At 36.8% G+C, this 72,089-nt stretch overlaps 1 protein-coding gene and 1 long non-coding RNA gene across 2 annotated transcripts; both read right to left on the reverse strand.

The window, feature by feature from the left end:
- Nucleotides 1-12,558: 12,558 nt before the first annotated feature.
- Nucleotides 12,559-17,287, reverse strand: LOC118814073 (sialoadhesin-like). The gene is made up of 7 exons (XM_036579735.1): nucleotides 17,278-17,287; nucleotides 16,971-17,159; nucleotides 15,490-15,681; nucleotides 14,957-15,295; nucleotides 14,559-14,825; nucleotides 13,606-13,854; nucleotides 12,559-13,492 (listed from the first exon to the last, which is right to left on the reverse strand). The coding sequence occupies exons 1-7, from the start codon at nucleotides 17,285-17,287 to the stop codon at nucleotides 13,332-13,334; spliced, it is 1,407 nt and encodes a 468-aa protein (XP_036435628.1). The 3' UTR covers nucleotides 12,559-13,331.
- A 32,267-nt stretch (nucleotides 17,288-49,554) lies between these two features.
- On the reverse strand, nucleotides 49,555-54,620 carry LOC118813534. Its single transcript, XR_005007653.1, has 3 exons — nucleotides 54,395-54,620; nucleotides 53,257-53,523; nucleotides 49,555-49,587 (listed from the first exon to the last, which is right to left on the reverse strand). It is a non-coding gene; the product is annotated as an uncharacterized LOC118813534 (long non-coding RNA).
- Nucleotides 54,621-72,089: the final 17,469 nt, after the last annotated feature.

Consider the following 72,089-nt stretch of genomic DNA (forward strand, 5'->3'; position numbering starts at 1 on the left):
GTAAAATATAGTGTGAGTGTTGCTAGGCCAGTTTTGGGGGCTTTAGGCCTCATTCAAAATATATAATACACAGTCTGAATGAGTAAATATTTACAGAGTGAAGAGTCAACCTATAGCTAACAACACGTTACTAAACACAGGCAGGGAGACGGAGAGAAAGAAGCTGGAGGAGACTGAAAGAGCTGAAGAAGCAGGTCTGATAAAGGTTAGTGTGTGCCAAGTAAAGGCTTAGCCCCCCTATCCATAAAGCTCTAGTGATGCCCCGTATACTGGACAAGATGTACAAACAAAATGCATATTCCTGGGCTACAAAAACTAAACAGGGTTTTGTTCTTCACAACTTCCACATTTGTACCTCACACTTACCTGTTAATAGCTAGAACTAACAGGACTGTTGAAGAATCACTCATCCCTCTGTTATCAGATAGATTAAAATGCTATTCTTCTGTATATAATAAATACAGTGAAAACAATAAAAATTGAACTCCAAATAGCAACAGCAATATAAAGAGAATCTCTACTCACAGATCATCAGAGAGAGCAGACTGAGCTCCATACTGCCCCAGTAATGACTGACTGAACAATGACCTAAACACCTCCTCTTTACTCACAGACAAAGCACATGAGAGAGAGAGAGAGAGAGAGAGAGAGAGAGCAACATGGCGACAGAGAGAGAGCGAGTGCGACAGAGAGAGAGAGAGGGAGTCTGTGCACACAGCCCTTTTCCTAGAGCTTTATAGCTTTTAGCTCGATTTAAATTTTTCTCAAATCTGATTTTGGTAAATGATCAAGTCACTCGTCTTTAGGATTATTGAGACAGTTTTAATACAAGAAGTCTTTGCTCATCATAAGAGGCCTTTAAGTGGCATCTTCATGTTAAGTACTTTGAAACAGAGTCCTGAAATGTTTTGTTATACCAAGTTTAAAAGAGTTGTTGCTTTTTATATATGCTGTTATAATCTGATAAAAGATCATAAAAAAATATGAAAATATATAAAATATAATGAAAAATATACCTGACTAAAAATATGTGGCTCTATGTGGAATTTTTTAATTTAATTTAAATGTCATATTAAAAAAGCATGTTTTAAGATTCTTTGAATTACAAATGACAGATTCTGTTTAATACAGGTCACTCTGAACTCTTAAATCGGCCAGATTAGACAGTGCTGCAGTGATCCAGTCTAGAGGACACAGAGGCATGAAGTCTTTCACTGTCAGCAGTGGAGAGAATGTTATGAAGCTCAGAGACGCTGCAGAGGTGATAACTAACATTAGTGTTGTGTTCACTGAAGTCACTGTTAAAAATGATGCCAGCCTAGTTCTGTGACCAGTAGAAGTTCAGGGTCAACAGTATCAAAGGAGTCACAGAGATGTAGGAGAACCAAGACAGACAGACCTCCTGAGTCTGAGTGTGAAGTTCTGTTTAATGTTCTTGAGTTCTGCTTTAATGTGTTCGGTCTAAATGCTGCAAAGCCAAGTCCAAAAAAGTTGGGATAAAAACAGAAAGCAGTGATTTACAAATCTACTTGGACCTGATTTTGAATGAACAGTACAAAGAGAAGATTATCATCATCTTCACTGTTTTTTTAAACATACACTCATATGCACTGCATAAAAACTGACATGTTTCTGTGATGGAGATCACAACATGGGCTCAGAGATATTTTAACAAACCGTTCTTAGTGAGCACCGTCTGTCACTGCGTCCACATCTGTACTATGTATAGTGAAAGTCATTTTTCAACAATGTCTAAAAAGTCTACCATCGTCTCTGGACTCAAGCTCATCTGAAATGGACTGATGCACAATATTGTAGTTTAACTAGTTAAACTTTCAGATTGTTTATTGAAATAATGAATGCTGTGTTCTCTGGGTCAAAGACTGTTGTTACTAGCATAAAGTTCAAACACCAGGGTCTGTCATGGTCAGAGGGGTATTAGTGGGTGTCTTGCACATCTTTGAGGTGGAATGAGAGCAGAAGTGTGTTAAAATAGGTAACACCTGAAGATACGAGTCTTCTGACCACAGAGGAAAGAACTGAGCGTGAGAACTGACTGCAGTGCAGAGTCCAGGGGAAAGTTCAGTCCACCTCTCTGGGGCAAAGACACCAAAGCAGAGAGTCCCAGCATTACAAGTTTGCTTAGAGTTTAAGGAAAGACATGACAAGAGCCTAAAAGTCAAAGATCAGTATGGCTATAAAAGTTGTGAATAAAACACTGTCTTGTAATAAATATGACTTTATAGCTTTACATAAAAGATGCAATGACTGTGACTTAAAAACATTATTGGGTTTCAGGTCCTCGTTTGGTTGATGTTGTCATTACTGCTGTTTTACTATAATAAAAGTCAGACCACAAACACATCTCTAACTCCTCTCTGTTCTCAGGCCTCTGAGACTGTGAGTTTGGTGGACAAAGTGCACAAACATTTTACTAACAGACCAAAGATATATTGTATCTTTGTGTGTGAGGTTTTCTGTTCTCTGCTAAATAATTAACTAATTAGGTAACATTATACATTAGAAATCTTGACTGCCCTTCTTGTTTCACCCATTAGCAAACATTAATGTGAAATTTTATTTAAAAGGATACCATCCAGCTGTCAAGTGAAACCAGAGATAGAACAATACCACTCCACAAAACTACTACACAATACTGATTTTGAAACCTTGAGTACTGGTTGATATTGATAACTATCTCATTATTTTTTCTTTAAAAACAACTCAGCTTTAAAATAAGCTATTTTTAACTAAAGCACTTCATTTTACGTGAGCATCTAAAAGTAGGCTACCAAGCTGTTACTTTCGAAATACACAGCTACCATCACATCACACAGTGTAAGAGTGCTATTTAGCCTAAAATCAGACCCTTTCTTTTCCTTCAAATCAATACACAAGTTAGGAAGAAAGTGCCCAGATTATCTTTAAAACGTGTTAGATTGACTCAGGAAAGTTTAAAATATTAATAATAATGTACCAGACACAGCATTGTCTATCTCCTGTAATGATCTGGTTTGTGATCTTCACAAATAAGCCAATACATTATGACCACCTGCCTAATATGCTGTTGGTCCTCCACAAAGAAGCCTACAGACTTTATCAAAATATCAAGGCAGGTGAGATGAAAGCAAATGAGCAGCACTGTTTCTGTACCGTATGACAGGTAAAATATATGATTATGTATTTTAAAGTGTTCATTCCCCATTAGATATTTTAAGTAACATACTTCCAGTGTTAGCTAAGTTAGCTAGCAGGGCTGGAGTGGGACTTGTTTTCAGATCCGGAGACACATGATGCAGACCAGCCCACCCCAAACTCTACACACACGCAAAGTGGTCACACCAATTTCGTAAATACAATTTCAAAACATGCTGGTGTCCCTCAGTGTCACTGCAGCAGACTATAGCCTGTTTCTAACAGCAGAGCAGTTCTCACTCTACATATTCCAAAACTTCCACCCTGATACAAAACTATAGCAATCAACCAGAAAGCTGGATTCACAGAGACACAACCAACACTGCAGCACCTTCACTATAAAGTCCACTCAGCACAGACAACTTCAGCCAAGATGACAAATCTAACATGTTTATAATCCATGTCTTACCTGTAATGACTCGATGTACTAAATTAAGTTTGTTTTAGCATTTTCACAAAGCCATTTCAGCATTTGTAGTTTTTTTTTTTTTTACATTTGAACAAGTAGAAAACGACCTACTTTAAGGGACAGATATACTTTTAAATGTGCCCAGTTAACTGAGCTGTAATTAAAAACATTGTTGTGCTCACAATGAACCGAAGGATTAAAGCAAATGTAATAAACTCTGTAGAGCTGCCTGTTGTGTCAGCCAGTCCCAGTTAGGATAATATTGTGGCCAGATTCAAACAATCATGCTGAATTTGATAGGCTAATCTCTCGAAACTGAAGTTGGCTTCTTAGTCAAATTTCAGGTCCCCCTGCAGTAGTTATTCCCAACCCTACAGGCGTCTGAACATAACTACTACAACATTTGAGGTGGAATGAGAAATGAGAATAAGAAGCTGACTTCAGTTTCATCTGATCTCTGTCTACTGCACTGTAAGGCCCAATTTCATTTCACCCCTTGCCCCTACCACTTAGTCAATACCCCTTCGTTTTGCTCGTTCACATCTAGACGTAGCGTGTCCCGATTCTTGTTGAGATGGGGTTAGAGCGAAGTGTTAGGGCTACCTGGCCCTCCAAATTGGGGTTTTTCAGAGACACACTTCAAACAGAGTGTTATGAGAAAAAAAGAAAAACTGTCATGATGACTGTGCGAGTGACCAAAGAAACTCATGACTTATGGTCCTTTTCTTTATAGCAAGCATAAAACATCACTAGTAGTATGCTGATGTCTCGGTAGCTAGCTAGCTAAATATCCAGATTTACCTTCAGTAGTGCAGCAGTTCTGACGCCAGAGGCACCACAATGTAACTGCAGTACCATTTTGAACAAGAATCTGGAGAATAACTGACTTCAGTTTCATATCATTGAAGAATTAGGGGTGGGCAATAATAAATAATTGTCAGGGTTAGAGGTAAAAAAAGAAATGGGATTGGGTCTTAGTCGTAGTTATTTGCATAGGTTTTTAAACTTATGGCTTCATTAATGTTAATTTAATCTTATTATTTACCACTACACATGACCCTAAACCCAGGACGTTTTTCAAAGGAAGACTTGATAGTCACAGATTTGCTAACTAGTTAGCTAGCATGGGCATGTTTATAACATATTTTTAGTATAGCAACAGCCAGAAAATGTCAAGTATATCAGCCATGTTAAATATATCAAATAATAGTTCTTTGGTCCAGTTGGCACACAGTAGATCTGTCTCTTTGTAGTCTGTATTAAGTACAGAGCTAATATAACAAACACTACATCCATCCACTTACAACAGTCACAGGTCAAGTACTGAAATCAAGCAATGCTGTCACTCCTCTCTCTTAGATCAGCTGCAAAGACCTAAATATACAACCCCATTTCCAAAAAAGTTGGGACGCTGTGCAAAATGTAAATAAAAACAGAATGCAATGATGTGCAGATCATTTAAACCCAATATTTCATTGAAAATAGTACAAAAACAACATATCAAATGTTGCAACTGAGGAATTTTATTGTTTATTGAAAAATATATGCCCATTTTGAATTTAATGCCAGCAACACATTTTAAAAAATTGGGACGGGGGCAACAAAAGGGTGGTAAAGTTGTGTAATGCTAAACAAAACACCTGGTGGTTGATTGGCAACAGGTCAGTAACATGATTGTGTATAAAAAGAGCATCTCAGAGAGTCTTTCAGAAGTTAAGATGAGGAGGGGTTCACCACTCTGTGAAAGACTGCACAAGCATATAGTGCAATAATTTAAGAATAACAATTTTCAAAGTAAAACCGCAAAGAACCTTTTTTTCATCATCTACAGGACATAATATCATTAAAAGATTTAGAGAATCTGGAGAAATCTCTGTATGCAAGGGACAAGGCCAAAAAACAGTATTGCCTGGCCATGATCTTTGGGCCCACAGGCAGCACTGCATTAAAAACAGACATAATTCTGTAGAGGAAATCACTATATGGGCTCAGGAACACTTCTGAAAACCACTGTCTGTGAAAACAGTTTGTTGCTGCATCCACAAATGCAGATTAAAACTCTAAAATGCAAATAAGAAACCACATATAAACAGGATCCAGGAACGCTGCCACCTTCTCTGGGCCCAAGCTCATTTAAAATGGACTGAGGCAAAGTGGAAAAGTGTCCTGTGGTCCGACAAATCAACATTTGAAATTCTTTTTGGAAATCATGGACACTGTGTCCTTGATCTTATTGTGTGTTGTTGGCATCAAATTCCAAACGGGTGTATATTTAAAAAAAACAATGAAATTTCTCAGTTTCAACTTTTGATATGTTGTCTTTGTAGTATTTTCCTTTAAAAATATGGTTTATATGATTTGCATGTCATTGAATCTTATTTTTATTTACATTTTGCACAGCGTTTTTGCACAACTTCTTTGTAAATCAAATAAGACTACAAGATAAGACTGCTCCTAATTGCAGCTTTAGGTTCAGTTTTTTAGTCATATAGTATTTGACTGATTTGGACATTTAAAGAGTAACTACACCCTAAGACCTTTTTTTCATTAACAGCTGAAATGCACTCTATAATAATAAAATATACCAGCCTTGCTTAAAATGTGAACACATCTTTCCAAACTGTAAAAATATCATTTTTACAGTGGTCAGTTCTGCCTCTGCAGCGCCACTCAACTCTGCCATAGGCGCGGATGACGTGTCTTCATTTTTCGGTACGAAGACACGTCACAGTATGCAAATCAGTCAACCGACGTTACCAACCCCTGTTGATGCCCTACTCCTAAATATGAAAGCATAGGAGCGAGGAGATAACCACACTCACACGCTGAGCTAATAACCCCCAGCACCACCTCACAAGGCTGCGATATGCCAGCTGTCTGTACCAACTGTAAATAACCCATTTAATCTAAGCTTAGTTTGTAATAAAGATGTTGGGATTCTTGCAAGTCTCCATAAAGCTGCCGCATCCAATTCATGTTTCCCTTCACAAATCAAACTCTCAGGCGCTGCACTCACTGAACAGACATCAACGGCAAGCAACACTGGAACCACAGAAAGCAAAACGGTTCAGGAAAGGTTAACGTTAAATGGCCATTGTTACCAACTGTGTCAACTTTTCATCCATACAGCCTTCCTTGAACTTCTTCCTGCTTTCTGTAATTCCAGTATAGCTTGCCAATGATTTCTGTTCAGTGAGTGTGCGGGCGCCCGAGGGTTCATTTTAGTCAAGTCAGCTTCATTGTCAATACTACAATATGTACAGGACATACAGAGTAGGGAGTGAGTTGAGCATCCTGACAGCCTGGTGGATGAAGCCATCCCCCAGTCTGCTGGTCCTGGCCCGGAAACAGTGCACAGGTGGTTTGGTCTCATGTGTGACATTTTTGTCATCTCTGATTTAAAATAAAATGTCTGAAAAATTGACCACAGGCTTTTCTTTTTAAATGCTCAGAGTAGTTCGCTAACGTTAACTCACAGTTAGCACTCTAGCTCAGAGCTAATGCGCTAACCCAAGCTACCGCGCTAGCGCTGCAGATTTACCTCAGTTTACTTACATATTTCACTCAGACACTCAGATTTACTTTACTTACTAAGAGCACTACTGACAGCGGACGCTCATATGAACCAGGCAAAGTGCTAACCTGGAGCAAATGACCTGAGCCAGAGCTAACACGCTAGCTCTGAGCTAACATTCTAACCGCAAACTAATGCACTGTGTCATTATGGCATTACACTTGATAAGCACAGGCTATTCCTTTTAAATGCTCAGAGTAGTTAGCTAATGCTAGCTCATAGTTATCACTCTATCTCAGAGCTAGAGCGTTAGCTCAGGTTGGCTAACGTTAGCTAACTACTCTGAGCATTTAAACAGAATAAGTTAACATCCACGACGAATTTGCAATTAAGGGTAACGTAACTTAACCTTTAGCTGATAACCAAGTAATTAACCAAGCTAGCATGTGCTTTTCAAGTGTTATGCCATAAAGCTATTGTAGCTACAGTGATAACTTTAATTTTCCACACTGGAACCTTAGAATTTTAAATAGTCAATCACACTGAACTAAACTTACACATCACATATAATGTTCATGTATGTAAATGTGCTTTTTTTAAGTATATTACTTATCTAATTGGCCCTTAAATGTAGATATGAGTTAAAACCAAACACAGCTGTCCAGCATCTGGCCCAATTATGGCCACAAGCTTATGTTATTTCAGCAGTTTAAAAAAAATAGTGACATTACAATTTCTTTAACATTTGTGTTACTGTAGGTTTTACAAATACAACACTATAACACAATAATAATACTTAAAAATAAAAAATAATAAGATGGTTAAACTAGTGCTTGCACTAACATAGCTTAGCTAACTAGCTGGCTGGCTCCACACACCACAATACAGGTTAACTTTAGATTCCAGCTACTGGATGTTTCTTACATCGGTCACTCAAATTCACTTCTCTCCTTTCTCTACACTTGATAGGATTTTTACTAAAACAGGCAGAAATACTAAAATCAAACTGTAGCTGTGGCCCAGATTTGGCCCATATACTGTACAGTATGTAAGACTATGAGCTCTCGCTTCAATGGCAGCTCTCTGAGTGAAGGTCTACCACCAAAACACTGCACGTCGTACTTCCTCAGAGATATTTGATCAAACCAACCAAGAACACCATGTTGAAGCTCAGATCAAAAACACATTTGTTTAAAATGGCCGATTCATGTTCACGGAAAATGATCAACATTGCTAAATATTGCTTTTGTTTTCTGCATGGTGACGTCTGGCTTAGCATTTGGAGCTGATCAGTTAAAATTAGACCTGATGCAGCAACTCAGGAAGATGGTGGTTACTAAGCAATTTAAGGAGAAGTGAACCAGAAATAGTCAGAAATTATTAGAAATCATTCAGGTGCTGAATATAGAGCATAGGACTACAAGATGAGGCAGTTACACTCAGAGGGAGGTGTGACTGTGACTGAAATCAGCTCCACATGTTGAATTTTGTAGCCCATTTTCAGTTCCAACCAATAGAAACCAACAGATTATCTGCTGATTATTATTAATCTTATAATATTCTGTTCATTTGATTTACTGCCGTCTTCTTATTATTGTTATTTGATAAGGTGTTGCTGTTGCAAAACTAAATCTGGCCTACACTTTACATCAATTCCTGATTGAAGCTTTAGGTTCAGTGTTTTATTCATATAGTTTTGACTGATTTGGACATTTAATCCATGCAGAAAAGAAACAGATGTGTAAACAGATGTTGATGTATTCATTTGAATATTACAGGGTGGGTAATGTAGATGGTGAGAGGATCAGTGTGGCTTTGGTTTTAACGCTTTGGCGCCACCTGGTGGATAATAATGATAAACACACAGTTGATCAGCTCAGCAGCGTCTATCAAAAATATAACACGTTGATATTTTTAAGAATTATTATGAATGTTAAACATATCAAATCAGTTTTCTATAAAGAAACAATGTTTGAAACCTGTGTGAGCCCAAAGGTTTAAATAATTTCAAGAGAAATCTCATCACTGACACACAATTTCACAGGTTTCTGCAGAGCTACAAGGTGTAGAATATTCACTGTTCAGTTTTATTGAACATTAATTAACAGCATAATATTTCTGTTGTTTTATATGCTGTGCTGTTTATTAGGTTAATTACAGTAACACACATTCATAACACTGAATGAATATTGAATTAAATCACTTTTAAGGTTTCTTTCTCTGAAGTTCTTTACTCTTCTGTGGGAGGAACAGATTTTACAAAACACACTTGTTTGAAATCTCACAATTTAAATATTTTGTGTTTTTAGCTTATGGCAGAAAAACTAAACCTAATAAATGAGAGTTGGTGCTTTAAAATTGATCTAATCAGTCACTGACTGCGAATTACTGAATGACATCACAATCAAGTTCGGCGGTGACGTCACACACCGTGCCAAATAAAAGCAGCTCTCACTTCGATATTTGGCCGTTTACGTATTTGACAAACGAGGAGAGCGTCGCTGTGCAAGCAGTGAATGAGAAACATTAACTTTATCTAACTTTGTTATTTTTCATTCATTCACTTATTATTATTATTATTATTATTATTATTATTATTATTATTATTTATTGAAGTAATTTCGAAGTTGAAATGAAACTCCACACCCTACACATGCAGTTTGTAACCTCATTTGGGGTGAAGTGGAGAACAGAGAACAATTATAAGAGGCCAAAATCTGTTAGTTCTACTAGTGAAGGATGTGAAAGATTAATAGATTAACCATAAATGATTAACTGACAAATAAACAGTTGTTTGACTGATCGGTTCAAAAAACAAATTAATGTAATTTAATTTAATTTCCAGTTTCATTCAGGTTGATTTAAATTGTCCGCTTGAGGGCTCAATGGGCAATTGGTTCTGCTAACAATTTAAAAAGATGGTTCTTTAGGGGTTCTTTAGTTACAGGAATGGTTCTGTTTAGAACAATGAGTTCTGTATAGAATGTCTTAGAAAGTAATTGAGAAAATCCGCCCCCAACACCGATGTTTAAAGCCCATCCGCGGTAAAATCCGAGTGTCCAGGCTCGCAGCTTTCCCCACAGAGCAGCTTCGCTCTGTCTGTTTCTCAAGAGAATCCTGAACGAGAGGGTAAACTACAGACTGACTAAATCTCTTAGTCCATCAATAAATTACATATTCCTTCCCTAAATGAATGAGGAAAAGAAGAATTCAATTATTGGTTGAAGGAGATAGAATTTTTAAAAATATATTATAAATATATGATATTAAAAAGGTCCTTTTATATCCAGTCATGATAGCATCACCTGTTACCTGTTGAGCTGTGGAAAGTTTTTGATCTTTCCACAAACTTCCCAGTCTTACACTGTGCATCCCAGTGTTCTTGGAATGTGTTGCAGGCATCAAATTTGGAAGCATATATTTACAACCCCAATTCTAAAAAAGTTGGGATGCTGTGTAAAATGGAAATAAGTGTAAATAAAAACAGAATCCAAATCTCAAGGCCCATATTTTATTCACAATAGAACATAGAACACATATCAGATGTTAAAAGTGAGATATTTTACCGTTTCATTAACTTGTTTAGAAGTTGATGGCAGCAACACATCTCAAAAAAGTTGGGACAGGGCCGTGTCTACCATTGTGTAGCATCCCCTCTTCTTTTAACAACAGTCTGTAAACGTCTGGGAAGTGAGGAGACCAGTTGCTGGAGTTTTGGGAGAGGAATGTTGTCCCATTCTTGTCTGATGTAGGATTCTAGCTGCTCAGCAGTCCTGAGTCTTCTTTGCCAGATTTTTTGTTTCATAATGCGCCAAATGTTTCCTATTAGTGAAAGGTCTGGACTGCAGGCAGGCTAGTTCAGCACCTGGACTCTTCTTCTGCGAAGCCATGCTGTTGTGATGGATGCAGAATGTGGCTTGACATTGTTTTGCTGAAATATGAATGGCCTTCCCTGAAAGAGACGCTGTCTGGATGGCAGCATTTGTTGCCAAAACATATATATATCATTCAGTATTAATGGTGCCTTCACAGATGTGCAAAACACCTATGCCATGTGTACTAATGCTCCCCCAAACCATCAAATTTTCTTGATGCGTTGTTGCCATCAAGTTCTAAATGAGTTGTTTTTCATGAATTTGTAAAATGTCTCACTTTCAACATCTGATATGTGTTCTATGTTCTATTGTGAATAAAATATGGGTCTATGAGATTTGCAAATCATTGCATTCTGTTTTTATTTACATTTATTTACATTTAACGCAGCGTCCCAACTTTTTTGAAATTGGGCTTGTACAAGAAATCACTGAAGTATTTATATTTAATAAAATATTTTATTTCTTCTTTGCACTATTTTCATTGAAGTGCTGTAAAAGTTTGCAAATCACTGCTTTGTTTATATTTGTATTTTACCTGCTGTCCCAACTGTTTTGGAATTGGGTTTGTATCACAGCAGTGGTAAAACGCTGTGTGGTGAGCTGGAGTGCAGCCAGAACTTTCACAGAGGAGAACAAAGTGTCATTTTCTGTTTCAGGATTTTAATCCTTTTTTCCAACCAAACCTTAACATTAAAATAAGAGTTTTATCATTGCAGAGATTAAATACAACAACTATAAAGATTATATATTTTTAAAAATGCATTAAAATTGCAGACAAGTATTTTTCAGTTCCCAGAAATCATTAGGCTGAAGGCCTAGAAGACCCCGAGGTTTCCCCACAGGTAAATTAGCACTTCAGTCTCTGAATAAAGAACAGAACGTAATAAGTGTGGTGGTTAGGAAAAATGTGTTAATGTGTTAATTCCAGATATCAGCAAAAATAAAAAAGTACTTCTAATTTGGTTTCACTGATGTTTCACTTAAGCTAGATAAAAGATCAAAGCAATGTTTTCTTTCATGAACACACAACTTTATTATAAATATAATTTAACTGCATTAAAAAAAGGATCAAAAGTTAGTTTACAATAAATTAATACAATACAAGAATGAGAATATTAAAACATATGACCACACTGCATTGTGTCACCATTATATTATGAATATTTTAGTTTGGTTAGTCATAAGGAAAAGATAAAGGACCAAAAGATAAAACTAAACAAGCAGATTAGAATACATTAAGCATCAAAACCCATGACAACGGGAAAAATATAATAATACCAAAACAAAACCAAAGAAAATAAAAAATGATTCAAATCCACCACACAGTATGAAAATAATTACACTATTTTTCCCTCATTATTTTACACTGAAATATCTAAAATATATTTAATGTTTATATTAACACAAAGGAGCTTTAAATGGAAAATGGACTGGCCTTTTATATCGTAGAGGAAAGGCACAAAATTTTGCTAAGGGATGAAGGACCATTAAAAGAGACAGGAGCATATCGTCAATATGGTTTATGGTTTTTTAATGCATGAGAGATTTTTTTTTTCTTCTAATTATTCCTATTAAAATAATTCTGACAGTCTAAATGTATTCAGGTCCTTTTCTGTCTTCACTCCTTAAAACCCAAACCAGGAGTTCCTGTAGAAGCAAATCTTGTCTTAATTTAGGGATCATATCTTATCTAAGAGAGTCTTATCTCTAGTATGGAGATCCTAAACTACTCAATCACATTCGTTACGTCTGTTAGCGACTGAAGATACACACACAGCCGAAACAACACCTAATCAAAACTGTTTAAAAGCTGCTTTATTTATTTTTTAAGTTTTCTACGTTTTTTTACACTGCTACTGATGTAAAAAATAACAAAACAAAACTAAAGTGTGATAAACTGTAAATTAATAATACTGTGACAGCGCCCTCTGCTGTGACATCTCAACTCTGCAGTTTCAGTTTCCATTTCTCAAAGCTTTAGCCTTTAGAACATTATTCCTCCAAATAAACAGCCACACATTCAACTCTCCTCATTATTCAGCACCGTCACTGCAGTATTTTATTTGATGACTTTTTATGAACATTAACTAAGAAGGATAAAGTTAGGACAGTATTTAGGAAATTCTGTCTATTTAAGATACTTGTGTAACAGTCTTTTCTTATCAGTCTCTAATCATTGCAACTATAATACACAAACTTGATATTCAGCACTCAAGATGCTCCAGCTTCCATCACTGCTTATGTTCTGTTCTCTTCATCAGGTTTAGCTGTGAAAAACACAATGATGAACATTTCACTTCAGTCTTTCTTCAGATTTTATATAGTAGTAAAAAAACCACTACTGACACTTTGAATAAACACACAGAGAGACTGAGTTCTTACCTCGAGCTCTGTAGCATTTGACCCCCAGCACGATGGACACCAGCAAATATGGAGGCACTGCCATTAAAGTACTGAGCAGACTGAGCACTGAGACTGGAGCTCCTGAACTGGACAAACCTGATACACACACAGTATAATCACTGTAATGTAGAATAGAAATGACTGTTGAGTGCATTTTAATGAAAATAAGTGTTATGATTTTTAGAGATTTTCTGTTGAAAACCGCAGACCTCTGACTGAGAGCCAGCTCTTTGGTGACTCTCCTTTCTCTGGGTGTTTACAGTGGTAGAGACCTTCATCTGACTTTGAGACAGTACGGATGATCATCTCTCCTGTAGTCTGGGTCTGGAGCAGTGATCCATCTTTATAGAAATCAGCTGTGAGGTTTGAGGGCTTTGTGGAGCGAAATAAACAGCGGAGAGTCAGAGAATCTCCCTCAGACACAGGATGGACAGGACTGTCCAGAATCACATCACCATCTGTAGGAGAGAGTAAATGAACTAGACTGAAGTAAAACCTTCTTAGGTTTACATTTTAACTAGAAATTGTACTTTAGAGTAGAAGGTCAGTTTTTTAGTTAGAGGCTGGTAATTAACTAAGAATCAAAAGGAAACACAAAATATGTTTTATTAAAGAAGCAGTAAAAAAATGATGCAACATAACCAATGAGGTATTTTATAATGGAGCTCATTAATAAGTGCATTTCAAATAGACCCATTACTCAGGTATTGATTGTGCGCATAATTATTTTTAGAATTTTTTATTAAATAATGACTTTCTTAGACTGAAAATTGCTTTACAAAGTTTCAAGTCAAAAAACACTGATTAGTTTGTTCTGTGAGTTTGGCATTCTTGAGTAAAAAGATGTTTTCAGTCTGGAAAGCTAAAGCTAAGCTAGTGGACTAGCAGTGATACTTAATGATGTATAATTCACAAATAAAAATCCTCCTAATTCATTTTAGTTATTGCTCAATAAAGTAGTAATGAGCAGCCAGTAACCAGCTACTGGCTTGTTAAGACTTAATAAAGGCATTATACGGGCATTAAAACCTTCTACACTGAAGTGTTTTCTAGTATGAAAGTATTTAATTTTTAGTAATTAATTCAGTAATTAAATAGCTTTAAAAAATTCAGTAGCCCTCTGTATTGAACCCCTATACTGCTAAGAATAATGGAGACTCACTGTGCACTGTGATGTTGAGAGGATCACTTCCTCCTCCAGATTCAGACTGACACCAGTAAACTCCAGTGAGGGATGTGTAGAGGGAGCTGATGTTGCATGTAGATCCTGTAACTGATGAACAATCTGACACCTCCCCACTGTGTGTGTATCGTCTCACTCTCCATCCAGTAGAGTCACTCTGTCCCTCACAGCTCAGTGAGAGAGAGCCAGCACTAAAGTGTTGAGTTCTGCTGGGACTGATGATCAGAGAGGCTGGAGGAGATGAACCTGAACATGCACACAAGATACACATGTAGCATGTTGATCAATACTAATGCTAAACAAATATACTGTTCACTGAAATAATGGTTTTGATGAATACAGCATATATATACTAATTCACTTTTGTATTTCCTCACCAGTGATCCATAGTGTCTGTGCAGTGCTGTACTGTGTCTGATAGGCTGGTTCTCCTCTCTCTGCTCTGCACACATAAACTCCTGTGTGATTTAGAGCAGCAGGACTGAGAGTGTAGGAGCCTCCAGCTCCTCTTCTGCTGTCTGACAGGAGCTCTACATGATACAGAATGTTGCCATGAATGTCTGTTATTTGTTGTAAGCCTTGTCTGTAGAGAACAGCTCTGTACCAGCTGAATGTCCAGCCTGTAGAGGAGCCTGTAACCTCACAGCTTAGAGTCACTGAGTCTCCTTCAGTCAGCCAGCTCTGTGGAGACACACTCAATACTGCCAGAGCTACATCTGACAGAGAGAACATGGAGAATATAATAGACTAAATCAAGTTTATACACAGTGATAAGATCATTACATACAGTATAATTAATGAGAATATTAAAACAAATCCACAGACTCACCAGACACAGTCAGTGTAACAGCATCACTGATCTCTGAGCTCTGAGAGTCATGTTTTCTTTCTCCTCTGCAGGTGTATTTACCACCGTTAGACTCTGTAACAGAGCTGATTGTGAACTCCTGTGTTCTTCTGTTTGGGGACAAACGGTCATCTTTATACCAGCTGTAAGTCCACTCAGTGTCTCCTCCTGCCTGTATGTCACATCTCAGAGTGACCGGCTCTCCTTTAAACACCTGTTTATCAGGCTTTATGGACGCCACAGTTTTAGTGCTGTCTGTAACAAAATAATAGTTTCCAACACTGTTATTAAAATTTCAACGTTCTGAGATTAAACTAGTTATTTTGCTCGTCATTTGATGCACAGTACTGTGCAAAGGTCACCCTTTGTCTGAAGCAAAACTGGAGCTCAGTGCTGTTTATCTGATGGTGACAATTGGTGGTCTAGCAGATTATGCATGGTGGTTCCACTTGCTCTCAGTCTTTTAATATTTTTTTTGAAATCCAACTTTGGAAACTCCTGTTTTTTAATTATTTATTTTCCTTTGACTGCCCCCTTTCTTATGAAAGTGTGTTAGATTATATCTAATCTTCATGTCTTTGTGAAACAAGAATCTTCATCTTCCATTTGTTGGGGTTTGTGAAGCTGAAACTTAGTCAGGAAGCCTGTCTCTGTTGAACTTGCTGTGTGAGACAAGCCCTTGGACTTGGGAAGGAAAACAAGGGCAGACACAGATGGAGGCAGAGCAAAAACAGGGGAACATGTTACAGCATCAAATTATTTAAAAAACTAAAATTCTTATTTTCTGGTAATCTTTCAGCAAAGTTCAGTGACTTTTGTCTGTAAAACATCTTCAGATTTTTGATTATGTCACTGTGAACCAGCAGTCAGGAAAAATAATTTCAGCTAATAATATCATGTTTCACCTCCCCTTTCACCACTTACACTGGTGAGTGAAGCTCTCAGATAGAGAGATCCTCCCTGATACTGTGTTTATCTTGGAAATACATCATATGGAAGTAAAATGCACGATGATTTCATGGCCACACCTGGCAGATTCGGTTCTGATGAGATTTCTCTGTTAGTGTAATTTGTTAGAGAACACTGCTGTTCAAACCCTGGTGCAGGTCCTTTGAGGAGGGTTTGGTTAGATCAGAGAACAACATGGTTAAGAATGTTTGTTGGGTATTATTGTAGTTATTTTCACCAAATGTATGTCATAATTCTTTTCCCAATCAGTGACCTTTGTTTACATTTTATGGATTGATATGAAATATGCTTAGTGAACACTAAGCCAACCAGAACTATAAAGTGGAACAATATATATGTTTCTGCTTTGGTCTGGACTAAACTACTACATATAAAGATCCTCAGATTTATGATGGCTTTAAAGTGCCAGTGATTGTGAAATAGATTGTTTAATTCTATTGACGCTGTTAACATTCAGAGCTATATAGTATCACTCACGAAAATCTCTTACTCACCACTAACGTTTACCCAGAGTGCAGCACTGTGGTGTGTGTAGTAGACTGGGTTTCCTCTGCCAGCTCTGCACCAGTACTGACCTCCATCAGAGAGACTAACTGAGCTGATGGTGTAGACGTTGGTGATGGGCTCCTTCTCAGAGTTCTGTGTGTGTTTGGACCAGTAAAACGTCCATCCAGCAGACTGATGGAGGTTACAGTACAGAGTCACTGTGTTTCCTGTCAGTGCAGCTCCTTCATGGTTTGAGGTGATTGTAGGTCTGACTTTTACTGTTGATGAAGAACAAAGTTCAGTTGAGAGAATTTAGACAATCAGCTTTATGTTATTTAGAAACGTAACTTTCACATTGGTTTAATGTTTAAGGAAACGGATAGTAGAGTTACTCACTATGAGCCATAAAAGAATAAAACATCTCCAACAAGACTGAGATCTTTCTAATGTAGTAAATACATCATTATTAATTTCTAAATACATTATTATTACTTTACAAAGGAACCAGATTGGAGTAGATCAAAAGAAAAACTCTACTATTGCCTGTATAATTGACACACTGACACAAATCTCAGTCAATCACTATTATCTCTAAATGTTCATTATTCCATCAAATGAAAGGTGCACTTTAACAAAGTTATTCAGATCAAACCTACATTCAAAATGTTCTCTTCATTTGAATTATGGAGTTTTTCAAATCTGATTTTGTTAATGACACAGATCATTTTTAATGTTTGCAGTGGAGCATTCATTTTAAAAGAACTGAGCACTGTACTGTACATCATCAGATAATTCTGTTTTGGCTTGTCTATCGCCTTTGTGTTTGTCTTTAACTGTGTGAGAGGCTTTTTAACTTTAACTGTCAAATAAAATAAAAATAATTTCTGATTGTGTAAAAATTAATTAGTAATTTAGTATTAGTACTACCAGAGGAAAATATCACAGTAAAAAAAATGGATAAATTGCTGTTGTTGCAAATGATTTTAATGATAGAAAAGGTTTTATACAGGTATCATCCATCTATCCATCCATCCATCCATCTTCTGCAAACCAAAGCCTACTGTGTTTGTAACACACTGCTGTCACTTTGCGTGCTGTATATTTTGATCATTGTGCATGTTTACGGTGTTCTTCTTGAAGTAAATCACATCACATTATGAGGTGTTGTCACCCTGTACTGGGCTGGCATGCTCAGTTACTGAGTTGCTTTTGCACTGTCTTTGTGTTGTTCTATGGACAGAGAGGTTTTTAAAAACAATGTTGATGAAGAGAGTATTATTTTGAAAATGGAGAAAAAAACTATGTCTGTAAAAATATACATGTGGAATAATCAGTCCTAACAATGAACTTCTGATGTTTCTTTGAAAAACTCTCAGTAAGAATAGAACGTGTAATAAAGGCGAAAAGGGGGCTCAGTAACGACTGAATTTCAGAATATATTTTGTTGTTGAGGCTTCTGTGTAATTTTCTGTTAAATACGTATTTGCTGCTTTTTTCCCTACACAAAAAAATGAATAGCTTCTAGGCCTACTTTATGGTAATTTTGACTGAAAATTTTATAAAAAAGTGTTTTGCGCCAGACTGTACATGAAGTCATGGTGTCATCTCTGAGAGAAATTTGCTGATATATAGTACTGGATGATGTTTTTACAGTTGTAATGCACTTTAAACTCTTAATGATAGAAGAAGTGAGAAAGATGCCACACTCACCTGATACAGTCAGTGTAACAGCTTCACTGGTGTGTGTGTATATTCGGCCTGTTGACTGTGTTCCCTTACAGGTATAAACACCTGCATGAGACTGATCAACATTAGAGATTTCATATTTCTTCCTTTGAGCATCTCTGAGAAGATTATTATTCTTATACCATTCATAATTCCAGTAATCTCCACTTTCTATTTCACATGTCAGAGTGACTCTCTCTCTGATGAACACATGATCAGCTGGCTGGACTTTCACTGTAGCTTTTGGTCTCTCTGTTCAAAGATGACAAATACTTTTTAAACTTATACACTCTCTCTGAACATGCATGACAGTATTCAACAACATTCACTCTCTATTAGTTTACAGAGACAATTTTATTCCAGATGTGTTTTCAAGTTGATCACTCCTGCTCTTCTTCATCTTCTAACGTTTAACTGTAAAAGCTACACTAGGTGAGTATTGTGGATTTGGTGACCTCTTTGGTGGAAATATGTAATTGCATGCAACATGCAGAACAATATTTTGTCACATTAATTGTGCAATGAAACCCCTGAGTGAATGAATCTGATGACTGTGAGCTCATTGAAAGAGAATTCAAGGAGAACTCAGTCAGAACTTGGTGAAGGACGTGTCTTCTGAGGATGTGAGTGAATGATCTACTATTGTCATTATTCTTCATTAGTATAATGTTATTTTTGCATTACAGACCTAAATAACAAGGAGGACTTTCTTTTTTGACCCTGAGTGACGTTAATACATAATGACGCATGACGTGGTTTGAAAAAAACCCTGTAAAAAACTTTCTGATCCCCTCTGGCTTTTAAACTATTTTAGACTTTACTGGGTGACTCACTGCAGTACAGAAACACTGCATTTTAGTCTTTTTTCTTTCTGCTACTTCTTCCAATTTTAACAAAAAATTTGACAGATTTCAGCTTTCTGGTGGAAATAATGTAAGAAAGACGCCACACTCACCTGATACAGTCAGTGTAACAGCTTCACTGGTGTGTGTGTATATTCGGCCTGTTGACTGTGTTCCCTTACAGGTATAAACACCTGCATGAGACTGATCAACATTAGAGATTTCATATTTCTTCCTTTGAGCATCTCTGAGAAGATTATTATTCTTATACCATTCATAATTCCAGGAATCTCCACTTTCTATTTCACATGTCAGAGTGACTCTCTCTCTGATGAACACATGATCAGCTGGCTGGACTTTCACTGTAGCTTTTGGTCTCTCTGTTCAAAGAAGATAAATACTTTTAAAACTTATTCACTCTCTATTAGTTTACAGAGAGAGTTTTATTCCAGCTGTGTTTTCAAGTTGATCACCACTACTCTTGTATTTTCTAGCTGTGGACAAACTCTAACAAGTATTGTACACAAAACCAACTATTCCCATCAGCTGATGTTGCCAGTGTTTATGAGATGAGCTACATGAGCTCAAAGAATCTTCTGAGATAAATCTCAGAGATAAATTTCAGATACATTTTAGATAAATGCTGATCATCAACTATAACTTCTTAAGTTTATACAGTTAGGTGACATTTTCATAGCAGTAATGCACACCTGCACCTTTAACTGTTAGAGATACACTATGTAAGTTTGGGGATTTGGAGATCTCTTTGGTGAAAATGTGTAATTGCATGCAATGCGCAGAATGATAGCTGATAATGATGATTGTGCTATAAACCCCCTAAGTAAATGAATCTGATGACTCAGTCAGAACTTGGTGAAGGACGTGTCTTCTGAGGATGTGAGTGAATGATCTACTATTGTCATTATTCTTCATTAGTATAATGTTATTTTTGCATTACAGACCTAAATAACAAGGAGGACTTTCTTTTTTGACCCTGAGTGAAGTTACTACTTAAAGATGTGTGACATGGTCCGAAAAACCCTGTAAAAATCGTTCCAACCCCTCTAGCTTTGAAACTATTTTAAGTTTCACTGGGTGATTCACTGCAGCACAGGACACCATATTTTAGTGTTTTTTTCATCCTGCTACTTCTTCAATAGAAAAACTACACAGTGCAGTTTCTAGTGATAGAAATAAAGTCACCACACTCACCTGATACAGTCAGTGTAACAGCTTCACTGGTGTGTGTGTATATTCGGCCTGTTGACTGTGTTCCCTTACAGGTATAAACACCTGCATGAGACTGATCAACATTAGAGATTTCATATTTCTTCCTTTGAGCATCTCTGAGAAGATTATTATTCTTATACCATTCATAATTCCAGTAATCTCCACTTTCTATTTCACATGTCAGAGTGACTCTCTCTCTGATGAACACATGATCAGCTGGCTGGACTTTCACTGTAGCTTTTGGTCTCTCTGTTCAAAGAAGATAAATACTTTTAAAACTGATCAACTCTTTCTGAACATGCATGACAGTATTCATCAACATTCATTCTCTGTAAGTTTAAAGAGAGAAATTTATTCTAGATTTGTTTTGAGGTCGATCACTGCTACTACTCTTCTGCATCTTCCACTTACTTGTTGTGGACAAACTCTAACAAACTTTTCACAAAAGCCAACTATTCCCATCAGCTGTCGTTGCCAGTGTCTATGAGATGAGCTACATGAACTCATACAGTGGGCTGGATGTACTGAGCTTTTTACGCCAGATTCTGATGCATTCTGAAAGCTTGTTATATATGAAACTGCCAATTAAGCCCAAACGCAGAATGTGGGTCTCATTCATGCATATGTGTTTGAGGGAAAGTCACGCAAAATCTAGTAGTTGTGCAAGAAAAAGGTGGAGATGTTGGAACTACAGCTGATTACATATCCCACTTAATTTACTAAGGTTTGCTAAAAATTTTCTCCACCTTTTAAAACCAGACATAGATTTGTGTTAAAGTCTCAAAAGACATGTGGCTAAGAGCAGATGTAGGATGTAACATCAGTTGTGTTTCAGCACTCCTGAGTAGATGAATCTGATGATTCCAAGCACATTGAACGAGTATTCAAAGAGAACTCAGTCAAAACATGGTGTAGGTCTGCTGTGGAAGTAAATGCTTGATCTACTGTTGTCTGTCTCTTCATCAGTATAATGTTCATTTTATAATTAAGACCTAAACATTTAGCTGGTCTTTCTTTTTGAGCCTATGCATATGACATTAATACTTAAAGACGTAGTGGTCCAAAAAACCCTGCCAAATCTATTCCGGCTGCTCTACTTTGAAATTATTTCAGGCTGTATTGGTGACTCACAGCAGCACATGGACACCATATTTTAGTGTATTTTTTATCCTACTACTTCAATAGAAACCTTACACAGTGCAGTTTTAATGATAGAAATAAAGTCACCACACTCACCTGATACAGTCAGTGTAACAGCTTCACTGGTGTGTGTGTATAGTCGGCCTGTTGACTGTGTTCCCTTACAGGTATAAACACCTGCATGAGACTGATCAACATTAGAGATTTCATATTTCTTCCTTTGAGCATCTCTGAGAAGATTATGATTCTTATACCATTCATAATTCCAGGAATCTCCACTTTCTATTTCACATGTCAGAGTGACTCTCTCTCTGATGAACACATGATCAGCTGGCTGGACTTTCACTGTAGCTTTTGGTTTTTCTGTTCAAAGAAAATAAACATTTAACTTTTAAAACTGATCAACTCTTTCTGAACATGCAAAACATTTACTTTCTATTAATTTACAAATCAAATTTTATTCAGGATGTGTTTTTATATTGATCACTATTACTCTTCTAAACTCTAACAAACATTTCATATGAAAGCAAACTATTGCCATCAGCTGATGTTTCCAGTGTTTATGACAAGAGCTACATTAACTCACTGAATGTTGTAAGAAAAATTTTGAAGAGAATTTTGATTATAATGATCTATTATATCTTAAATTTGTACAGTTAGATGATATTTTCATAGCAGTAATGCATATCTGCACATTTAACTGATAAAGCTACACTATGTCATTTTGGGGGATTTGGAGACCTCTTTGGTGAAAATGTGTAATTGCAGGGAACATGCAGAACAGTATTTTGTATCATTAGTTGTTCTATGAACCCCCTGAGTGAATGAATCTGATGACTGTGAGCTCATTGAAAGAGCATTCAAGGAGAACTCAGTCAGAACTTGGTGAAGGACATGTCTTCTGAGGATGTGAGTGAATGATCTACTATTGTCATCATATCTTCATTAGTATAATGTTATTTTTGCATTATAAACCTAAATATCAAGCAGGACATTCTTTTTGAAACTGAGTGACGTTAATACATAATGACGCATGACGTGGTTTGAAAAAAAACCCCTGTAAAAAACTTTCTGATCCCCTCTGGCTTTTAAAGTATTTTAGACTTTACTGGGTGACTCACTGCAGTACAGAAACACTGCATTTTAGTCTTTTCTCTTTCTGTTACTTCCTAAAATTTTCATTAAAAATCTTAGCGTTCAGCGTTTCTAGTGGAAATAATGTAAGAAAGATGTCACACTCACCTGATACAGTCAGTGTAACAGCTTCACTGGTGTGTGTGTATATTCGGCCTGTTGACTGTGTTCCCTTACAGGTATAAACACCTGCATGAGACTGATCAACATTAGAGATTTCATATTTCTTCCTTTGAGCATCTCTGAGAAGATTATGATTCTTATACCATTCATAATTCCAGGAATCTCCACTTTCTATTTCACATGTCAGAGTGACTCTCTCTCTGATGAACACATGATCAGCTGGCTGGACTTTCACTGTAGCTTTTGGTCTCTCTGTTAAAAAATGTTAAATATAATGTGTATATGAAGAGTTTCTTTCCAAATCACTGTATATCTGTAACCATGTTGGATGTAATAAATTTTGAAAAAGAATAACAGCTGATTTCAATGGAATCTTTTGGTCTCTCTGTTCAAAGAAGATGAATACTTTTAAAGCTTATACACTCTCTCTGAACATGCATGACAGTATTCAACAACATTCACTCTCTGTTAGTTTACAGAGAGAATGTTATTCTAGATGTGTTTCTAAGTCAGTCACTATATCTCTTCTGCATCTTCCAATTTCTGGCTTTAGACAAATTCTAACAAACCCTTATAAATGTATTATGTCCGAAACTGACAGCCAAGTCTAAACACAGTTTCTGAGCTGTGCTAGGTGCTGATCCAGGGGTGGGGACACAGGGACACTGGCCCAAGAAAAAAATCTGATTGACCCCTTTATTGCCCCCTTCCAGTCACTCATCACCACCAACACGTAATTTATTAACATACAAATTTGTCGCTTTTTAATGACGTTCACTTTTTTGAGTGGTGAATATGTCACTATTGTGAATCTTGTAGACCTGTGGTTCTCATCCCTGATTCTGGAGAACCCCCTGCCCTGCACATGTTGCTGTTTTCGCTGCTCCCAACGCTCCTGATCCAACTAAGCAGTTATTTAGCAAGTCCTTCCTCATGTGAAGTGGGTGTTTTTGAGCAGGCAGGTGGTTCTCCACAAACACAGCTGAAGTTACCGGAACTTAGTGCATTAATGGGCTGATAAATAGAATCATAGAGGAGCAGAAAATCCTTGTTGGTTGGTTTAATTTTCACATATAGAAAACCATATGAAGGGTGTCCAATGTCTAATCCTGGTCCTGGAGATCTACCATCCTTGAGGGTTTAGCTCCAGCTCCTGTCTGACACATAGTTCTGAATATTAAAGCCAGGTGTGTTAGACCTGAACTCTCAAGGGTGGTAGATCTCCACGACACCCCTGATCTACAGCAATTATTGTTTCATTGTGTTTATTCTCTGAATGCACCACAATGCTTAATTTCCATTTAAATCAATAAACTTTCTCTGGAGAACCAAACCTCTGGATCCAGCACAAGGGGTTGTTTTCTGAACTTTTTCTGAGCATTTTTCACTGCTTATGATTCTGCATGTTTGTATGTGGTAGTTATCAAATTATTAGCCTTGTGATTAGATATTTTATCATGGGAGCTGCTGAACATAAACACACAGAATACTATATGACTATAATGTGATTAATATATGGATCATTTATGAAGTTTAAAACTCATTTTGGACTTTTAACTGACTCATACTTTAGACTAATTTCCTTTGATTTGAGTGACCCTATAGCTTAATTATGTTTATTTTATTCAAATGCATGATGGCATGAGACATTCAATCTTATTTCCTGCTCTAAAATGTAGGGGTGTGGCTAAAATAAGGCTCCGCCTATGAACTAAAACTGTGTTTCTGTAGTGACATGACATGTGGAGCACCACTTTTTATTATAATTTTTTTTAATTAAAACTTTATCTTATAATGAATCTCAGTCCTCCACCTTCACTTTAAAATAAATAAAATGAATCAAAAACATCAATTACATTACAAGTACCTTATAAATGATGATTTTGTATGTATTTAGCTTATTATTACTTTCTCAATGAATGTATTTGGTTTAAATAGATCATAAATATTCCATGTAAATATCTAGGGTCTGAATACTATTTTCATCTTCTTCTTCTTCTTCTTCTTATTATTATTATTATTATTATTATTATTATTATCAGTAGTAGTAGTGTTTTACTGTAGAGCTGTGTTTTGAGCTATGTCAGTAGAATGGTCCATGTATACATGTATTAAGAGATATGATGAGATAATTATGGAAGTTTTAGAATTTTAAATCATTTATTTTCCCCTTAAATGAAAGCTGTAACCACATTATGGCCGCACCTAAAAAGAAATCCAAGAATCACCACTGGGCCGAGCACGTAGACCGTGAACTCAGACAGACATACATTTTGTATTAAAGCCTAAAGACGTGTTGCTGAGTGCAGATACAGATGGAGGCACGAGATTGAAAGTATAATTACAACATAATAATATTAATTAAACACTCAGGATCAGGAGCTTCTGTCACTAAAGAGATTTTTTAAGATTTCACCTCACAAATCAGAAGTATGATGTTTGTTTGATGGAACAGAAGAGGGAATCAGCAACAGGAAGTGGGGGTGCTGAAGGGACTGCAGCATGGCCTGATTTCAGGCTTGCAATTGCTAAAAAAGAAAAAGAATAATAAAGTGTTCTGAACTGTAGAATAATTTAGAGATATTTAGAGATGCTTGTTTTAGAGCGGAGTTTGTATTTTTATATTTCTAAAATCTGCAGTAGTTGTGTGCTGTTTAAGTGAACACTATATTACAGTGAGCTGAAAACTGCTGACCGCTTTGGAGGCGCGTCCTCAAACACATGCAAGTTATTTTCAGTTCAGAGCCCCAAAGCAACGTAGTAATTTGATCAAGCGCTGTATCTCCCACTCTGTGTGTGTTCAGTGTTAAATCTCAGTGTGTGACTGTGGACACAATCATTACCGCATCACATATCGGCAATATGATTGGTCGCTGCTCAGCTCATTTGCATAACCCTAGTCCAGAATAAGAGAGCTTATATTGTCATTTCTCATCTCATTATATATGTATATACATAATAGGGGTGGAGGGAAAAATCGATTCTTAGACGCATCGCAATGCGGACGTGGATGATTCTGAATCGATTCACAAATGTCAAAAAACAATTTTCTAAATTTTAATTTATAACGTAATGTTGACAGAACGAAAAGGCGGAACTTGGAAGTGCGAAAGTCGGTGACGGTACAGTCTGTGGAGGCACATAAAAACACAACTGGATGAGTGAGAAATCCGACCGGCTCCCTCTGCGTTAAAGCCAGGTTACGTCAGGAGTCACAACCCAAATGTTAAGAAGAGCCATTTTGTCCTTTCAGCAAAAATCAAACCACCTTGGGAGCCACAACATTTAATGTCCAGTATGTCTCAGTATGTGTTAATGTCCTAATATAGGCTAAACAATATAAACGAAAATACATACTTACTTTGCTCTGCTTTAAGCTTTAGCTATAGCCGCTTTCCTCCCCTTTCCAACAGGAAACTTTTCCTCAAAAGTAGAACAGTTTATTGTAAAATGTCTCTCAGTGTTTGACTGTTTTATGAGGCTGAAGTCGCTTCTCATTCTCCAGCTTTCTGTTCGAATTGTCCCGTTTCCACCTTAAATTCTGACTGAGGCACCGAATGTAAATGCGGCACCTTTTAAGGTGGACCGGGAGAATTCTAAAGAGAAGCTTCTTCGCAACTTTTTAGTGTTTGACAGTCTATCGTTGCAGGTTTAACGTACCAGGAAACCAACTGCAATGCTTATAAATGTGAATAAGTCCATTCATCTCCAAATGTTCATCTTAAATCTCTCTTTGCCTTGCCGTTGGCTACTAGCTAAGCGAGACAGCGTTGCTAGGTGACCTGCAGTCTGCACGCCAGGGGAAAAGATAGCTGAATAAGAGCCACACTATATGCAAGTTGTGTCACACTAAACTAAAATATTTTGGAAATGACAAACATGAGGAACCATATTACACATTTCCACTCGTTTTCCTACCGGTTGTACTTGCTGCCAACCAGAGGACCATCGAGCAAGTGATGTCAAAGCTTCCACACAACTCAGAGGCGAATTACAAATTCTATCGCAACTTTTATTACCAAGGATTTGCATCTGTTCTCAGTCGTTGAGAACCAGGGCTCTCGCACTATGTTGGACACTTTGGAGCCAAGATACAGGGTCTCGTCTCATTTTACTGACACAGCGGCCAAACCTTCCCCACCAACCTGCGTCTCATGTGCTCCAAACAAGAGCAGTGAATGAGGGCCTTCCAGTTCACTTGCCAAATCACTTCCATTTGTTTTATTAATGAGATATTGGAAGTAAATTTGTTATGGATCATTACAAATACTGTGCTTTGAAAGTACCAAGTCCTCACACAGTGAAAAGAAGAAATCCTGTGTAGAAAAAAGATGCATCAAGATGCATCAATAATCTTTTTATAATCGCATCTCTGCCCTCTGAATCATAATCGAATCGAATCGTGATGTGCCTAAAGATTCCCACCCCTAATATATATATATATATATATATATATATATATATATATATAATTTTACATGCTCTGTTTCATGTTAATTACCACAAAAGGGGGGTTTTTATCGGAAATCATTCGTCATGTCACATATGCTGCTTAGAGTTTCAGCACCCCAACTTAAAACACCTTCCTGTGTCCCTGGAAGCAGCTCGAGACTCATGGAGCGCTGCTACCTTCTAATTTAGGTTCTTTGGTAAAATGTTTAAAAAATGTCTCATTATTAATGTTTATATAAGCAATGTAAACTGTTTTCAGCTCCACCTTTTCTGAACAATGTAAACAGCTAAAAGAGTGCAAATGTCACATCTTCCCCAACTGCAGCTGATAAAACACAATACATTAATAAAATACATAAAAATATGTTCATCAAAATGGACGGGATTAGAGAAAATAGTGTCAGACACTCACAAACTGATCATTTATATGACATCTGTAGTGCGTTTTCATTAAATGTCTGCTTCTAAGAATGGAAATATAACATGTAGTCTGTGTGTTCAGCCATGTAGCTCACTAAGGCTCTGGTGGCTCATGTCATAGATTTACATAGAAAACACTTTTTGCTAAATTTTACAGCTAAACTCCAAATAACTGGGCTATGATGACACTTTAGCTTAAAACAAAAACCAGTAATAATATGTATTATTGTTATTATTATTATTATTATTGTTATTATTGTTGTTGTTGTTTTTGTTGTTGTATCATCAAAATTCTACCACATCAAAAGTTTTTTTAAGATATGCTGTTCAAACATTAACTTTAGCTGCATTGTGGGCTTACATTGCAATCTTACCAAGGCAGATTCTGTACTGTTTCTGCGCTTCTACATATTTCTGGCTCTGTGTGTTTCAGAGAGAAAATCTGCTGATTCTCCTCTGTTATTTCAGCAGAATGATATTTAGTAGTAAATAATCTCTGAACTTTTAACTTTTAATAATAGAAATGAAGTGAGAATGATGCCACACTCACCTGATACAGTCAGTGTAACAGCTTCACTGGTGTGTGTGTATAGTTGGCCTGTTGACTGTGTTCCCTTACAGGTATAAACACCTGCATGAGACTGATCAACATTAGAGATTTCATATTTCTTCCTTTGAGCATCTCTGAGAAGATTATTATTCTTATACCATTCATAATTCCAGTCATCTCCACTTTCTATTTCACATGTCAGAGTGACTCTCTCTCTGATGAACACATGATCAGCTGGCTGGACTTTCACTGTAGCTTTTGATCTCTCTGTTCAAAGATCATAAACACTTTTGAATATCTACTCTCTAAAAAAATCATGAAATTGTTCAAAAGCATCCTGCAATAATGTGGTATAAGTGATCATTTAAAGTGTATAATTCAGTTTTTCTAAACTGTAAAAAGAAAACAGAAACATGACATACCTCTCACTGTAATCTTGACTGTATCACTGTTTAACGTAGTGTGTAAGTCTTTCATCGCTGTACACTGGTACTCCGCTTCTCCTGGATCAGACTCTGTAACACTGATTGTTTTCAGATGCTCTAAATGACTGGTAACTGTGTCTCCAGTATAGACTGAGCTCTGAGACTCCACTCTCAGTTTAGGTCGTGCTGTTGGTGTGAAATGATGAAGTGAGCAGAGCTGCTTTTCTCAATATAAGTAGTTTAATCATCTTAAACATAATGAGTCTAATGAGTTTAATGTGTCTGTGTTCTATGAATGTTTCTGTGCAGACAGATTGGACTTTAATGTATCATGTATGTTACAGTGAAATACATCTATCATCTACATTATTAACTGGGCATTTAAAAGTTAGAATTAATTTATGAATATGCTGATCTCTCATTTACAATGAATGTGTTATCATTTATGATTTTACTGAATTGGGCTGGCTGTCAAAGTCATTTATTAAAGGAATGGAATTATATGCTAATGTAAATAAATACAAATAAAATAATGCAGTAAATGTTCATGTAATGATTCACCTTCAGTTTGTCCACAGTGGATGAGCACAATCAGCACTAAAGTAGAAGAGAAACAGAGAACATGATGCATTAATGTGAAATATTCGCTACACTGTAAAATTGTTGAGTGAAGTGAAATGGTTTAATGATCCATCAGTCTCTGTTCAACCCGGCTAGAAGGTGAAGGAGAGGAAGAAGAACTGTGCACTCTTAAGGCTGAGACAGCTTAGGTTTCATACATGTTTACTGTCTTTATTTCCCTCCAATCTCTAATCTGTACACAACAAATTAGAAGAAATACTTCTGCTCAACCAAACCAAGAAGGACTTTTCAAACACATCTGCCCTCTGCTTCACAGAGACCTTCCTATCTGATCTGACCCAGGACAGCGCGCTGCTCCTCCCGGCTTCCAGACGCGGAGCTCAGTGGTAAAACCAGAGGAGGAATCGACTGCTACGTCAACAAGCGCTGGTGTAAATTTGTCATGGTGCTGTTAAAATCATTCCCTCCCCATCTAGAGTCACTTTACATTAACTGTAAACCATTCAGCTCTCCCAGAGAGTTTACATTTTACAAGGAAAGTTTACAAGAAAACATTTGGGATGATTTTTATTACATCACTTCGGAGGGAAAAGGAGGCAGAATTCAGGAGTGGAGGCAGAATTCTCTACAAAGAGGTCAAATATAAGCTGAGAAAAAGATTAAAGCAGCAAAGAAGAAATAATGAGAAAAGCTGAAAAGCCACATTGCTGCTAAATATCCAGCTTCTGTCTAGAAGGGACTTCAAGAGACCACTAACTACAGGATGAGAAAGACTCCCCTTCTCTTGAACAACCGCCAACTTACCAATGACCTGAATGGCTGCTGCAGATTTAAATGCACAAATGACAATCATCAGACTTTCTCTGCCAGTCCCCCACCCTCCTCCCCACCTTGGCTCTCTTATCTCTGCCCCAAGCTTATCTCACCATTAAAGAGCAGGACGTTAACAGGCTTTTCAGCAGACACAAAGTAAGAAAAGCTCCAGGACCAGATGGAGTCTCTCCATCCGTCCTAAAGCACTGCTGTGACCAACTAGTGTCAATTTTCACCAACATCAACAAATCACTGGAACTCTGCTCTGTTCCCATGCGTTTCAAAACATTTACCATTATTCCAGCCCCCCACCCCCCCACCCCCCAAAAAATAAATAAACAACCAAACTAAATCACTACAGGCCAGTAGTCTTGACCTCAGCTGATCTCCTAGTGCAGCAGCAATCAACAGCTGCTCAACACGTAAAAGACTGTGGTGGACTTCAGGCACAACACCCCCCACCCCCCTCAATATCCGTGGCTCTATGGTTTTCAATGTGGAGCCACTCAAATTCCTGGGCACTACCATTTCCAGGGACTGGGAGAGGAACACAGTCTCCATAGCCAAGAAAACACAGTAGAGATTGATCTTCTGAGACAACTGAAGAAATTCAACCTGCCTGATGATCCAGTTCTACACAACGAACATCGAGTCCATCTTCACATCAACCATGACAATCTGGTTTGGTTCCTCCACCTCACAAGAATGAGCCAAGAACTTGGAGAAGAACTCCAATGCATAATCAGAACAGCGGAGAGGATCACTGGGTGCTAACGCTTCAGGACATCTACAACAGAAGATTGACGAAGTGCACCGGCAAAATTATAGCTGACCCCTTCCATCCTGGACATCACCTCTTCCAGCCACTTCCCTCTTGTAGAAAATTCAAGGCTATCAAATCCAGGACAACCAGACATGCTAACAGATTTTTCCCTGGAGCTGTAGCTCATTAACCACAGTGGACACCTCACAAGCAAACCTCCTTACTGTATTACAGTAACTCCTCTGTAACATTTTCCTTTCGGACCATGGTACAGAGTTCTGCCTCATTCATATTATTCTGTAATATTCTGTATCTAATAGTTTTTATAGTATCATATATGTCATAAGACCTTCAAATGTATAGGTTTTCTCTTCTGCATATGTGCAGATATTCACACTTCTCTTTAGCTTTAACAAGTCTCTGTTTGCTAGTCTGGTCTGTTTAGTGTGGTACATGTCAAACATGTGTGCACTCATCAAGACAAATTCCTTGTATCTGTGAAATAAAGTGATTGATTCTGATTCTGTTTCTGATTCTGTTTCTAAGTAATTGTGACTGATGGGACTGAAGGTAAATCTGCAGAGTTTTCATAAATTCTGCCACTCAAGGTGACCTAAATTTTCCCATTGAAAAATAGTTAGGACTTTAGAAAAGGGGGGTTGGTTGTTGTGGGCTTGAGATTAGGGGAACCAGCCTTGTGACCGGAAGGTTGCCAGCTCGATCCCCTGAGCCGACTGTACGTGACCGAAGTGAACATGGTGCCTCAGTGCTGAGGAGACCAGCTACCCCTTATAAACTCTACAACTATTTCGTTAACATGGCAACCATCACTTAATGTACAGTGGGGTCCAAAAGTCTGAGACTAGTGAAAATGCTTCTATTATGTGTTTCTTTTTATTTTACTGCAAAGTTTTTCAGTAAAATTTTATTATTAGCATTACATTTTGAGGGAAAAGTAGAATCTTTGAGATTTTGGCATGAATTTCAGATTTTCTTACTATTTAATAAGTCCTTCTTTTGCTTTAATGGCAAAGTGCACTTGAGCTGGCATGAGCTCCACAAGTTTGTGCAAAAGCATCTGATGAGTAGATCAGACTCACCCAAGAGTTGTCTGAACACAAGCTTGAATGAAAGGATTAAGACTGAAAATAGGAAAAAAGGCCTTTTTGTGCAAAGCACTTAACACGATGTCACAAATTTATTTAAATCGTGCCCTACAAGTAGTGTTGAATCTTGACTATTCTTTCTTATTTCTCATTTCACTTGTCATAACTGGTCTTTGTTATCAATTTTTCAAAATTCCAGGTTTAAATGGAAAAAAATCCTACATCTTCATTGTGGTCTCAGACGTTTGGACTCTACTGTAGGTCATTCTGAATAGGCCTAAACTAGTACTAGTACATGGAGGAAACAATCTGTCATCCATTATAAGAGTGAATATACAGTTATAAATGGGGAAAGCAGTACAGCCCTGTTTGTATATACCAAATCAAGACCACTAGAGATGTGTCCGATGAGTCAAGACTAAGACCTATACACACAGAGACTGAATCAAGACCAAGATTTTGTAGAAGTCGAGTCCAAGTCAAGACTGAGACTAGATAAAAAAAGAAAGTGAAATTTCTCTCTCTCAACAAAATATAAACCAAACAACACACATTCATTTTTAAAATTAAATTAAAACATTATGATCTGCCATCATAGGATCAATTAGATTCTCAACCAGCAGTAAACAGATTTATTAAAACGTGGAGCAGGGGAGCTTAAATTCAAATAACCTGGGGTGACTAGCCAGGTGGTCTTCTCCAAGAGGGGCTGGAAAAATGTAGGGAAATAGTATTGTATTGAGGATTGAGTTTCTAATAACCATTTTAGCATTGACATTAATTAAATAAACTTATATGAAACAGTAGAATTGCATGGGATTTTCATCATGAAAACATTAGTGTTTCTGCTGAACACAATGAATTTATTGTGAGTGAAGTGCTGGAAATGGAGAACAATTCTGAGTCCTCAGTGGATTTGTTTGATATTTCTGTTCATTTCTATATTCTGACAAACTGTATCTACTGCTGTGTGATGAATGAATCAGACTCATGACAGACCCATGGGCTGCTACTGTGAGACCCCTGACATAGATATAGGATGTTTTATTCTCTTTGAAGGTTTTGCTGATATTCAATAATGATGGATAAAATGTTTATTTTCTAATCACCTCAGATGGAGCAATCACACTCGACTGGCCTCGAGAACAATTTCTGAGTTAAAAAGATTTCACCTTACATCTTATTCACAATGAACTACAAACAATTTAAAATTTTTCCTCTTTCTTCTTTTTATTTTTAGATTCTGTAAAAAGTCTTAATCTGGTCTTGGTCTTGACTCAGTGCGTGCAGGTCTCAGTCTTGACTACTGAAATGTCCAAAAGGTTGTAGGTATTAACTGGAAAAGTGTGTGGTACAAACTCCAAAATGCCGTGTAATTATTTTTGTTAAAGATTTCTAGGTTTTTATATGACGTAAAGAGATTAATAAAGTAGAAAGAGTTTTACATACAGTGGTGCTTGAATGTTTGTGAACCCTTTAGAATTTTCTATATTTCTGCATAAATTTGACCTAAAACTTCATCAGATTTTCACATAAGTTCTAAAAGAAGATGAAGAGAACCCAGATAAACAAATAAGACAAAATTATTAGACTTCATCATTTATTTATTTGGGAAAATGATCCAGTATTACATATCTGTTAGAGTGGCAAAGGTATGTGAACCTTTGCTTTCAGTATCTGGTGTGACTCTCTTGTGCAGCAATAACTGCAACTAAATGTTTCTGGTAACTGTTGATTAGTCCTGCACAGTGGAATTTTAGCCCGTTCCTCTGTACAAAACAGCTTCAACTCTGTGGGTGTCCTCCCATCAACTGCTTGCTTCAGGTCTTTCAACAACATTTCTATAGAACTAAGGTCAGGACTTTTGCCATTCCAAAACAATAACTTTATTCCTCTTTAGCCCTTCTTTGGTAAAACGACTTGTCTGCTTAGGGTCGTTGTCTTGCTGCATGACCCACATTCTCTTGAGTTTCAGCTCACAGACAGATGTCCTGACATTCTCCTTCAGAATTTGCTGTTATAATTTCGAGTTCATGTTTCATCAATGAAAGCAAGCCCTCCTGGCCCAGATGCAGCAAAACAGGCCGAAACCATGACCTACCACCTACTACCACCACCGTGTTTCACAGATGAGTTTTTTATGCTGGAATGCAGTGTTTTGCTTTCTCCACACATAACACTTCTCATTTAAACCAAAAAGATCTATTTTGGCGTCATCCATCCACAAAACATTGTTCCATTAGCTTTCTGGCTTGTCCTTGTGATTTTAGCAAACTGCAGACAGGCAACAGTGTTCTTTTTGGAGAGCAGTGACTTTCTTCTTGCGACCCTGCCATACACACCATTGTTGTTCAGTGTTCTTCTGATGGTGGATTAGCCACTGTGACATAGGCCTTTAGATGCTTATATGTAACCTTGGGTTCCCTTGTGACCTTGCAGACTATTACACGCCTCGCTCTTGGTGTGATCTTTGTATTTTGTGCATCATTTTACACTATATAACTTACTTTGAACCTTTGACATTACAGTGAAATTTAAAATTAGTTTGAGTTTGATACCCACTTGTCCTTTATTCGCTTAATATCTTCATAGTTAGAACCTGTTAGAGAGCTCAGTGTAATTCAGTTAGACTGTCTTGGTACTTAACATTATTTTACCCAAAAACATTACACAGCACTTCAGAGATTTTACTTCACACTTTAGCTCAGTTTACTCAGTTAACATCTAGAACTTGTTTGGCATTTCAATGTAATTTACTTACTCAGTTTTGGAACTGAGTAAGCCATGTTACCCAAAATATTCATCTAGTACTTGTGTAAAGGAATCGCAGACATAAGTCTAAGGTTTAATCATATTCTATTTTAAATGTACATGCATAGAAGCTGCTCTGCCTGCTGCAAATGGCCACCACATATATACTGTATACTAGACAATATGTATAACCCATATGGATTCCATGACATACATTCTGATCCCTAAAGGGAATGTAGATTCTTGAGCTCCAAAAACTCAACAGAGGTTCTATTCTTCAAAACTTTCTCACTTGTATCTCACAAATACCTGGTTAATAGTTAGATAGAAAGAAAGCAATACCAATATAAAAATAAACCTTTTGAAGCTGATGATTCTTCTATATTTCATGGACAGTCCTCTATTTACCTTCAACAAGAAACTATTACCCAGTGAAGAATGGAGCTCAAAGAGTACAAAGACAGTAAAAGACCTCTTTGAAGATGGTAAACTGTCAGCTTTACACACTTTTAAGGACAGATTTAAAATAAATTCCTCTGATTCTTATTTATATTTCCATCCTGGAATCTAATATGGAACAGTATAAAATCTACTCTAGTATGAAGCTCAGATCTACTCAAATGAAACTATTACACACAAAACACTAAACTCCACAAACATGACATGCTTATGGATTTAATGTTGAACATGTCCTTTAAATGCATGGATTTTTTTTTACTGGAATGAGTGTCCTGTTCTTTTAACCCAGAATGTAAATTACACTATGAAATGTGGAACAAAGCTGTACATAACAATTACAGTAAAAATACTGTATGAAATAATACAATTTGAAATATAAATAAGCAACAGCAATATAAAGAGAATCTTTACTCACAGATCATCAGAGAGAGCAGACTGAGCTCCATACTGCCCCAGTAATGACTGACTGAACAAACACCTCCTCTTTACTCATAGACCAAGCACATGAGAGAGAGAGAAAGAGAGAGAGTTCCTGTGTTCTGCATAAATGTTTTTGTGTTCAGCCGGAATCCTACAAACCCAAGTCCAAAAAAGTTGATATATAAAATACAAATAAAACAGAAGGCTGTGGATTTTAAACCTACTTTGACGTGTATTTGAATGAAAACAGTTCAAAGAGAAGTGCATGTAATGTATTGCACTATTCTACTTTATCAACTTCATTGTTTTTTTAAACATACACTCATTCTGAAATTGATACCTGCAATGCAGTCCAAAATGGGACAGGAGCAATTTAAGACTAGGAACATTGTGAAATGTTCAAAAACATCTTAAACAGGTGATGCAAATGTGTGAGTATAAAAGGAGCGTTCAGGAAAAGCCAAATTCCATAATTGAATGCCTATGACATTTGACCCCTCAGACAGCACTCCAATAGAAACTGGCATACTTCTGAGATGGAGATCACCTCATGGGCTCGGAAATACTGTGACAAACTGTTTTTAATAAGTACCATCTGTCGCTGCAAACAGAAATGCAGGTTTAGACTGTACTGTATACAGAATAAGTCCACAAAGACGCTGACTTCTCTGGGCTGAAGCTCATCTGAAATGCACTGATGCACAGTGGACTGACAAGTCAAACTTGTGGTCTGACAAGTTAAACTTTTAGATTATTCATGGAAATAATGAATGTTGTGTTCTCTGAGTCAAAGAAGAAAAGGACAATTGTTATCAGCATAAAGTTCAACACCAGCATCTGTCATGGTTGGGGGGCGGTATTAGTGGGTAAGTGGCACATCTGTGAAGAAATGAAGTGTAATTGAGTGCAGAAAGGTGTGAAGTAAATAACACCTGAAGATACGAGTCTTCAGAGCACAGAGGAAAGAACTGAGCGTGAGAACTGACTGCAGTGCAGAGTCCAGGGGAAAGTTCAGTCCACCTCTCTGGGGCAAAGACACCAAAGCAGAGAGTCCCAGCATTACAGGTCTGCTTAGATTGTCTAGAAATAAATATGACTTTACAGCTTTAAAAGTGTGTGACATAATTAGGTTTTAGTTCTTATTTGGTTGATGTTGTCATTACTGCAGTTTTATTAGAATAGAAATCAGACCACAAACACGTCTCTAACTCCTCTCTATTCTCAGGCCTCTGAGACTAAAATGTGGCTGGGAAAGTGCACAAACAATTTACTCACGACTTTAAATATATATGATCAGTGAGACTCTCCCACAGTTTTCTATCTTTGTGTGTGAGGTTTTCTGTCCTCTGCTAAATAATAACTAATTAACTAATTATGTAATGTTATAAATGATAAATGCCGCAAACGTGGAGTGCTGAAGTTCTGACTTCACTTCTTTACTTCATGTTTTCTAGGTCAATTCAAATTCGCCTACATGTAGCATAAAACAGCACTTTGACAAGATAATAGTTTACAAACACAACGACAAACACAAAAACAGCCTTTCACAGTCTAATTACAGTCTAATTTTTTTTTTCATTTGATTAGTATCTGTTTACATGATTAGCTAATTATTCACAGATGACTGATGACTGGAGTCTATCCCATAATGATCTGATCCTTGTTAAAGTCAATCAGGTATTCACGTCTGCCTGTTTCTCTCATATCCAAAGCATCGACTAAGAGAACTGACTGATTGATAACCGTCTAATATGTCCAAGACCTTGATGTGACGTGATGTTCTTACAAGATAATCATTTGCCCCTCGTGTTTTAAGAAGATCAAACAATAGGCTACAGCTTGTTATCGACCTCAGCTGTTTTGGTGATTTTAATAGTTTAACTGAGACTCTGCTTCACACCGGTGGAGAAACACTGCAGTGTCACACAGCAGATTGGACAGCAGCTGTAGCACCCTCGTTTAACCCCTGTGTGGTGTTTGGGTTTGTGGGAAGCATTTTCAACATTTACCGAAAGAAAAAAATTTGTGATTTATGAGTATTTCAACATCAGATTCCTTGGCCTTTGCTCATTTTCTGTGAAGAACATATGAAATAACACATTTTCAGTGACTTCACACTGTAAAACCCCTACACATTTATATTACACGTGGTGTTGGGGTGAACCCGCGGGGAATAAAAGTGTGAAGGTGCTGTGTCTCTTCACTCTGTTCTCCGCCTACATGGTCTGCTGTTAGTGTGTGTGTGTGTGTGTTCGTGTGTGTGTGCATGAACAGGCTGCTGACTGGCTTCAGTTGCAAAAGGAGAATCCTACACTGGCCACATTTTAAACATCTGGTATTTTTATATAAATTGTTATTGCTGTACCAGACCACTGAGCAACAAAAACATAAATACCACACAAGGGTTAAGATAAGTTTACATTTTATATTCTGAATATCAATTCTGATAAGTTAAATAATTACATTTACTATTTTTTCACAAATTCGAGGTACAAGATAAAATGTGACGAGGCCAGTAACATTAGCTGATGTTAAAATAGATGATTCACACTACTTGGTGTAAATTTCAAATCTCAAGTAATCGAATTTGGCTTTTAGTGGTCTGGTTGGTGGTTTATGTTAATGCAGTAAAAGAGATGAGATGAATAGCTGAGAAGTCTAATGGTGGTGTGACCACCTTAAAAAAAACAAAGGAAGAGATTTTCGATGCTGTGTGTTGTCTGGTGTTTGATACTACAACCCCAATTCCACAAAAGTTGGGATGCTGTGTAAAATGTAAATGAATGTAAATAAAAACAGAATGCAATGATTTACAAATCTCAATAGAACATAGAACACAAATCAGATGTTGAAAGTGACAAAAAATTGGGGGCGGGACAACATATGGCTGGAAAACTAAATGGTACTAATAAAAAAACTGCTGGAGGAGCAATTTGCAACTAACTCACATGACTGAGTATTAAAAAAAAGAACATTTTAGAGTGGCAGAGTCTCTCAAAAGCAAAGATGGGCAGAGGTTCACCAATCTGCGAAAAACTGCATCTAAAAATTGTTAATAATGTGAATAATTTCAGAAAAATGTTTCTCAATGTAAAATTTCAATATCCCACCATCTACAGTACATAATATAATCAAAAGATTCAGACAATCTGGAAAAATCCCTGTACACAAGGGACAAGGCTGACGGGCAATATTGGATGCTCGTGATCTTCGGGCCCTCAGGCAGCACTGCATTAAAAACAGGCATGATTCTGTACTGGAAATCACTGCATGGGCTCAGGAACACTTCCAGAAATCATTGTCTGTAAACACAGTTCACTGTGCAATCCACAAACGCAAGTTAAATCTGTATCATGCAAAGAAGAAGCCATATACTGCATCCATCACAACAGCATGGCTTCGCAGAAGAAGAGTCCGGGTGTTGAACTGACCTGGCTGTATTCCAGACCTTTCACTAATAGAAAACATTTAGCGCATCATGAAACAAAAAATCCAGTAAAGAAGACTCAGGACTGCTAAGCAGCTAGAATCCTACATCAGACAAGACTGGGACAACATTCCTCTCCCAAAACTCCAGCAACTGGTCACGTCACTTCCCAGACGTTTACAGACTGTTGTTAAAAGAAGAGGGGATGCTACACAATGGTAGACACGGCCCTGTCCCAACTTTTTTGAGATGTGTTGCTGCCATCAAGTTCTAAATTAATTAATAAATTGTAAAATGTCTCACTTTCAACATCTGATATGTGTTCTATGTTCTTTTGTGAATAAAATATGGGTCTATTAGATTTGCAAATCATTGCATTGTGTTTTTATTTACATTTATTTACATTTTACACAGCATCCCAACTTTTTTAGAATTGGGGTTGTAAATCTGGTGTAATTTGTCAACATCAGTCAGGAGGAAACTCAGTTGTGATTCTGATTTCATGGAATTAAAATAGACTCATATGGCTCATGACCACCTGTAGCCTCAGGGTCCATGAGCAGATTGCTCTGTGTACATTTCAAGCTACGTGTGATGTATTATGGGTTTTGTGGTCTGGTTCTGGGTTTAGTTTAATGCAGCAGTGGTAAAATGCTGTGTGGTGAGCTGGGCTTAGACAGAACTTTCACAATGGAGAACAAAATGTAATTTTCTGTTTTAAAATTTTAACCTACTCTAACAATGAAATAAGAGAATTACATTTCATAGTTGGAGAGTTTAAACACAACAAGCATAAACATTTTTTCAGGTCCCTGAAATCATTAGGCCTCTTCTAGAAGGCCTGAAGTTCACCCTGGGTAAATTAGTAGGTGATCAAAGCTAATATCTGTCTCTGAATAAAGAACAGGACATAAGAGGTGTTTTGCTTAGAGAAAATATTTATTTGTGTTAATTCCAGACATCAGCAAAGATGAATAAAAATATAGTTTCTATTACACTGATTTATTTCTTAAGCTAATTAAAGAAAACAAAGTAATATTTCATTTCATAAAACAGACGATACGACCACACTGCATTTTGTCAACTACTCAGTTTATGAATATATTCTAGTTTGTTTAGACATAAGAATAAGATAAAACATATAAAATGAAAAAAGATTAACATACATTAAGCATCAAAACTCATGAAAAAAATATAGAATCACACATAAAACAAACAAAAAAATGTCAATGTAGAAATCTACAACATAGTATGTTTACAATGATACTGTGTGACTGTAAATGCTAATATGTTTTAAATTTAACATTGCTATAAACTCTATTCAACTCACTAAACTCAGATAAAAAGAGAGATGAGATGAGACTGATGAGTCTTTTTTATGATGTTGGTCATGATTAAGAATTTAGAGCTTATTAAATCGTGTAGAAAAGATTTAAATTTTAGGAGGGGTGTAAGTATTATAGACATTTTTACAGGTTTGATATAATTCCTGATTCTGAGATCAAGATTAATTTGATTTTCAACATTTAATGTGTGTATATGTTGTGATTCTACAGAGCTGTAATTATGTACACATACACTGTATAAAAATGTAACTTTAAAAAATTGCAACGTGGTATGTCCTGCAAAATAACAATCTCATAAAACAGTACAACTGATCTATAAGCAATGCAAAAACAGATTAGATCCAACTGTACCACAAAAAAAAGTTCCTCAGTAGAGACAGAGGAGTGTATCAACTGTACAGTTTTAGATTTTGATGCAAAAACACTGATTTAAAGTCATTACACCCTTAAATTTTACTAGCTAACATGCTCAGATATTATCATTAAAGACTCCAAGCAGAGTTTAGAATATCTGATTATTCCTAAACTCAGAAAAGTACAGTAAAACAAAATGAGAAAAAGTGAGACTCTGTTCACTTCATCAGTATAAAACAGTAACAGAGCGTTTGTTATTGAAAGATATACAGATATTAAAGATAATTCTGACAGTCTAAATGTGTTCAGATCCTCTTCTGTCTGCACTCCTTAAAACCCAACCAGGAGTTTCTGTAAATGGTCACTTTTCTGTACTGAAACAGCAGCAGTTTTCTTCACAGACCTACAAGAGAAAAGCACTTTATGACGGTTATATTTTAGTATATTTGACTGTTGACAAAATTCAGGTTTTATTTAACCCTAAAACAGGCCGTGTGCACCAGGAGATACGAAATCTTTAACATCCTATAAAAGGTGTGATTGAAGGCTTTCACCCAATTAACTTATCATTTATCACATGACTTGATTCAGGTTATGTGTCATCGTTTAGTCAGCCTGCTCAGAGAGATGAGATCAAATCATGACAGCTGCCAGTGCTGCAGGACCTACTGAACAGGTGGTAAGTGATTATTTATTAATCAAAGTTATTTTCAATAAAACAGTAACATAAATTCATGAAATTAATCATGACTATTGTCTTAATATGTTAATGAAGAAAAATGGTCTTATACTGTTCCTGGTGTTAATCAGCAACTCTGAAAAAGCTGAGCTCCTGAGATACATCGCCAGATTAGGGGTAGAAAGTAGGTCAATGTGTAGTATTATTCAAAATTCAAAATAAACAGGAATACATGATGATATAACATATGTATTTAATTATTTATTTATCTGAAAACATTTTACTTTTGTGCAAATGAGTTAAGTAGTAACATTAAATTTTTTACAACTCATTTTCCACTCCTGCTTCTTTAAGGTGAACACTTACTGACTCAGGCATTACTGTCAGTAATTTAGAATTACTGTAAGTAGCTTTCATTACATATTTTACTATAGTGTTATGTAAACTTTTTACTTATGTAAAATATAAACTCAATCATACTTTCTAAACTCAATAATCTTTTTAAAATATAAACTCAATAACTTTGTTTGTTTTTACCTTTGTCCGTAGATTTCATATTTTTGTATTGATATGGGTAAAGTGCATAATGTGGCCCTAACACAGTACCTTTTTAAATGAGTAAAAAAGATTTAGGTATTAATTTATTTGTTCTGTAGTTTTGGTTTTCGATGGTGTTGCATGGCAGAGGAACAGCTAATGCTTTGTGTTAACACAGTCAGTCTTATATGATCCTTTGAAGAAAATAAAAGCATATTAGGTCATTCATACCTTCTCTGTGGTGTTTCAAATTTTCCATCTTAATGTGGGAATAAGTCACACCATTTGGTCTCCTCACTGGTTCATCTGATACAGAAATAGTTTAGATTAAATCAAAGACAATAAAAGAGAAAATATATTTCTGTTATTGTAGAGATGCAGTTCTTACTGTTTCCTTTGTAGTTGTTTGTAGTCTCAATCTCAGCGTAAGTTACATCACTGGGCTGAGCTGCAGAATCATCTGGAACAGAAGTAGTTACTCATCAGAGACGCCACTGTGTTCTGACAGCATCAAAGATATCTCACTTAGAAACAAGTATTAATAAACAATGAAATATAGCTGGATTCCTGTTAAATATGAAATCAATAATCCATCAATGTGATCACTACTTATTACAGAGCAAATAAGATCTTTTAGTGAAACAGTGTAACTGTAACTGTATGTTGGTAAAGCAAACTGAGCAGTCTGCAGTGGTGGGTTTCCTGAGAGAGACCCCCCAGACCCTGACAGACTCTGGCTTTGACTGGTGTTCTGCTGATTTCCAGTAGAGGGAGACAGAGATCCTGCAGCTGCACAGTGAAAGTGAAAACACAGCTTATATGCTTTTTCACTTACAGGCACTTGTTGAAGCAAAAATACATCTTTGAATAAGAGATTCAAATATTTTTATATCAGCACCAGTACAAACAGCACAGGTCACAGAAATCTGTCTTTAGTCAGCTGCATAAACTGATACAGGACAGACAAAGTGTGTTTTCAAACCTTTGCTCTTCTTGTAACAGCAAATCAGGCCCAGCATGATAATGAGGAACAAGGTTAAACTCAGTCCCAGTGGCACTCCTACCATTCCAGATCCAGATCCAGGACCTGAAGCTGAAGAAAGAAAGATGTGAATTTCCACTTTATGAACTGTAGAGTTACAGAAAGAATCAAATAACATAAAACTGTGTCCTCACCTCTGACTGAGAGCCAGCTCTTTGGTGACTCTCCTTTCTCTGGGTGTTTACAGTGGTAGAGACCTTCATCTGACTTTGAGACAGTACGGATGATCATCTCTCCTGTAGTCTGGGTCTGGAGCAGTGATCCATCTTTATAGAAATCAGCTGTGAGGTTTGAGGGCGTTGTGGAGCGAAATAAACAGCGGAGAGTCAGAGAATCTCCCTCAGACACAGGATGGACAGGACTGTCCAGAATCACATCACCATCTGTAGGAGAGAGTAAATGAACTAGACTGAAGTAAAACCTTCTTAGGTTTACATTTTATATAGAAATTGTACTTTAGAGTAGGAAGTCAGTTTTTTAGTTAGAGGTTGGTCATTTCTAAGAACCAAAAGGAAGCACTGAACTTGTGCTCTAAAAAGAAACAATAAAACTAAACAACACTGATGGGACGCAGTGTAGCTAATTAGGTATTTTATTGCGGCCCCCACCTCTCCACCACCGTCACACTCAGCACTGGTGCGCCACAGGGCTGCATATTGAGCCCACTTCTCTACGGCCTTTACACTCAAGAGACAAGACCTACAGAGATGTCCAAGAATTGTGGTGTTCAGAGCACAATCTCACCCTGAACACCTCAAAAACTAAAAAACTCATCATAGATTTCTGAAAAAAATTCATTAGGTCTTTCTCACAGCATTAGTTAAAAAGGCACAGCAGCGACTCTACTTTCTAAGAATCCTCAGGAAGAACAACCTGCAAGAGAAGCTTCTGGTGTCTTACTACTGCTGCTCCATTGAAAGCGTGCTTACATATTGCACCTCCACATGGTGCACCAGCAGCTCTTCAGAGAGTCATCAGTACAGCCCAGAAGATCATCGGCTGCTCGCTGCCCTCCTTGGAGGAGGTTTTCTAGTCCCACAGCCCCTCAGCAGTTCGACCTGTTACCCTCACGCAGACGCTACAAGTCCATTGTAAATAGAAACACTTCCATCCACATACATGCGATACCTTCATGTGCAACACCACAGCTGATACATTCTTTTATATTCCTACCCTTTTTATCTTACTCTTTTATATTACTTTAAATTATTTTATAGTTTTATTTTTTATCCTCCCTGATGCTATTTTTCACTTGGAAATACATCACACATTAGGAAAATCAACTGTGTTTTTAGGGTGTGGCTCACATCCTGATGTGTGCAGTTTGGTAGAAAACAAGTGAGAACACTGCCAATCAAACTCTGGTGCAGGTCCTCTGAGGAGGTCAGTGCAATTCTAACCAAACTGTGGTGCAGTTTGTTTAAAATATGACCACAAAACAGACCAAACACCAAATGAACCATCACCTCTTGGTACATGCAACAAATGACTTTCTGATGTTTTTTTTAAATATATGGATATACTTTATCATCGCTTCACAAGCCATCAGAAATGTAATCAGAAATGATAGAAAAATAGTTTCATTTTTAAACCAAGGCACCACCTCCTGTAGTAGATTTCTTTAGAATATTCATAAAACCCACAAGCTCTGTTAGATCAGAGTACAACATGCTTAAGAAAGTTTGTCGGATCTTATTGCAGTTATTTTTAACAAATGTATGTCATAAAATCTTTTTTGATTACAATTTATGGCTTGTTGTCAAATATGCCAGCGTATACAGTGTGAACCAGAAGTAGAACTGAACAATGTATCATTTTTTGCTTGGTCTGAATAAACTGAACCAAACTACTACATAAACTGATGCTCAGATTTATGATGCCTTTAAATAGATGTATCTGTAATATTAATTATTTAGTCCTATCTATGCTGTTAAGCCTCAGAACTACAAAATATCACTCAGTGAAAATCTCTTACTCACCAGTAACGTTTACCCAGAGTGCATCACTGTAGTGTGTGTAATAGACTGGATTTCCTCTGCCAGCTCTGCACCAGTACTGACCTCCATCAGAGAGACTAACTGAGCTGATGGTGTAGACGTTGGTGATGGTCTCCTTCTCAGAGTTCTGTGTGTGTTTGGACCAGTAAAACGTCCATCCAGCAGACTGAGGGAGGTTACAGTTCAGAGTCACTGTGTTTCCTGTCAGTACAGCTCCGTCATGGTTTGAGGTGATTGTAGGTTTGACTTTTACCGTTGATGAAGAACAAAGTTCAGTTGAGAGAATTTAGACAATCAGCTTTATGTTATTTAGAAATGTAAATACATCATTGTATTTTGGAGTAAGATTAATTTATTAAGCTCATCCACACATGATACCTTCACACCTCTGTTTCAATCATCATTACAGAGGAAACAGAGTGGAGATCAAAAGAAAAGTGGTAGCAGTAAATTAATCAGAATTATTAGGCTAAGAAATGGTGGAAAGGTGTAACTGAGGAACATATAATGCCTGACAATCACTTATGTGTCCTAATTGTCTGGATGGTGGTTTAGTTTTGTAACATAATAATAAGTTTGCTAAAAGACATCCTGTATAAGATGAGTTCTCTTTGGTGTCTAACATTGCTCTGACTAGCTGTACTGTTAGCTTTAGTTCATCTGAAAGGGCAGCTTTTTAAACCCTAAATGTTTTCAGAGCTTCTCTTCAGTGTGATTCTACATTTTACTTTGTACAACTGAACTTTTTAGTATGTTACAAGGCAGACCGAGCTGAAAATTTGATAGACGTGGAAACAATAACAAAGGAAGATGAGACTTTTGCAACTGTTTAAGTAGTGCAGACCCTGAGAAGATCTCTTATACATGATATTCAGAATAATCTATAATTGTCAAGTGAAAAGCTAGAAAACTCAGACAGCAGCATAATCACGGCAGTATAAACAAACCATGCAATTCAAATGTATTTGCAATCCTACTTTATTGCTTTTTAAAGCCTTTTTCTGACAGCAAATGGACTTTGAATCAGTTAAATTTAAAATTACAGAGGTCTGATGTGTCTGCTGTGTTTGTAATACATAACCTTTACGTTGTTAAGTCGTAGCATAGTAATGAAGTGTTATGACACGCTACTAGGCTGGCATGATCATGGGAGCTTTTTCGAGTCATTTTTGTGTCCTCGGGTGGACGGAAAGGTTTTTAAAAATGCTGTTGGTGTGGACGAGGATTATTTTAAAATTTTAAAGAAAAAACATTTTCAAAAATATCCTGATACGTGTGGACGAGGCCTAAGACTGAACATTAGAAACTCAGCTTTTGTAAAGGAACAAAAGCTGTGATAAAGGCACAGGATACATGTGCACTAAATAACAATAAACATGTTGAGATCATCTTTACTTGTTGAGGCTTTAGTGTACTTTTCTATATTTATATTTTTTTTGCTTTTTCTCATTGCAGAAAAATGACTAACTTGTAGGTCTACTTTTGACTGGAAATGAAATAATGAAAGATGGTCTCCGACATTTGCACAGTACTGTACAAGAAGTCATTGAGGCTCCTGAGATACTGAGTATTTTAAAGAGATTATTGCTGATATGTTTAGTACAGGATGATTTTTTTTTGTTGTTGTTGTAGTAATGCACCTTTTTAAACTTTTAAAGATAGAAATAAAGTATAAAAGACGCCACACTCACCTGATACAGTCAGTGTAACAGCTTCACTGGTGTGTGTGTATAGTCGGTCTGTTGACTGTGTTCCCTTACAGGCGTAAACACCTGCATGAGACTGATCAACATTAGAGATTTCATATTTCTTCCTTTGAGCATCTCTGAGAAGATTATTATTCTTATACCATTCATAATTCCAGTAATCTCCACTTTCTATTTCACATGTCAGAGTGACTCTCTCTCTGATGAACACATGATCAGCTGGCTGGACTTTCACTGTAGCTTTTGGTCTCTCTGTTCAAAGATGACAAATACTGTTGAATATAATCTCCCTGAACATGCATCTCTTGATCACTACTCCTCTTTTGCAGTGGCTGTGAACAAACTCTAATAAATGTTTTACACAAAAGCCAACTCTTGTCTTCAGCTGACTGTCAGTGTTTATGAGATGAGCTATGTGAACTCACTGAAATCTAAGATACTGTGGGCTGAATGTACTGAGTCCCGTGTGCAAATTCAGAAGTAATTAGGATTCATTATGTCTGTGTGTTACTTTTTAAACTGGTAAATTAAATCAAACAAGCAGGTTCTAAGCACACATCTGAAAACACAGGATGTGCTTCTCTCCATCATGCATATGCATTTCAGAGAAAACTGCAAAAAGTAGGAAGATTGTGTAAAAATGGAAGAGCAACTTATTTAAAGATTTTTTGGAAAAAGGTGGGAATAATTGTGTTTATGTGTAATTTATTTATTTGTAGACATTGAAAACATTAGCTTGTAGGGCTTCTTGATGGACAGTTTGACTTGAAATAAAATAAATGATGGGTCTCTGACAACTTTTGCACAGTGCTGTACATTAATTAATGGAGACTGTGGATATTCTGTGTTCTTAAAGAGAAAATTTCTGATGTATATAAGACAGGATGATGCTTTTATAGTAGTGATGAACTTCTACACTTTGAACTCACAAATGCAGAAATAAAGTAAGAAAGATGTCACACTCACCTGATACAGTCAGTGTAACAGCTTCACTGGTGTGTGTGTATAGTCGGCCTGTTGACTGTGTTCCCTTACAGGTATAAACACCTGCATGAGACTGATCAACATTAGAGATTTCATATTTCTTCCTTTGAGCATCTCTGAGAAGATTATTATTCTTATACCATTCATAATTCCAGTAATCTCCACTTTCTATTTCACATGTCAGAGTGACTCTCTCTCTGATGAACACATGATCAGCTGGCTGGACTTTCACTGTAGCTTTTGGTCTCTCTGTTCAAAGATGGTAATACATTGTGTGATCCACATACTCCTAACCTTTATATGTTAACATATTCTGGACTTTTTTCAAATTCAAATGCAAATTTGAAAATTCTAATGTATTTACAGCTGCAATTTGAATGTGAGGGTGCATCACTTAGGACAAATACAAAAAGTGTATGTGTCTTTAAATTTCTTTTTAAAATTTCATTTTCATTGTTTTAACAGTAAAACTTTGACATGTTAAAAACAGAATAACAATCAGCCATTTGCAATTAATTTTCCTCATTGTCGCTCCAGCTCTGCCAAAATTAAAATCTGTTTGCAACTGAATATTTACTGTTAATGAAGCACTGCCGTCAATCAAACGCTGTGGGCGGGACGTCGGGAGGGATTTTTTAGTGCAGGGCGTGTTTTAGGAGGAAGTGACAAAAAGTCTAAATGTTGGCAGGACTGACGCAGAGCTAGACTCTTGTTTAGAATATGGAGGCAGCAGTAGCAAACAATGCTATTGACACTTTAACACTTGCTAACCAGGCCGAGAATAATTTTGTCGAAAGTCATTTCCTGTTGTTTTGTGTGGAAGTGATTCTTGATGGACTTGGAGAACTTATGGTTATCACAGGCACCAATGTCAGTGACACTGTGATCGGCATCGGTCAGAGGCTCACAGGACAGATAGAGGAACACTGGAGAAACACGGCCCTTAACATTTTAGTCCTTTCTTTACTTTAACACACTCATTAAAAACAGTCAGGGGTTGTTAACAAGTTGGTGTCTCATGGACACTGAAAATGCAATTGCAACTAGGATTGCAGATACATTTTATTTTGGCACAGCTGGAGCAACAATGATGAAATCCAATTAAAAATGGTTGATTGTTATTCTGTTTTTAACATGTCAGACTCAGATTATTAGGACAATAAAAATGAAATGTTAAAAAGATTTTGCTTTTCCATATTAAAGTTTTCCAACGAATAAACATAGAAATGCAAATGGAAATACAAGTTTTGCATTTGAATTTTATTAATGTCTTAAATGATGCTCACTCACATGGGAAATGCAGTTAATACAGTTAATGCAGTAAAAACACAATATAATTGCATTTACTTTTGAATTTGAAAAAAGTCCAGAATTTTCTACCACACATTTAACTGTTAATGGAAAGACAAAATGAAACAGACGCCACACTCACCTGATACAGTCAGTGTAACAGCTTCACTGGTGTGTGTGTATATTCGGCCTGTTGACTGTGTTCCCTTACAGGTATAAACACCTGCATGAGACTGATCAACATTAGAGATTTCATATTTCTTCCTTTGAGCATCTCTGAGAAGATTATTATTCTTATACCATTCATAATTCCAGTAATCTCCACTTTCTATTTCACATGTCAGAGTGACTCTCTCTCTGATGAACACATGATCAGCTGGCTGGACTTTCACTGTAGCTTTTGGTCTCTCTGTTCAAAGATGACAAACACTTTTAAATCTCATACAGTCTGTCTGAACATGCATGACAGTGTGGCCTCCACTACCAAGTAAAATACAGACTATGCCACTTATTATATTATAAAGGGTGGGAGAACCCTATTTAGCACTTTTCCCCACCACAGGTTCATCTAAACATACATGGATCACACAACTGATGGCTCAATACCAAACGTTTATTAAAGAAAGATCACATAAAAGAAATCACTTGCATATTTATTATATATATATATATCCCTTTTTTTTAAATAAAAAGAAATATACTTTAAGATTCCTGCCTCCTACTATGGCTATTAAAATATAGCAAGGGCTAAAAATACCTGCAGTGTCCCGGCATCTCCACTTCAAATCTCAAGCTTTAAAATAAGTTAAGGTCCACATCCAAATCACACAAAAACTGGACTGGGTTAACCGAGCTGCCTACCCTCAGTCACCACAGTTCAAACTAGAAGAACCAAAGAAATATAATGTTCTAAGCCCTAACAAGGGAATACTCGGTACTTGCTAATATAAAAATAAAATTACATTTAATTAGGGGTGCAACGATTATTCGACTTAGTCGACTAAAATCGACGACCAAATTAGCTGGTAACTAATTTAGTAGTCCATTAGATGGTGACTTCATTACAGGTCTTTCTCGCGCTCACTACGAACGTTTTGACATTACCGCTCACTGGAGAGTTAACAGCAGCGCGATGGCTGCCTCAAGAATAAAATCCTCAAAAGTGTGGAGCTAAACTCAGAAGAGGAAACTCTTCCTGAAGAGGAAACTTGTCGGCTCACGTTCGCCGCATTTGACCGCACCGGTGGCCTTTGACGCTAAGACGACGATGAAACTTTTGAAACTGTAAACGTTATCTGGAAAGTGGACAGGGTCGCTGTAAATAATAGTTACTTGCTCCTCTGTTCCAACTCCGTTAACGACTCCAGAGAAAATACACTTCGAAACACAAATATTACAGCTCAGCTCGGAACATGAAGTAGGACGGTATTCAACATTAACATTAGCTAACTAGCTCACTAGCGCAACTAACTATCGCCGTGTCCCAAGCCACACTTCTGTACTTCACACACTACGCTAATGGGTGCACTTCTACTGGTATATGCGCTATTTTTACACACTATTTAGTGAGCTAGTATGCGGTTTGGGACGCGGCGTATCTTACCGAGATGAATCGTCGTCATCCACACCGGAGAGCGTTTACAACAGGTCTCTGTTCTCCGCGAACATTTAGCTCCACTCGCTAACGGTTTTAGGAGGTGGTTCTCCTTGAAGATACAGGTAGCTGGACTGAGGGTTACCGTTGAAATGAAGCTTTTACAGAAAATCGTTCAGATTTAACTGTTCATAGTGAACAAGTTTTCCACAAACATTCGCCGCTTTCCCGTCCGCTCTATCGCAGCGCGGCTCCTCTGCCGCGGGGATGATCTGCTCTCCGAAGAGGACGAGTCTCTCACAGGAGCACAGAGAGACGCGGACTCTCCTCCGTTTCACTAAAGACCCGTGATTGTACAATGCACCGTTAAAATTTAGATTTTTTAACCTACTTGATTAAAGGAAAAGTGATTTAGTTTTGTTATATTTTTCTACTTTGCACATCCTTGGTTATAAATTTTGGCAGTAAAAATATATTGGATTTTATTTTTTTATCTTTTGTATTAGCAGGAAAGCTCATTAAAACAGTGAATTCCTGAATGGTATTCCTCTTTTGTCTTCATTGTTAGTTAGCAACTGCATAAAACAACCTCAAGCTAAATTTAAAAGCTAATAGCTACAGAAAAGTTATTTCGCAATGTAGTGATTCATAATCTGAATAATCGATTATTCGTTTCAATAATCGACAAATTATTCGACTATCAAATTAGTCGTTTTTTGCAGCCCTACATTTAATTCCACATAAAAATACGATTCCAAATATCAATAAAGAGCTCGACATTCAGGAAGATACTGCACTGTGCCCACTTAGTTAAAATGTAAACCCTAATGACCCCAGGATATCGCACATTCCTCCATCAACAATACAAAACAACTAATAACAATATTTTAAAATAAGAAATGTTGGACCCTCAATTTGAAATACAACGAAATTCAGAAGGGAAAATAAAACCCATAAAATAGATTTGTCTCCAAGCTGGTACCAATTAAAAAAGGTAAAACCTTAGGTCATTATTGTATTAAGAAAACACCAAAAGCCAGAGAAAAAAACACAAATAAAAAGGTGGGAAAAACAGTGGCTACACCAATGTCTGCACTCTTGTCTTCAGCCACTCTCTCTTTGTAGGTTATTTAAGTAATTGTGTCTGCTGCCACCCTCTGAGAGCTCTCCTTCAGTCACCAGCCTCCACAGTTAGCTGTATCTCCCATCTTTCTCCCCTGTCTTACTGACGGTTTAAGCAGGGCAAACCAAAGCCGGTTTATGAGGCCACTTCCTATTCCCCCCATTTTATCAAGAACAGGACTGCCGAACAGCAAAGGGCGCCCGCGAGGGAGTCCTCAATGAATAGGAGTAAATGGCGCTCAACGGCTAAAAACGAAAAGTTAAAATAGTTTCTAATCACTTACCCAGAACGTTTCTTTAATTTTAGAAAGTAGAAAGATGTATTTCACTAAATCACAAAGAAATCTTACATATATGTTTCCTTTTTCCTACAGCAAACGGGTTTTGGGCAGCAGGAGGCGGGCTTTACTGCTAGAGCGTGATGATTGATTGGCGAGCGGAGCAGCTCATTGGCTGACGTCATGGATAAAGGTCGGAATACTCCAGACTACGGCGGCGTTCTGCGCACGTGGCTCGAACAATGCCGGCCCTACGGGTCTCGAAAGAGCTCGAGATATTCGCGTTTGCTCCCGACTCTGACAACTAGCCTTCCTGCTGGGTCCTAGTGCCCCTCCTGTTTCCTTCCCAGCTGGGACCAAGTGTCCCACAGGCTACAACAGTATTCAAAAACATTCACTCTGTATTAGTTTACAGAGAATATTTTATTCCAGGTGTGTTTTTATGTTGATCACTACTCATCTGCATCTTCCACTTCCTGGCTGTGGATCCATTCTAATAAACTTTAAAAAAAAATCTAACTGCTGATGTTACCAGTGTCCATGAGATGAACTATGTAAACTAATACAGTGGGCTGGATGTATTCAGGTTTTTGTGCTGGATTCAGATAGAATTTGTATGTATTCTTCTCGTGTGTTATGAAGGAAACTGGCAATTGAGCCTAAACACACAGTATTTGGACAGTAGAACAAACAAGATGTCTGTCTCCTTCATGCATATGTATTTGAGGGACAGTTGCAGAAAACCTAGGAGGACTGTACAAAAAATAGGTAGAGATGTTGGAAGTACAGCTGGTTACATTTTCCACTAGATTTACTGAAGTTTGTGCAACTTGCTGCAGCAAGTTTTGCATGAATTTTTTTAAAAGCAGATGTAGATTTGTCTTAAAGTCACAAAAGACATGTGGCTAAGATCAGACGTAGGATTTAGGTATTTGCAGACCTCTCTGGAGGAAATGATTCATTGCACAAAACTTGAAAAAGAATATTTTTTTAACATGACGTATTTTGGGCCCAGTTGAGTGGATGAATCTAATCATGGAAAGCACACTGAAAGAATAAAAAGTGAGAAAGTCACCACACTCACCTGATACAGTCAGTGTAACAGCTTCACTGGTGTGTGTGTATATTCGGCCTGTTGACTTTGTTCCCTTACAGGTATAAACACCTGCATGAGACTGATCAACATTAGAGATTTCATATTTCTTCCTTTGAGCATCTCTGAGAAGATTATTATTCTTATACCATTCATAATTCCAGTAATCTCCACTTTCTATTTCACATGTCAGAGTGACTCTCTCTCTGATGAACACATGATCAGCTGGCTGGACTTTCACTGTAGCTTTTGGTCTCTCTGTTCAAAGATGACAAATACTTTTAACACTTATTCACTCTCTCTAAACGTGCATGACAGTATTCAAAAATATTCACTCTCTATTAGTTTACAGAGAGAATATTATGTGATATATTTATGTGATGTTTTTATATTGACCACTACTGCTCTGCTGCATGTTCTATTTTCTGGTTGTGAACAAACTCTAACGTTTCAGCCAAATCCAACTATTGCCATCAACTGATGCTTCTAGCACTAATAAGATGAACTACAAAACTTCAAAATTAAATTTCAAAGAGAATTTTGATGATCATCGTCTGTTAGGTCTTAAGTTTGTGAAGTTAGATGATATTTTCATAGCAGTAATGCACGTCTGCACATTTATCTGTTAAAGCTGCACTATGTAAGTATTGTGGATTTGGAGACCTCTTTGGTGAAAATGTGTTACTAAACGCAACATGCAGAACATTTTGTAACATTGGTTGTGATATGAACCTCCTGAGTGAATCAATCTGATCACTGTGTGTTCATTGAAAGAGCATTCAAGGAGAACTCAGTCAACTCGGTGACGGACGGGTCTTCTGAGGATGTGAGTGAATAATCTACTGTTGTCCTCACATTATCATTAGTATAATTATATTTTTGCATTTAAGACCTAAATATCAAGCAGGACCTTCTTTTTGAGACTCTGTAATGTTAATACTTAAAGATGTAAGATGTGGTCTGAAAAACCCTGTAAAAAACTTTCTGATCCCCTCTGGCTGTTAAACTACTTTAGGCTGCAGTACACAGCAGCAAAACAGAGTTTTTCTGCTACTTTTTAAAGTTTTAATAAAAAATGTATACCTTGTAGCTTTATCGATTTAAATGATCTAAGAAAGACAACACTCACCTGATACAGTCAGTGTTACAGCTTCACTGGGGAGTGTGTATGTTTGGCTTGTCTTTTGTCTTCCCTTACAGGTATAAACACCTGCATGAGACTGATCAACATTAGAGATTTCATATTTCTTCCTTTGAGCATCTCTGAGAAGATTATTATTCTTATACCATTCATAATTCCAGTCATCTCCACTTTCTATTTCACATGTCAGAGTGACTCTCTCTCTGATGAACACATGATCAGCTGGCTGGACTTTCACTGTAGCTTTTGGTCTCTCTGTTCAAAGATAATAAATAATTTTAAAATATAAATGCGTCATTCTACTGAACTGATTCAGTGCTGAAAACCCATTTTGGACCTGGACTTTAGACTAAAATCCTTTTGCTTTTAGTGAAGCTTAACCTTAATTATGTTCATCAGTACAAATGACTTCAGATTGTCTTTTATCAGTGACAAAATGTTAATAACACTATCAAAACTTTACCAAATGTTTAGATCAAGTGACAATTTTAGCAAATTTTAAGCATAACTCAAAAGTACTAGCAAGTACATGACTGTCGAACATAGCTTTAAATAGCTGTACACGCATAAAATCATAATATTTTTCATTAAAAGACTAAAAAAGTTTACTTAATTGCAGAAAAGATGTGTTTCAGTACTGACCATGCTTAATGTTACACACTGATTTTCAGACTCCGGAACACATTTACTTCAAAACAATGAGATCTAACTGCTCTCTCTGTGGTCATGAGAGACAGAGATGCAGCCTCACTTCCTGCTCTAAAATGTAGGTTTGTGGCTAAAATAAGGCTCCGCCTATGGACTAAAACTCTGTGTTTCTGTAGTGACCTGAAAACTTGGGACAGCATTTTTATTAATAACGTTGTTTTAAAGTTATAAAGTCACTTTAAAGGAAATCAAAAGGATCTTTTAAATAAAAAAAAAAACTTATTTTCACAAGTGTAATTTAAAATGTATATTTTTTTTAAATGTATATTTAAAAAATATATATATTTTTATATATATTTAGCTTATTACTATCTGATTTGGTGCCTTGAATTTAAATAGATCATAACATAATCATTGTAAATATCTAAGGTCAAAATGCAGAATTGTTTTGCACTGTTAGACTGCAATTTGAACTAATTGGTAGCACGGTCTATTTAAATTTAAAATTATTTAGAAACATCACTGAATATTATGGAACCATTTTATATATATTTTTTCATCATCATTCTAAAATCACATCATTTGTCTGAAAAGAAACAGAAAATGTGACATACCTACTACTGTAATCCTGACGGGATCACTGTATTGTGTAGTATAGTCTCCGCTGTGCGCTGCACACATGTACTCTCCTCCTTCTTTAAGCAGAGTTACGTTTAGTGTTTTTAATTCATGTTGTAAATGCTGAGAGTTTTTCATCCATAAAAACTTCTCTCCAGTAGACTGCAGCATCTCACAGCTCAGAGTAACTGTGTCTGGGCTCTGAGGCTCCACCTTCACAGTTGGTTTCTGTTGTGCTGTTGATATAAAATGATGAGGTCAGCAGAGCTGCTTTACTCTTTATAATATAAGAAGTAGATTATCATCCTAATCACATGATTTGAGACTAATGAGTTTAATGTTTCTATGTTCTATGAATGTGTTTGTTCAGTCAGGCTGCACTTTAACTTCTGACTTTGTCTCTTCTTTAAGAGCCCTTTATCATCTATTTATGCATTGGCAACATTAGCTTGAATTACAATTTGCACTTGTTTTAAATATTAATGTGTCTGATCACTTGTGATTTTACTTATTTGGAACACTCGTCTACACGTCCATAACCAGGACTGACATTTATTGAGGTTCATATGATCTACTTCACACACTGAGTAAACCACACTGCCAGATATGTGCAGAACAGAAGTGCTGTTTTCTAAACTCCTTTATGTTTATTATTGCTTTATGTACCTATTTCATCTGTTCCTTTCCTTCCATTCCTTCATAAACTGCTTTGATCCCAGTTTGACTGTTTATTTTATTTAGTTAATTATCCAAGTGATAATCAACAGTCAAAATCCTGATCTGCCCAAGTTAAACCTTAATTGAAAAATAAAAATATTTTATTGGTTAAAATTAGTCAATTAGAATTACAAAAATAATAGTTTAACTATATTAGTTAAATTATATGAAATATTAGTTTAATGATCCCACAGGGGGGATCAGTGGCAGATTTACTAAAAGAGGTGCTAATTATTGACACTTTGTGCTGGTGGGCGTGGCTAGTTTAGCAATGTATCTACTGAGAACTTCCATGTAAATGAACACTGGTGCAACTTCATAGTTAACATATGACCAACGCAATATAACCACGTATTTGACTCCCATGATTTTTGTATGGAGGCCTGTTTACACCAATAGGGGGAAAAGGCTGCGTCTGAAAATGCATTCAACAGCAGTAAATAGTGTGTAAAAAACAGTGCACCATCTTTAGAATTTGTAGCATGTGTATTTGTAGTGTGTAAAGTATAGAAATGAGTGGTACTGTTGTAGTACCAGAGTCCAGTACATTAATGATCTGAGTGCAGAGCATCCGTCTGAGGTCATTGGAAACATCATTATTTAATATAAACAAAACCTTCAAACAGAATAAAACTTCTTTTCTCTACACGTTTTAATCAAATCTGTTCGCTGCTGGATGATGATCTAATTGATCTTTCCATGGCGGCTTAACTGGCTATTTTTAATACGCTGAATTGATGTTGACAAACATTAATATTTTTGGGCTATATATTATTAAATGTTCTATTTTACAAAATGTATTGTAATGTTAATTATTAACATAAATCATGTGTAATGGATAATAATTAATTAAAAAAACAAACACACATTGATTTCAATTTTTATACCCTTTCTGGATTCTGAAAAAAATCTTAATCTGGTCTCAGTCTTGGCTTCGTCTCAACAACTACAACGTCTTGGTCTTGACTCAGACTCGATGTGTCCAGGTCTTGGTCAAAACATTTTTTTAGCCTCTGATCCTTAATTCAAAATAATGACTAATTTTCTGGAGATTTGGATTTAGTAGGTCCAATAATGACTAATAACTAAAGAACAAGTTATTAGTCTTCGAGAAAATATGTGATTATTTTGACATTATAATTCATTATTTTGAGAAAACATTATTTTGGCACAAAAAATAATAAAAAGAATCAGTAATTATTTCTATACATAAATAATGTGTTGAAACACGTTGTGTGCCGGGAACATTTAGAATTCCTGCTCGATTGGGAACTGTATGATTTTGTCCTGAGATCATGTAACAAGTAGCTTTAGTAATGCAGTGATTGCAGAGCCAGAAGAGTTTCACAATAGTTTTGGAAAGAAAACTGTCAAATCAATTTAAACAAAACGTGAAAAATCTAATTATCAGAATGAAAAATCACATCAAAGTGCAGTAGTTTAGTTTCTCTGCCAAGTTACTTTGTGCTGCCTCTGTGTGTTTAAGAATTCACTAGGACCTGCATTTATTGTCTTGCGCTGAATGATATCACATATTGTGCTGAGATAAAGGTGTTTCCGGTTACTCTTAATGGCTGCCACTAATCACCTATTCAGAGAAGTTTATTTTTGTTTTTATAGACTATATTAAGTCATACCATCCTCTAAACCACATCTATTTCTCTGCACAAAACAAATAAAGATGTGTTTTCAGTGGGATGAAAGACGTTTTTGGGCATGTATTTATGGGGATAAGATTGGAGACAGTCTAAGTTCAGTGTTTGTTAGCAATGTAAACTAATAAAAGGAAACTTTAGGTACCAAACATGTCTTGGCTATTGACTGCATCCGGGGTAAGTGATAAATCTTATTAGTATGATTTATCACCAAACTATTCATTTAAGACACTTTGATGGGTGTAAAATGTTCTTATTTTTCATTTTTTTCATTGCAGAAAATATATTTATGTATGTGATAAAAATCTTTCTTTACTCTGTCTCTCAGTAACAACAGCAAACACGCTAGTGCCAAAAATAATACAGCTTTTCTCAGGCATTAAACAGCGCACACTCAGTATTTACTATCAGCCTATGTAAATCTGAATTAATAATTCATTATAATAATGATCTCCTACTAGTATTTTGTGCTTTCTGAGAAACACTACTATAAATGCATATGAAATACAGGCGCTAAAGAGCAACAACTGTCCTTTTTCATCTTATTACAGGCGTTAAAGTTCTAAAGAGCTGTTCCCCCTTTTTAAATCACAACACCACAATCTACAAAATGTTCGTAAATCTGCCCCTAAGATGATTTCTCTGGCATTCCTGCACATTAGCTACATTTCATAAGTAGAATGTTTTACTGAAATGACTACAATGTCTGCTCATTGTGCTTTGATAACTCTGTGTCGGGGTTTAGTTTTAATCAGCCTGATGAGCTGATTTTATATAGCGTATTTTAGTTAACCTGCCATAGTGTCTGGTGGGTGCAGCAAATCTTGGAAGCATTTCCACAAAGTAGGCTACACTCTGCCAACTCATCACAGTGTGGTTTCTACATCATCATTGAAGTTACATGGAAAAAACAAACCTTCAGAAACTACCAAGGTCCAGACCTCAGTGTTCTCATAGCTAACTGTGGTATTACTTGTGTATGAAATGTGAAGAATAAGATGTGTATGCAGGTGTACATGAGAGCTAATTAACTAATCCAGTAGATGTTCATGTAGTGATTCACCTTGAGTTTGTCCACAGTGGAAGAGCACAACCAGCACTAAAGTAGGAGAGAAACAGAGAACATGATGCATTATTGTGAAGTATTAGCTGCAGTTACAGGTAGAATGAATAATCAACAGTGAAAAACACAAGTTTAGCACAAGAGCAAGTCAACTAAACTATCATTGTCTAACTGTATTGGTCTTAAACCAGTCTGGGCAAGAGTGGTGCTCAACCTAACGCTGGGCAAAATGTAACACAATGTAGTACGTAGTTAAACAGACTCCACAGTCTGCTGAAAACACATGATGCAGCCTTCAAATCCAACAATAGTGAAGAACTTAAAAGTTGTCAGATACACACTAAAGGCTGGCATCAAGGCTGCTGAACTGAAGACTTTCTGTGCCTGTTCTATCACTGCTCAGGCTCGGCTAACCACCACTGCCCTGCCCCCCTCCGCAGAGGAGCCAGCACTCATACTAGCTTTAGATAAGGTGAGAAGAGCACTGATGAGGGTCTCAACTCAGAGAGAGGGGATGGTATTCCAGGTCTGCAGATGAGGAACATCATAGATTGCCAAAAAGGCCCAACCTCACCTCCACTTCCTTTGAAGGCTGAGGAGAGTCAACCTGCCACAACAGCTCCTCTGCAACTTCTACAGGTCTATTGTGAAGAGCATCATGACAAGTTGCATCACAGTCTGGTATGGCAGCATCACTGCTGCTGGGCATAAGGCACTGCAGAAGGTGGTGAAAACCAGCACATCACTTCAGTTCACTGCAGATGTCTGAGGAAAGCCAGCAACATCTCCCCTCAACCCACACACCCCAGTTCACCCACATTCCCTGTTCAACCTCTACCATCCAGAAAGACCATCCGAGCTAGAACCACCAGATTCAAAAACAGTTTTTACCCATGAGCTGTTAAACTGGTCACACCAACAACACCAACCAGAACATGAATACACACTATGGACCGTTACTGATCTAAACCCTGAACCTCCCAGCATATCTACACAATGAGCTCCACTAGCTTATGGGACTGTAAACACACTGCACTTTTAACTGGAACTCTCTAGGATATTCAAGATTTGATTTTTACTGTATACTTGAGCGTTTATGCTGTAGCTGAATTCTTGAACATTAAGCTGCTAATGCTCATTTACCTGCACTGTACACTTTGTGAATATAACATGTGATGCTGTTTACAAGCACTTATAATTTGCACACCTGACCTGGTTTACCTCAACATACTGCATATTTCACACCTAAGCTGTAAATCACCCAAAGACTACATATTTATTATAGTTTATTTATTATAATACAGTAACTATAGTTTTTCACTTTAAATTCTACCTCTACTGTCTGACCTACTGTTATTGTTCATGCACATATTCTGTATTTACGGTCTATGCACTGATTATTCTTGTGTTTCTGTCTGTTGTCTTTGCATTATTGTGTGTTTTTATCACTGAACTGGAGAAACAGCCTGACAGTGTTTCATTACAAAACTGCATTTGTATAATAACAATAAAGATCAATTTATTTAAATGCTTTTGCTTGTTCATATTCCTACAGCCACAATATCCACTAATTTTGAGTGTAATTTCACAGATATCTCTCAAGATTACCATAAGGATACTTATTCAGCTTTTGTTATAATTGATTAATTGTAAAAAATATTTTTAATTGTTTGTGGACAAATAATCTCTAACACACGTTACATATCACCATATTGAAGCATATACAGTTTAATGCAAATATTTTAACACCCCATGAAATTATATGTTTGATTGATTTTCTAAGTGAAAACATGTAAAAGATTACAACTGGCCCCTCAGCCTGTTATAAGCCAGCATCCGTGATAGTATGGGGGGGGCATCAGTGGACATGGCATTGGTGACTAGCACATCTGTGAAGGCACTATTAACGCTGAATGATATAAACCCGTTTTGGCAACATACGCTGCCATTCAGATAACGTCTTTTTCAGGGAAGGCCTTGCTTATTTCAGCAAGACAATGTAAAACCACATTTTGCACGTATTACAACAGCATTGCCCTGTAGTAAAAAAGTTAGAGTGCTAAACTGCCCTGCCTGCAGTCCAGACCCGTCACTAACTGAAAACATATGGCACTGTATGAAACGAGAAATACAACAAAAGAGACCCCGAACTGTTATGTAGCTGAAATCCTACATCATGTAAGAATGGGAAACATCTCACTTTCAAAACTATAGCAGTTGGTTTCCTCACTTCCCAAACGCTTACAGAGTGTTGTTAAAAGAAGAGGTGATGAAACACAGTGGTAAACATTCTCCCATCCCAACTTTTTTGGAACATGGTGCTGCCATCAAATACAAAATGGGCATATATTTTTCAAAAAGCAATCAAATTTCTCAGTTTTACCATTTGATATGCTGTTTTTGTAGTATTTTCAAATAAAGAAAGCATTTAAATGATTTGCACATGATTGCATTTTGTTTTTTTACATTTTGCACAGCTTCCCAACTCCCAACTTTTGGAATCGGGGTTGTACATGTGTTTGGCTACTGCTGTGGAAGGAACTGAGTATTTTGCTCAGTACGCAGTGAATCTTTTACATACAACATGACAATATCTACTCAATATTGTATTACTTTATTTAAAGAAAACAACATCGAACAATTTAAATAAATTACACTCTGAACCAACTTGTAAAATGCAACTTTGTTCTCAAGATTTAACTCAGTGTGCAAAAGCAGTCACTGCAGAATCCAGTCACCACAGAACCACACACCACACAGCAGGTTTCTAAAATACAGCTATCAGAAGATGTAGGCTGAAGACAATGACAACACACAGATGTTAGATTAAACAAGGCGGAAAGACAAACCCAACATGCAAACATACAGAGCCAAGAGAAATGTGAGTTTTTCTAAGAAATATCAAGTAAAGCTGACATATCTTGACAGACTACACTAAACCCCACTTCCAAAAAAGCTGAAATGCTGTGAAAAATGTTAATAAAAACAAAATGCAATGATATGCAAATCATTTAAACCCTATATTTAATTGAAAATAGTACAAAGACAATGTTAAATGTCAAAACTGAGAAATTTGAATGTTTTTCGAAAAATATATGATCATTTTAAATTTGATGCCAACATTGTGAGGTACAAAGTTCTTAGTAATTAGTAATTAGTAATTAGTTCTTAGTAATCTCAAGTAGTTATTTTGGTTAACATGATGTACGTTCCAAGACTGTCTGACTAAATTACACTGAAATGTTGTTTGGACTCAAGAGGTACTACAACATTTCAGTGCAATTTCTCTTGTCTCAGTCTCGGCGTAAGGTGGACTCCGAAATTGTTCTCGAGACCAGCCGAGTGCAGAGCCTCCCTTTGATGCACTGAAAATGGAACTTTTTTCTGTGATTACTGAATATTAACAAAACATTCAAACAGAATAAAACAGTTCATTTTTTAAAAAATGTATTTGCTGCTGGTTATGGATCTAATTGAATTTTCCATGATGGATTAACTGGGTTTTATGTGTTTGTTGAGGCTCATTGGTTCCAAAATTCAGAGAGCAGATCAGAATGTTATTATTACTGTTTTCATTAATAAAAATTATTATTCGCCAGTAAATGATGGTGAGTTTATTAGTTATAGTTATAGTCTTATTTAAACGTATTTAAAATCACCACCTAAAATCAATTTAATATAAACCAAACAACATAAATCCATTTTCATTATTAATTCCGATCTTTCATTAAAATTCCGATCTGCCCAGATAAACCATCATGGAAAGGATCAGTTAGATTCTCAACCGGGAACAGATTTTATTTAAACATGAAGAACAGCGGCCTGAAATTTAACTTACAGCAACCACTAATAATACTACTGCTAATTATTGTTATTATTATTATTATTATTATAAATACATTATTGTAGTATAATAAATACATAGAGCATGTAATAAACATTTTAGATTTCATTTCATTTAAATAAAGATAACTTAATAGCAGAACTGCATGGGACTCTTATTATGACAGCATTGGCATTTGCGGTGAATGTTAGTGAAGTTATGGTGAATGAAATGCTGGAAATGGAGAGCAAGTAATTCTGAGTTCTCAGTGGATTCGTTTGATATTTCTGTTCATTTCTAAATTCTGACAAACTGTATCTATCACTGTGTGATGAGTGAATCAGACTCATGGCCACTACTGTGAGATCACTGATCACTGATGTAGATAAAGGTCTATTTTATTCTCTTTTAAGGTTTTGTTGATATTCAGTAATGATAGATAAATTGTTTAGTTTCTAATCACCTCAGATGGAGGAATCACACTCGACTGGCCTCGAGAACAATTTCTGAGTCCACCTTACCCCACGACAGATCCACAATGATGTCCAGACTGAGAAAAGGCAGAGACTATTCATTTATGCTGAGGCAACACTCGAGTATTACAAAGGTAGTTAAACTATACATATAAACCGATCAGGCATAACATTATAACCACCTCCTTGTTTCTACACTCATTGTCCATTTTATCAGCTCCACTTACTATATAGGTGCACTTTGTAGTTTCTACAATTACAGACTGTAGTCCATCTGTTTCTCTGCATATTTTGTTAGCCCCTTTTTACCCTGCTCTTCAGTGGTCAGGACCCCCATGGACCCTCACTTTAAGTTCATGTGAGGTGAAAGAAAAGTGGGTAGGCCATAAAGCATGAGCGTTAATGAGATGAAGAGCCAACTATTTTTAGAATTTTAAGAAATTTCACTGAATTTTTTTTTTCATACCTCACATCAAATTTAGCTCTATATTGTGTTTTCTATAACAGGTAATACTGTTGTTGTGTTGATTGTGTTTTATATCTCTGATTTCCTCAGTCTGTAGATGGTCATTAAGAGGTGGCAGCTCAGCAGAAGATCAGACAGGTGAGAATATTTTTGCCAGTTCAAACAAGAAAATTAGCTCATTGATCCTCGAGTTCTTGTAAATTTGAGTTTAATGAAAACAGCATGTTACTAAACACAGGCAGGGAGAGGGAGAGAAAGAAGCTGAAGGAGACTGAAAGATCTGAAGAAGCAGGTCTGATAAAGGTTAGTGTGTGCCAACTTAACCAAACAGCCACTTTTTATCAGTTTTCTGCTGTTGCTACTCTAAAAGTTCATGATGAACAGACATTTACAGGTCACCGAGTTCACACGCAATAGAGCACAAAGCATCAGCCTCACATGGTACCATGAGGTGCAGTGGATACATACACTACACATTAAAAGAGCCTCCTGGGGGAGCATGCCCCCAAACCTCCTTATTAAAGGCTTAGCCCCCCCATCCATAAATCTCTAGTGACCCCCTGTATACTGGATAAGATACTCATATGGATTCCATGACATTCATTCTGAATAAGAACTCCAATGTAGATTCTTGGGCTACAAAACTAAACAGGGTTTTCATTCTTCACAACTTCCACACTCGTACCTCACACTTACCTGGTTAATAGCTACAACTAACAGGACTGTTAAAGAAAGCGCTACCAATATACAAAACAAACTCCATCAAGCTCAGAACTGTGAGACAATCATACAATTACCTTCAACAAGACACCACTACACAGTGAGGAAAGGAGCTCCAAGAGTATAAATATGATAAAAGACCTCTTTGAAGATGGTAAACTATGAACTTTACACACTTTACAGAACAGATTTAAAATAAGCTCCTCTGATACTTATTTATATTTCCATCTTAGAAAAAACTTTTTTTGATACAAATATTGGTTTGAAATCTTCCTCTTTAGAGACTTTATTTGATTCTGAAAATCACAGAAAAATGAATCCAAATGATAAATGCAAATTAGAGACTGTCACTGTGTCACTTTTAAAACATCAGTTAAATGTGTTCAGAGTGACATCAGAGTCAGAGAGTAAATCATTAGATGAAAAATTAGAAATTAGATGAAAAATCCTGGAATCTAATATGGAACAATGTAAGATGTTCTACTCCCAGTATGAAGCTCAGATCTATTCAAGTGAATATATTACACCCAATACACTGTACTCCACAAAAATGAATTAAAATCTATATTGAAAAGCAGAAGGTTCACTTATCCATCTGGTCTTGTATGAAACACCTTTCTGGATGAGTGTTACTGAATATTTATTTATAATTATTAATGTTAATATATCACTAGCTTCTAAATGTGCTATTACTAAATGTGCATGTTTGTTTGTTGAGATGGATTATAAAGCTATAATAATCCCAAAGAAAACAATAAAATTTAATACAAAAAAGCAACAGCAATATAAAGAGAATCTTTACTCACAGAGCATCAGAGAGAGCAGACTGAGCTCCATACTGCCCCAGTAATGACTGACTGAACAATGACCTAAACACTTCCTCTTTACTCACAGACAAAGCACATGAGAGAGAGAGACAGAGAGAGAGAGAGAGAGAGAGAGAGAGAGAGTGAAAGAGAGAGACCCACAGGACCCACCACAATATCTTGCAGTGCAGGACTAAGTTTCAGTGCTGTGTGCAGGAGCGGGTGGGAAGCCAGCCCACTGCAGGCAGGAGCAGGCATGAAGAGAAATCCTGCAAATTAATGAATAGCCTAAATAAAGGAGAACGATCACTGAATCATATATACAAACAATATAAAAGGAAAACAGTAAAACAGTTTGAATGAAGTCATTCTAAAGAGTCACGAAGCTACAAATTACAGCTTAGCTTAGACCTGATTAACACAACATGGACAGTTTTGTTTTTCATGTCAGTGCCCATGTTAAGTGGTCATTGCTTTCACACAGATTACATGTGCAATCCCTCACTGTTGGTCATCTAAGATAAAATATTAACCCTTTAGCTTACATACTTTAATTAATGTGAGAGAAACTGTGTACTGACAACTTCACACGTCAATACTAAAACATATCTGGTCGTCCATATAACGACAGGATGCTCATTCATAACATCCTTCACAGCCATTTATGTGGTAAACTGGTACTAATTCTCACAAACAAATGGGGGCGACATACATTTAAAAACAATTTCTCCTGCTGTTCCTCCAAACTGGCTCTGCTACTTTATCGTAGTAGCCTGTAAGGCAGAGGTTCACAGGAACTAAGGGGTTAAAAGGATACATCTGTGCTTCCTTAGAATTCGCCCAAAAGAAGGCCGCATTTCAAGGCTCCTCTGCCTTCTTTTGAAATGGGATGGTGATCATGACGTTTGCAGCCGAGAAATGGAAACTTTGAAGGTCGCAGCCCTGTAAATGAGACCCAGCGAGCCCTTTTTCCTGGAGCTTTATAGCTTTTATCTCGATTTTAATTGTCCTCAAATCTGATTTTGGTAAAAGATCATTACATCACTTGTCTTTACGATTATTGAGATAATTTTGATACAAGAAGTCTTTGCTCAGTTTTTGACTAAATATCGGGGAGTTTTATTATAACAAGTTTAGCAAGTATAGCAAGTTCTGGAACCAGTAGAATTTCATGGTCATCAGCATCAAAGGAGGCACTGAGATGCAGGAGAACCAAGATAGATTGCCTGAGTCTGATTGTGAAGTTCTGTTTCAGTGTCATAATGTTGTTGTGTTCTGCCTTAATGTGTTTTGTCTGAATGCTACTAACTCAAATTCAAAAAAGTTGGGATAAAAACAGAAAGCAGTGATTTACAAATCTACTTTGGCCTGATTTTGAATGAACAGTACATTTTTTAAAAGTCCAAAAAGTCTGCCGACGTCTCTGGACTCAAGCTCATCTGAAATGGACTGATGCACAATACTGTTGTCTAACAAGGTAATTTTTCAGATTGTTTATTGAAATAATGAATGCTGTGTTCTCTGGGTCAAAGACTGTTGTTACTAGCATAAAGTTCTAACATCAGGGTCTGTCATGGTCGGGGGTGGTATTAGTGGGTGTCTTGCACATCTTTGAGGTGTGAATGAGAGCAGAAAGGTGCTAAAATAGGTAACACCTGAAGATACAAGTCTTCTGACCACAGAGGAAAGAACTGAGCGTGAGAACTGACTGCAGTGCAGAGTCCAGGGGAAAGTCCATTCCACCTCTCTGGGCCAAAGACACCAAAACAGTGAGGTCCTGCATTATGGATGTGCTTAGATTGGAAGATCAGTATTATTGTAAATATTTGAATAAAAGACTGTCTTGTAATAAATATGATGTTATAGCTTTACATAAAAGATGCAATGAGTGTGAATTAAAAACATCATTAGGTTTCAGTTCTTATTTGGTTGATGTTGTCACTACTGCAGTTTTACTAGAATAGAAATCAGACCACAAACACATCTCTAACTCCTTGGCGGATAAAGTGCACAAATATTTTACTCACAGACTACAGAAATATAATCAGTGAGATGTTCCCACAGTTTTGTATCTTTGTTAGATATATTTGTATGTATATACAATTTTGGAGACAGGAGGTTTTAGTCTGAGGCTTCTCAAATGTAATTGTCTTTGTTTCCCAAGACTTAGTCTGTTACCATGCTAACTGTATACAATACATATAACTCACATATAAATACATATCCCACATTAACAATATGGACTTTACACAGGATATGTCAGGGAAGTACTGTACACTGTTTAATACATCAATAAACATAAACAAGAAACTACTTGCAACTCATGCATTCCACCTGTACAAACTTGGGTTATAATAATTGTAACAGAAACGCTGTTGTCCCTTTGCGCCATCTACTGGACAGTGAAACAATGTGTTATTGTAGGAGATCCATGCAGGTTATTTTATAGTCTTTCTGTACAGCACAGCCAAACTAAACCCACTTCTCCCATCCAGAATGAAAAACATTCAACACAAGTGTTGTGAACAGATATCCATCCTTTCCCCTTTAGAATAAAAGTCCTGTATTTATTTTGTATTTACAATGCAGGAAAAAACAGATAAAGCTTTGAATAATACTTTTACCTCACACACATGAAGGCCTAGCAATTAGCATTAGCTTTAATGATCAGCATAGTAAGGAATTACTTTGCATATTTTGTCCCTAAAGTAATTTTATGCTTTCTGGTAAAATCTTCAGAGGATAATAGGTGTCCAACTGAGTTCCAATCTATCGTCATACCAATCATCTTTGAATATGGATTTTCTATAAATGGTAATAACTCTGTTGTTACACAATAAAGAATTGTGTTTGGTAAATATCATTTTTCCAACAGACATCTTTGCAGGAATTTTATACATTTTGTTTGGGATATGGTACTGTATAGGTTGAGGTTGGGAAATACAGTCTGTTAGCCACTTGACTCTAAGAGCTGCAAAATTCTATGGCTTCTTAATCCCCACCAACATGATCCCCAGCTAATTGTGATCTATGTAGGTAGTGAGTTCTGTTCTTGCATATGAATCTGAATAACATGGAGTTAGATGACTGTCTTTTAGTGAAATGAATAAAAAATGGCACGAGTAAGCCATCAGTTTCAGACAAAAGAATTCTACCAGGCATAGATAAAGCCATGAGCCAATGATTTAATGATTTCTGTACAGCTTATAAACTGGGAGTAACATTCAAATTATCTGTTGTGCAATTTTGTTATTAATAAACCAAGGAATTTTACCTCATCTTTGAGTGGGATATTGGCTATGCTACTAAGATCACTACTATGAACAGCCAGGAGTTCACATTTCCCAAAGTTTAGGGTCAGACTAGATGCTTTTGAGAAAAACAAAACAAAAAAAATGTAGTGAAATCATCTGGGCCTGGCGACTCTCCATTAGGCATCTGTGTAATAGCACAGCTCTGCCATGGTAAGTTCAGCAAGTTCCACTCTATTTTTGTGGTTCAGTCCTTCAACATATCCAGGAAAAGATCTGCCTCATAGACTTGTAGAATATCATTTCCAAAAAAGTTGTGATGCTGTGCAAAATGTAAATAAAAACAAAATGCAATAATGTGCAATCATCACCCTATATGTCATTAAAAACAATACAAAAACAACAAATCAAATGTTGAAACTGACCAATGTTATTGATTTTTGAGAAATATATGCCCACTTTGAATTTGATGCCAACAATACATTCCAAAAAACTTGGGATGGGGGTAACAAAAGGCTGGTAAAGTCATATAAAGCTATAAAAAAAAAACACCTGGTGGTTAATTGGCAAAGGGCAGCAACATGATTGGGTATTAAACAAGCATCCTAGACAGGCTGAGTCTTTCAGGAGTATAGATGAGGAGGAGTTCACCACTGCACAATAGTGCAACAATTCAAGAATAATGTTTCTCAACATAAAATAGCAAAGAACTTTTGTTTTTCATCATCTATGGTACATAATATCATTAAAAGATTCAGAGAGTCTGGAGAAATCTCTGTATGCAAGGGACAAGGCCAAAAAACAGTATTTGCTGGCCGTGATCTTTGGCCCCTCAAGTGGTACTACATTAAAAACAGACATGATTCTGTAGTGGAAATCACTGCATGGGCTCAGGAGCACTTCTAAAAACCACTGTCTGTGAAAACCGTTCATCGCTGTATCCACAAATGCAAGTTAAAACTCTAAAACGCAATGAAGAAACTGTACATAAACAGGATCTAGAAACGCTGCCATCTTCTCTGGGCCCGAGTACCTTTAAAATGGACTGAGGCGAAGTGAAAAAATGTGTCCTGTGGTCAGACGAACCAACAAATTATTTTTAGAAATCATGGACACTGTGTCCTCCGGGCTAAAGACCACTCAGCTTGTTATCAGCACATAGTTCAAAAGCCGGTATTCATGATGGTATGGGGTGCATTAGTGCACATGGCCTGGGTGACTTTCACATCTGTCAAGGCACCATTAATGCTGAATGATACATATATACATGTTTTGCCAACATATGCTGCCATCCAGACAACGTCTGTTTCAGGGAAGGCCTTGATTATTTCAGCAAGACAATGTCAAACCACATTCTGCATGTATTACAACAGCATAGCTCCATATTAAAAGAGTCCTGGTGCTAAACTGGCCTGCCTACAGTCCAGACTGGTCACCACTGATAAGATTTGGTGCATTATGAAATGAAAAAAACGACAGCAGACCTCAAACTGTCGATCAGCTGAAATCCTATTTAAAACAAGAATGGGAAAACATTTCACTTTCAGAACTACAGCAGTCGGTCTCCTCAGTTCCCAAATGCTTACAGAGTGTTGTTAAAAGAAGAGGTGATGAAACACAGTGGTAAACATTCCCCCGTCCCAACTTTTTTGGAACGTGTTATTGGCATCAAATTCAAAATAGGCATATAATTTTCAAAAAGCAATGAAATTTCTCAGTTTCAACATTTGATATGTGGTCTTTGTAGTATTTTCCTTTAAAAATATGTATTTTTAAATCATTGCATTCTATTTTTATTTACATTCGGCACAGCGTCCTAACTGTTTTGGAAATCATTCAGATAAATTTAACTATATAGATCATTTATTTTGAGCATAATATCTGCTTGATGTTTTCTTCTAAAATATTTTATTTTTTTGCCTTCTTGAATGTCAAATTTTCCTAACATTATATTTGAGCCATTCCCATTTATTCATAGGGAATAAGTGCCCTTGTAGCTTGACCAGGCTGATCATAGATAATGCTGATCTTTTCAATAAATCACTATGAATTTCCAGCAGAACATCCTATGCCGTCCTAAACAATCATTCAGACGTTAATTCAACTAAATTGCTTGTTATTAATCAGAAATCTAATCTACAGCATTGAGTCCTGTATTATTACTCCATGTGTATTGTTCTCCCTGGATTATTTTTGTGCCACATATATACAAAATGAAGTGATTTATAAAAATCAGAAATCAGTGAGTTAAATGAGTGGGTGCTAAACTGGGTAGGAACTCTGTCTTGCAACTCGTCTGGAACCACGTTAAAGTCACCTGCTACAATAACTTTATCTGTTAAGTATACACTCTTCCAACCATCAATCATAATACCTACATCAGAAATCAATCTTATAATTTTGGCCCTATTATTAAAATCATATAAATTTACCAAAAGGTAATTGCAGCAATGAAGAACAATGATAAACATAATCCAGTGGCCCCTTAGAAACAGTCTTTTGATCTATACTTTGCTATTGGGATTGGGAAAAAAAATCATACAACAGCCTATACCTTAAATGTGTTCACTAACTCAACACAGGATTAATAACCAGTAACCTTCCAGAATTTGAAACAACTAACAGACAAAGACTATTTTTAAGCCCCTTTAAACAAGCAAACAGTTATGGATAGAGCAAGTAATGTAGCATATGCTCGGCGTACAACACCATGCCTTTTTTGGTCAGGTCTAGCTACAAAAACAAAACAGACAAAAAAAAACTACATTTCAGTCCGTTACAAAACAGTGACAAGGAATGAAGACTGTGCTCTTTTTCAGTCAACCGTGTGGCAGCCGTCAGTGACTGCATAACCATCTCACAGATAAGCTTTCAGCCCTCTTTTCCTGGCTTCCTCCTCCTTTGGCCAGAAACAAGCGTGAGTTTCACTGTCCCCTTTACAGAAGTCTTCCCTGAAGCAGATTTTCATCTTGTTGCAAATCTCAGCAGTTTTGAACATCTTCCAAACTTAATCATGAACAGTTCTCACAGAAAGCCGTAAAATAATCTGCCTAGACTTGACGTCCCTCATCTTCTGTCCCAGGCTCTGCACTGAATCCACCATGTTTTGCAACTGCTCAGCTGAGAGGCGACTATCTTGGATACTGATCACTTCTTCTCTAATGTTTCCCCCTTTCTCTGGGACATCATTCAGCCGTACCAACCATGCCCACCTGTACCTTGCATGCTCCAGTCATAAATCACACAGTGCTGTATTCTCTGCTTCAGCCTGGCATATTTGCAACAACCGACTCCTTGGTTTTGAAGACCGCTTCAGTATTTTCCTTCAACTGCCAATCAAAAGCTTGGATATGATCATTCTGAATATGGAATTTATGTGAGACTCTGAATGGTGCTGAAGAGGACAAAAGACTTCAGTCACTTCAGGTTCAAGCTTATCATGC

The sequence above is a fragment of the Colossoma macropomum genome, unplaced genomic scaffold (assembly GCF_904425465.1).
Source record: "Colossoma macropomum unplaced genomic scaffold, Colossoma_macropomum, whole genome shotgun sequence".
Taxonomy (NCBI): domain Eukaryota; kingdom Metazoa; phylum Chordata; class Actinopteri; order Characiformes; family Serrasalmidae; genus Colossoma; species Colossoma macropomum.

Coding starts and splice junctions, on each gene's coding strand:
- LOC118814073 (XM_036579735.1), bottom strand. Junction 13,855..14,558: donor TCTCAACATCACAGTGCACA/GTGAGTCTCCAT, acceptor TCTCTCCTACAG/ATGGTGATGTGATTCTGGAC. Junction 13,493..13,605: donor GAGCTGGCTCTCAGTCAGAG/GTCTGCGGTTTT, acceptor TGTGTGTATCAG/GTTTGTCCAGTTCAGGAGCT.